Source organism: Gastrolobium bilobum, unplaced genomic scaffold (genome assembly GCF_033153095.1).
Source record: "Gastrolobium bilobum isolate Gb01-03AN ecotype WA unplaced genomic scaffold, APGP_CSIRO_Gbil_v1 utg7671, whole genome shotgun sequence".
Taxonomy (NCBI): domain Eukaryota; kingdom Viridiplantae; phylum Streptophyta; class Magnoliopsida; order Fabales; family Fabaceae; genus Gastrolobium; species Gastrolobium bilobum.
This window is the reverse complement of record NW_026899465.1, coordinates 52,345-118,624: the sequence shown is the minus strand read 5'-3', so window position 1 is coordinate 118,624 and position 66,280 is coordinate 52,345. Positions and strand designations below refer to the sequence as shown.

At 36.4% G+C, this 66,280-nt stretch overlaps 2 protein-coding genes and 1 pseudogene across 3 annotated transcripts; all 3 read right to left on the bottom strand.

The window, feature by feature from the left end:
* Positions 1-5,645: 5,645 nt before the first annotated feature.
* LOC133290565 (pyruvate decarboxylase 4-like) lies at positions 5,646-14,717 on the bottom strand (annotated as a pseudogene).
* A 5,646-nt stretch (positions 14,718-20,363) lies between these two features.
* On the bottom strand, positions 20,364-31,462 carry LOC133290562 (AUGMIN subunit 7). Of its 2 annotated transcripts, XM_061488657.1 has the most exons (12): positions 31,316-31,462; positions 30,744-30,821; positions 30,231-30,316; positions 29,786-30,007; positions 29,302-29,387; positions 28,509-28,570; positions 27,333-27,424; positions 27,120-27,245; positions 24,585-24,675; positions 23,300-23,407; positions 22,356-22,454; positions 20,364-20,724 (listed from the first exon to the last, which is right to left on the bottom strand). In XM_061488657.1, the coding sequence occupies exons 4-12, from the start codon at positions 29,917-29,919 to the stop codon at positions 20,527-20,529; spliced, it is 996 nt and encodes a 331-aa protein (XP_061344641.1). In that variant the 5' UTR covers positions 29,920-30,007; positions 30,231-30,316; positions 30,744-30,821; positions 31,316-31,462; the 3' UTR covers positions 20,364-20,526. The 2 variants fall into 2 exon arrangements, with proteins under 2 accessions (XP_061344641.1, XP_061344640.1); XM_061488656.1 differs by lacking the exon at positions 30,231-30,316.
* Positions 31,463-35,117: 3,655 nt separating this feature from the next.
* Positions 35,118-42,132, bottom strand: LOC133290563 (ERBB-3 BINDING PROTEIN 1-like). Its single transcript, XM_061488658.1, has 10 exons — positions 42,023-42,132; positions 41,756-41,882; positions 41,525-41,609; positions 41,221-41,370; positions 40,960-41,113; positions 36,313-36,528; positions 36,092-36,228; positions 35,900-35,991; positions 35,643-35,822; positions 35,118-35,469 (listed from the first exon to the last, which is right to left on the bottom strand). The coding sequence occupies exons 2-10, from the start codon at positions 41,844-41,846 to the stop codon at positions 35,384-35,386; spliced, it is 1,191 nt and encodes a 396-aa protein (XP_061344642.1). The 5' UTR covers positions 41,847-41,882; positions 42,023-42,132; the 3' UTR covers positions 35,118-35,383.
* Between the last annotated feature and the right edge of the window lie 24,148 nt (positions 42,133-66,280).

Genomic DNA, 66,280 nt, shown 5'->3' with positions numbered 1-66,280 from the left:
CTTTCAGGTCCTGTTATGGGCACTATGAGTATCTGGTTATTCCTTTTGGGCTTACAAATGCACCAGCCATTTTCATGGGTTATATGAATCGGATCTTTAAAGCCTATCTGGATCAGTTTGTGGTGGTCTTTATAGATGACATACTGATATATTCAAAGAGTAAAGAAGAGCATTCTGAGCATCTAAAGGTTGTTTTGCAGATTCTGAGAGAGCATCAGTTGTATGCTAAAGCAAGATTGAAGCAGTGGTAGAATGGGAACGTCCTGAAAATGTTACAGAGATCAGGAGTTTTCTTGGTTTGGCTGGATATTATAGGCGTTTTATTGAGGGGTTCTCACGAATGGTTTTACCTTTGACACGGTTAACCCGTAAAGGGAACCCATTTGTGTGGACCCAAGAATGTGAAGTGAGCTTTCAAGAGTTAAAAAGGAAGTTGACTACAGCTCCGGTATTGATATTGCCGGATCCTACAAGTAAGTTTGTGGTGTATTGTGATGCTTCTAAGTTTGGGTTAGGCTGTGTGTTAATGCAGTTCCGTCAGGTGGTCGCGTATGCTTCTCGGCAGTTGAAACCGCATGAGGAGAATTATCCGACACATGATCTTGAGTTGGCAGCCGTAGTGTTCGCATTGAAAATCTGGCGACACTTTCTATACGGGGCCGATTTTATTGTCTACAGTGACCACAAAAGTTTAAAGTATCTGTTTGATCAGAAGGAGCTAAATATGAGGCAACGCCGATGGGTGGAATTTCTGAAGGATTATGATTTTGAATTGCAATATCACCCTGGTAAAGCCAATGTAGTAGCTGATGCTTTAAGCAGAAAGGCGCTTGGTATGGCCAATTTGATGATTTCCGAGTATAATTTGATTGAGAAATTCAGGGATCTCCACATTCCTGTGAATACAGAAGATAGTCCGCATTTATTGACTACTACGGTAGTCCTGAATTCATTAGTTGAGCGGATTAAAGAAGCTCAATTGCTTGATGAAGAGATTCAGTCTATGAAAGAGCAGGACTTTGTGTCCACTGATAGGTTCGGTCTTAAGTTTTACAAGGATCAGATCATTGTTCCAAAAGGTCAGATGGTAGATGAGGTATTGACTGAGGGTCACATGGGTAAGTACACTATCCATCCTGGTGCTACCAAGATGTACCAAGACTTGAAACAAAATTTCTGGTGGTCGGGAATGAAGAAAGACATTGCTCTATTTGTGAGTAAGTGTTTGACATGTCAGAAAGTTAAGATTGAACATCAGAGACCTTCTGGATTACTGCAGCCCTTGGATATTCCGGAATGGAAATGGGTCAGTATTTCTATGGATTTTGTAGTGGCATTACCGAGAACTCAGGCTGGTTTTGATTCTATCTGGGTAGTTGTTGACAGATTGACAAAGTCTGCACATTTCATACCAGTTAAAACGAGTTTCTCCACAGAGCAGTTGGCTCGGATATATGTAAGAGAGATTGTGAAACTTCATGGTGTTCCTGAAAGTATCATTAGTGATCGGAACCCTAAATTTACTTCTAGACTTTGGGATGCAGTGCAACAGGCCTTCGGTACACAGTTGAGGCTGAGCACGACTTATCATCCCCAGACTGATGGTCAGACTGAGAGGACTATTCAGACCCTGGAGGACATGTTGAGGGCTTGTGCCTTAGAGTAGGGAAATGCATGGGATAAATATCTTCCTCTGGTGGAATTTTCCTACAATAATAGTTATCATGCCAGTTTGGGCATGGCTCCCTATGAAGCTTTGTATGGCCGTAGGTGCAGGGCGCCTACTTGTTGGTCAGAAATTGGAGAGAGGCAGTTATTTGGGCCTGATATGGTCCAAGAGACTACCGATCAAATTATGATGATTAAGGATCGATTGAAGAAAGCACAGAGTCGCCAAAAGAGTTATTATGATGCAAAGCATAGACCCCTTGAATTTTCAGAAGGGGATCATGTATTTATCTGTTTGTCTCCGACTACGGGTGTTGGACGTGCTCTAGGAGTGAGGAAGTTGAGTCCTAGGTTCATTGGGCCCTACCAGATTATGAAAAGGGTCGGACCTGTGGCTTACCAGCTTGCCTTACCTCCACATCTGTCAAATTTGCATAGTGTTTTTCACATCAGTCAACTTCGAAAATACGTGCCGGATGAATCCCAAATTGTACAGCCGGACAATATCGAAGTAAGAAAAGACTTGAAGTTTGTTGTGGGACCGTTTAAGGTTCTAGCACGTGATGAAAAAGTGTTGAGAAACAGGACTATTCCCATGATCAAGGTACAATGGGAAGGATTGACTCCTGAGGACGCCACTTGGGAGCGGGAGAATGAAATTCTCCAGCGGTATCCTGAGTTTGACGTCAGGTATGTGTGATATTTCGTATTTGATTTTGTGGGCAAAATCCTTAAAAGGTGGGGTGAATATAATGACCCTAAATGGTAAATCTTAATTACAGATTTAATTTAAGGATTTAAATGCCATAATTAGATTCAGTGAATGATTCCGAGTATTTTGACTGTAATAATGACTATGTTATGAACAGTGCGTTCTGCCGGAGAATTTACAGTTTTGTGAATTAACCGGTAGAGCTTAAAAGAGCAAAATAATTTTAGAGACATAATTTGATAATTCTGACGACAAATATGAGTTCAGAACGAAAAATTGTACAGTCTGGCATTTTCCGTGAAAATCTCGTGAATAATGTTTCTACCGGGTATTTGGTACTGCTGTTTAAGCAACCGGTAGAGTCCAGAAATAAATAATTGATGAAATAAAAATAAGAAAGTCCAATATATGCCAAGCAAGTCAATATAGGCCCAAGAAAATGATAAGTATAAGTTTCATAAGTAAATGAAGTACAATTAGTGATTCACAGTGCATTTCGTCAAAAACGGTGCAAAAACCATACTGTGAATTATGAATATTGTTTCTTGGGAAATAAAAATGAATGTAAATGTGGACAGAAAAAATAAAAATAAGTCCGTAGCTTTAAGTTAAGTTCCGGGTCATTTTAAGTAAAATACGCGATAGAAAAATATCTGTTAAAAAAGGCCACATGTGCTAGCCTTATAAGTGACTTAGTCTCATTATCCCAAATCAGTTTCTCTCTCCTCTCACCCTCTCAAACCCGAGCTGCAACATTGGAGAAGGGGGGTAGGGTTTTGAATTTCTCCTCCTTGATTCTCCATCATTTCTACTCCAAATTCAAAGACCCACCACATGAAATTGCTTGTAAACCACCCAATGAACCCATTCCAACCATCAATTTGAGGTTTTGTTGAGTGTGTGAAGAGTTATACTCTCCTTCAAATTCGTGCACTATTCATCAAGAGGGCAAAAATGAAGTTTTTGGTGGAGATCCTTTTGGTAAAGGACTTCTAGGCTTTGGGGTAGTTGTTGGAGGTAACAAACCTCTATTCTCATGATGTTGTCTTGATTATTTTAAGTTACAAATTGATAGATATGTTTTGATGGGAGAGTATTATGAGTTAAAAATTGATTTGTTGATGAATCCTTGGTACCTTGGATGTAAGTAATGAAAAGGAGCATTTTAATGCATGTTAAAAGTAGAGAAAAATCATATGTTTTCCCTCCTTATGTTCGGCCTTGATAGGGTAATAAGAGTTATTGTGCAAATTTTAATTGATGTATTTGAGAAGGGTTTTATGTGTGCAAGTAGGTGAAAAATTATGATGGATTGTTGTTGGTTAGGAAGGATAGTGTTAGTAAGCATCAACTTGTGATAAAAAAATTGAAAAGCCCTTGTGCACCTTTCCCCTAGGTTTCGGCCTTCATGGGTTATGTAAGGTTCATCATGCAAAATTTTATTGTATGTTTGAAAAGGTAAAATATGTTGGAATGTAGTGTAAATGGATGAATTGGTGGAAATGCCAAAGTTGGAAAAAAATCCTACAAATACTTGCTCTATGTTTCGAACTATAGGATGTTTAGGGGTATATATATATTGGTTACATTTTATTCTAATAAAATGTGTTGCATTTTAATATACCAATGGATGAGCTAAGAAGTGAAATGCTTTGACAAATGGTTGAAAAATACCTTGAGTCCCTAAGAGTATGCCCTCGACTTTTAAAGAAAAATAGCATGATTTATGTGGAAAATTCTTAAGTAAATGCTTGATTAAATTAAAGAACGCCAACGGGTGTATAGAGGTCTAGACTTGTGTATTGGCATAGAATTGGCAAAAATATAAAGAAAGGAAAATAAGCGATAAAATCTATGCTTATGAAATAATAATGGCATAGTATCATTTTATTGATGCATTGTAAATTATTCTCTAGGTGTGCCTAGGGATTGAGAAGGATCGGAAATCTCTTGAAGCGATAAAAGTAACTTGTTCCACAAGTAAGTGTATTGGTAAAGCTTCAAGAGGTAAACTCTATATTTAAGGAGTCTTTTCCTACTTGAGTGCTCCACCATAGTTGGGGACTATGGTTGGACTCTATGACTGTATTGATACTCTGTATAGGTGCATTCATATAGAGTTATTTGATGATATGATATGATATGAAATGATATGATATGATAAGAAATGATCTGATATGACATGATATGATATGACTGGTTCTGATATAAATTCTGTATTGACTTCTGGTACACTGATGTCTTCTTAGGACTTTCCTGAGATTGACTATGTACGACTCTGAGATACTCTGGTTCCGTTTGGGGTCATCCCTTGGGAACACGTGCGTTGAATTCCTCTTGGGGTCATCCCTTGGGAATTACAGCGCACACCTCTGTTATGATATGGTTATATGTTCTGTTCTGTTATGATATTTGTTATATGTTGTACTGGTATACTCTGTATCTGACTTTCATGCAGGAGTGAGCCAGGGGTATGGAGAATTCTCTATAAACCTGGAGCTTACTGAGATATGAAATCTTACCCCTCATTGGGGCAACATTTTCAGGTGCACAGACTTCCGGTGAGCCTTCGTTAGGCAGGGACACGGCACGGGGCTGAGACGTTTGACGGATCAGTATTTTGAGTAGTTGTAGGCTACTAATCTTTTTGGAGTGTACCTATGTATTTCGTATTTCCGTAGTGATGGATCATTATGTTAGATCCTGTATTTTGTATATGACATGTATATGTCTTGTACATGTCATTCAGTTGATGCATGTACCTTTGGTATTCAGGCATGTTGATATGACTATGTAGTATTCAGTTATGTTTCTGTATTGGACTGCATGCTGTTAGATTAGTGGCACAGAGCCAATTTCTGCATGCGCCCATGGATGGGTATCTGATTATATTGCATGACTGGTACTTCTGAATATGAATATTATTGAAACTGTCTATCAGGAACTTTTGGGAGTGGGATTGGAAAATCCCCAGTTGTCCGATTTACAGAGGTTACTCTGTCCGATTTTTGGTTATACTTGGTATGAAGCTAAGAAGAAAAAGAAAAAGTTAGCCTGTATTTCCGTAAGATAAGTCTTCCGTTGTATCTGTTTATATCATATGTATGTTAATTGAACCGGCTCGAGATGGGGATGTTACACTTACAAAAACATTTATATGAAATTTCAAAATTTGATTCGCTTCTTTCAAGCTATTTCATTTAATGAACCGGTTAATTAACTGGATTAAACCGGTTGGTTATAGCAGTTTCAGGTTAAACCGGAGTTAACATGAATTGGGGGAACGGCTATTGGCAGAAGAGACCCCAGAGCCCCATTCAAGCAATTCTTTGCTGGTATCATCCTTGTGAACTATCACTTCAATGAAGCATATGAATCCTTCTTGGTTCCTGTTGCTGTCTGAATTGCTTCAACAAGCTCCTCTTCACATGTAACCTGTGCAACAAAGCAAAACATAAATCTGTTGTATTTTATTCATTCACTAAAATTCAATTAGGCCTAGTGTGTAAGAAGAGCCAAAAAAACCTAGAGCTCATTCAGATAAAGGTTAAAAAAATTTGGAACTCATATATATTCTACACTTATTAGCCTAAAGAAAGTCTTCACAAAGTGGTAGAGATCATTTCTCTGAAAGTAAGAGAGTGCTCACATATTGTCCACTTCCCCCTTGAAAGTAAGGCAACAATGATTCTGTAGGAACTATTGGATTTTGCAGAAGCTATTTAGGACCTAGTACATTGGTATGCTTACCGAATCATCCTCGTTTCATAATTATCTCTTGATGCGCAGATCTCGTGTAGAATCTTCCCTTGTATGATTCCTCTTCACGAACTGCTCACCTCAGCGCCGCAACACGAACAACCTTCTTGTAGCTGGACTGTGACAGATCTTCCAAACTATGTCTCAAGGAGAAATGGGAAGTGTGTGGGCACTCTCTCACTTTCAGGAAAATGACCTTACCTCAGCCTCTGCAATCACTAAGTGAAGACTTGCGAGGCTGATGATAAGTGTAGAATATATATATGGGTTTCAAGAAACCCTAACCCTTAGCATAATGGCCTTTAGGTTTCTTTGGCTCTTCTTACACATTAGGTCTTATTGGGCTTTAGAAAAAGAGCAAAACCCAACAAATTCGGTAAGCATTCCAATGTAGGTCTTAAATCGCTTCCAGTTCCAACAAAATCAATATATTATCAGCACTTCCCATTAACAGCAATGGAATTTGAGAAATATGTATTATATTAAGGTCACCTTAGTGGTCCAGCAGTTTCCTTCACCATTTTGAATTGCATCAACCAAGGCAGTGTAATTCCAGTTCTTAATCACATTGCTGGTACCATCCGATTGAACCATATTGCATTTGGAACTCATACCTGTCAACATATCTTTTTTATCAAAACTAAAAACACTACCAAAAAAAGTATAATCGCAAATACCACAAATCACATTCTCTTGGATACTTACCCACATTCTTTTGGCAGTTTCAGCTTTTGGCAATTAAACCATGAGTCCCCTGTCTAAGCAATTACTGCTGTTTCACTAGAAAGCAAAATTTGTATGTGTTGAAACAGAACATTGACCCTCAAAGGTTCTCCAGGTTCAGATTTCACAGGATGGTCATTTGGAACAAAAATCCTGTAGTAATTCTCCTTTGTTGTTCTTTTGGATTGTTTAGCTTTAGTTCCAAGAAACTTTCTTGATGTGCTAGCCTTTGACTAATAGGATCTCTATCTCTCCAAAGACAATTCCAAGTTGCGGTTAGTGGTTGTCAAATCCCTCTTGCCCTAGCATATACAACACTTACACAAGCATTCAAAAGAACATCAAATGTGTGGTAAGAATTATGTAAACAATGTATCAATATGAAAACTATAATCACAACAAAAAGACAACACTAAATATCAAGGATGGCTGAAGCTATGCAATTCAAAATCTCAAGGTATATAATTTGGTTTGACTTTGTTTTAAAAGTACATTCTTATTATTCAAGTACGAATAACAAGATGCTACCACTTAGATTAAAGAAAAAATTCGATCAAGAATGTTGTGTCTAGGTATTTATCTTATTAGTTGATTAAGCAACCTAATATGAGCAATATAATTAACGCAAGATAACTTATAAACAAGTAACTAGTAAAACAATTATAGATCAACAATCAAGGTAGGTGTGTGTACTCTGGGTCAAGGTACTTTCAAGGTCCAAATTATTTTCAATTAAGGTCCTTGTTCACGATTAGATCTTAACCGAACCTTTAGATGCAAGATTGAATTTCTATGTTCAATTAACAACAAATAAAATATGAAGGTTAAGAGATATTCACAATAACACTTACGGTGGTTCACCTTATGGTTTGTTACGTCGAAGAAGACTACATCCACCGCTAACTCAAATGAGTATTTTAGGAAATTTACTAATAAAGTATAGATTACACAATACAACAACTAGTACACCAAAAACCAAACACCTAGTAATTTATCCAAATCACTAGAACCTTAGAACTTCAAACTCTCATGCCTAAGTCTTAACCTTGCCTTTGTTCTTTCCTTCACCAAGGTCAAGAATATCGGACTTCAAATCAACTCAACCCAAGATTCAACAAATGTCTTCTCTTTGCCTCAAATCAAGGCCAAAGTATAGGACTTCCAAGATGGTTCAAACCGAACCAAACACAACAAAGACAAGAGTTTTTATATATAGTTAAACAAATCTAAGTAAAAGACTAAAGATAGGAAAGATGTCACCTCTAGGTGAAGCAAGCAATACAAGGATCCTATCAACCTCATTGCAAGAACTTTGAATCAATGAAGAGCTTTATGAAATTATCAAAGCAATGCAACTCTTCTTGTATGAAATTTAATTCCTCTAGACTCCTAGCAATGTAATCTATGTGTTCTTCAATAAAAATGATGAAGCATACAAATAAACAGTGAAGATGGCTAAATCACTCTTATTTTCTCTCAAGATTAGCTAGCTTTTTCTTCCTTTTTCACGTCTCTCTTTTAACCCTTGGAGCTCTTTATTTAAACTTCAAAATTTTGCAAAATAATCGAATGAATAAGAAATGAATGGTCCAACTAGCTTATATAGTGAGGAAACTATGGTTATAATAAGCTAGTCTATAAAAGGCTCATATAATCATAGCTCTATGATTGGTTAATGTAACACCCCGTTCTAGAACCGGTTTGTTAACATCGCAATATGATATTAAGCGCAGTTACAATCACATGGGTTCAATTAAAATCCGGGTAAATTTTTCATTTTAAAACGTACCGAACTCATAATACCCAATTTCGTGATCATAACCATATTACCTTGCGGAAACAGATAAATTAAGCTTAACATCATGTTCATTTTCCATTTTTAAACCATTCATTTACTTCTTATTTAATTCACAACCTCTACTATGTTGTAGGTTTCTTCGTTAGCTACCCGTGGCTTCAAACCGCGCTCGAATCGGAGCACTGTAGCCCAAGTTAGGACAATTTGAAGCAACACAAGAGAGTGTTGGTCACAGGCCCCGCGCGCTTCAGCGCGCTACCGGGCGCTCAAGCGCGCGCTATCGGGCGCTAAAGCCTCCATCTGGGCGCCAAAGCGCACGGAGGCAGTAAACATCAGACATTCCAGTGTGGATGGGCGCTTAGGCGCGCAACAGGGCGCTCAGGCGCGCTATCCTGGGCGCTTAAGCTCCCACTGGGACGTTTTAGCGCGCGGAGACAGAAGCATCTCCTCCTCCAGTGGCTAAGGGCGCTTAAGCGCGGGCCAGGGCGCTCAAGCGCGCAACCCTAGGCGCTTAAGCCCCACCCTGGGCGCTAAAACACGAGGGGGCAGTGAGCCACCCAACTTTCTGCAGCAAAGGGCGCTTAAGCGCACGCCAGGGCGCTCCAGCGCGCAATCCTGGGCGCTCAAGCCCCCACTTGGGCGCTCCAGCGCGAGGAGGCAGAATGCCTTGGCACTCGCAGGGGCAACAGGGCGCTTGGGCGCGCTCCTGGGCGCTTCAGCGCGCTGCCAGGGAATTCCAATTCCCACATTTTTCAACTCCAATCCTAGGGGAAGGAGCATCCCCATCACAAACCCCAATTGTCTATGCCCCAAACTAAATCCTAGCACTCATCCAACCTCTCTTCATGAGATTTAGCTAGAATTTGGGCAGCATAACCTTTGTTTTCTCATCGTTTACCAATTTAAACAAAGGGGTACCTAATTGATTTTCAGCTCAACCAACTCAATCATCCAATACATAACAAGCATGCATATAATGAATTTCAAGAAAGCATCATTTACATTACATATCCTTTACAAGCCATAGAACTTAGCTTACAAAACACCATGATCATTCCCTTGGCTCCCATCAACAAAAGGTGTAACCAAAGGCATGAGCATAGGCTAAGTTCATCCAATGAATCAAGATATACAAATGACCAAGGGCTTTCAAAATAAATCCTATACATGTCAACTACAAAAGGCATGCATAAACTCAAAAGTAATGCCACATTTCATGCATAATCCAGATATGGCCACTTGCCACCAGAGGCTCCTGCAGCATCCTTACCTGAAAGGGGGTCCCCACAACACGGGGTGAGATATACGAATATATCCAGTAAACCAGGGGTCCTTGGAGCATCTCTCCACCCCACAGTTCCATATCAGTGTAATAGCAATAACAATAATAATGCAGTAAATACATATCTATGCAAAGTGCAATAACATCTCCAGGAGAAATCCCTCGAGCTCTCAAGCTGTCCTAAGGAAACTCAGATGCAAATAGTCCTACTGGCCAGCTAACTACCAAGTATGATTTACGCATCGTCATGCCACATACCAACATAGGGAAACACCATCCTATGCCACACCAAATGCATACACATACGTATAACAAAGCATTACACTATTTTATTGCATTTATATACACAATCACAACCTCCACCCTTTCAGGGCTTGGTAGAACAGTCAAGGGAATTACACCCAAGGTCCGAAGGCTTACCTCAAGCTTCAACTTGACCTTTGTTCACCACCAACAGGTTCCACAGTCAGTCAATTACAATACTTCACTTCTCAAACAAAACCTACACAAGGTTTAATGCAATCAACACATATTGCATCCAATAACATCTTATAGCTATCAACCAAGCTATACAATCATACCAACATAAGCATGAACTCACCTATCCAATGGAGCTAATCAAGCTCCATAGCTTGCTCCAATGGTTGATCACTCACGGTTGGTCCAAATGTCTCAATCCTAGACATCACAAGGACGCAATCAATCATTCAACTCACTAATTGTTCAACATGCTAGAATAATAACCAATCCAAGCATGAATTTTCCAATATTATGAACAATTATCAAACGACTATCTAGGCTCATTTCCACCGATTAAATGACATTCCTAGCATTTTCCATAACATGCTCTAAGCTCCAATCTTCCTAGGTTCTCTCTTCCTTCCTTTCCCTCCCTCTCCTTCTTCTTCTTTTCTCCTTTTCCGTTTCTGGCTTCGACGGGGAAATGGGGGGATTTGGGTTCTTTGGTGGCTTAAGTCACTTAACATAGGTTAAGTGGCTTTAAGCGGGTATTGGTTCGTCTATCTATTCAACTCCAATAATTACCAAACTTTACCCAAAAGTCTGGAATATTATTCTAGGAATATTACTATTTTTATTTTTATATTTTGGGTACTTTTGCCAGTACCCATTTATACCCCTTAATTTTCACTGAGTACACTTTTTAACTCCAAAGTGACTCAGATTCATTTAATTAAGCCTTATACTTAATTTCACTCACTAAAACATGCTTAATTAATTAATTACACTTGATTTACTAATTAATTAATATGGGCTATTATAATCACCCCACCTTTTAGCGATTTTGTCCGCAAAATCAAGAACGTACCTGTCCTTAAACTCAGGATATTGCCGGAGAAGCTCATCTTCCCGCTCCCAAGTGGACTCTTCAGGCGTCCTTCCTTCCCACTGGACTTTCACCATAGGAATAGATTTATTTCTCAGCTTCTTCTCATCTCTTTCGAGTATCTTCAGTGGCCCAACAGGAGTCTTCAAATTCTCCCGGATCTCAACATTATCAGGTTGAACCACATGAGAAGGATCAGCTACATATTTCCTCAGCTGAGAAACATGAAACACATCATGCAAATTTGCCAATTGCGGAGGTAAGGCAAGCTGGTAGGCAACCGGTCCCACCCTACGAAGAATCTGGTAGGGTCCAATAAATCTCGGACTCAGCTTCCTCACTCCAAGGGCTCGTCCCACACCCGTAACCGGTGACAGCTTCAGGAACACATGATCTCCCTCCTCAAACTCTAGAGGCCGGTGCTTGAGATCATAATAACTTTTCTGACGATCCTGAGCCTTTTTCAGACGATCCTTAATCATTTTAATCTGCTCAGTAGTCTCCTGAACAAAATCCAATCCAAACCACTCTGTGTCTCCAACCTCTGACCAACAAGTAGGTGTCCTACACCTGCGACCATACAAGGCCTCGTAGGGAGCCATACCCAGACTAGCATGGAAACTATTATTATATGAAAACTCAACCAGCGGGAGATATCGATCCCATGCAGTACCCTGCTCCAGGGTGCAAGCCCTCAGCATATCCTCCAACGTCTGAATGGTCCTCTCAGTCTGACCATCCGTCTGTGGGTGATAAGCCGTGCTCAGTCTCAACTGAGTGCCAAGAGCCTCCTGCAATGCTCCCCAGAAGCGAGAAGTGAACTTCGGGTCCCGATCGCTAACAATGCTCTCAGGCACCCCATGAAGCCTCACAATCTCCTTCACATAGAGCCTAGCCAATCTCTCCGCAGAGAAATCTACCCGAACTGGCAAAAAGTGTGCGGATTTTGTCAATCTATCCATAATCACCCATATAGAATCATAACTAGCCTGTGTTCGCGGCAATCCCACTACGAAATCCATAGAGATACTCTCCCATTTCCATTCAGGAACATCCAGAGGTTGCAACATACCAGAAGGCTTTTGATGCTCAATCTTTACCTTCTGACAAATGAGACACTTAGAGACAAATTCGGCAATATCTTTCTTCATACCAGGCCACCAGAAATTCATCTTTAGGTCCTGATACATCTTTGTAGCTCCCGGATGAACAGTAAAATGACCCTTATGGGCCTCTGTCATTACTTCTTCCGCCAACTGCCTAGGTACAACTACACGACCCTGATATAATAGTATACCCTCATCATTGCAGGATACACCACTCTGACCTTTTAGTCGTTTAGCACTTTCATTCTGCAGTTGAGCTTCTTTGATTCTGGTCATCAGTTCATTCTCAATGCTTGTGATTTCAAAACCACAAATTTTACATGGAAAGATTTTAGATAATTGAATATCTCTGAACCTCTCAATCACATCATAATCTCTGATCATCATACTTGATATACTCACGGATTTTCGGCTCAGTGCATCAGCTACAACATTAGCCTTGCCAGGATGATATTTCAATTCGAAATCATAGTCCTTTAGGAACTCGGTCCACCGTCGTTGTCTCATATTCAGCTCCTTCTGATCAAACAAGTATTTCAAACTCTTGTGATCGCTGAATATTGCAAATTGCATTCCATACAAGAAATGCCTCCACTGTTTCAACCCAAAAACAATTGCAGCAAGCTCAAGGTCATGGGTTGGATAATTTTCTTCATGTGGTTTCAATTGCCTCGATGCATAAGCTACCACCCGCCTATCTTGCATCAGCACACATCCCAATCCCTTCTTGGAAGCATCGCTGTATAGCTCAAATTCTCCTTCCGGATCAGGAAGTACCAACACCGGAGCGGTCGTCAGTTTCTCCTTAAGGCTCTGAAAGCATTCTTCACATTCTTGTGTCCAAACAAATGGAGTATCCTTCCGGGTCAAACGGGTCAATGGCAACACCATGGCTGAAAATTCTTTAATGAATCTCCGGTAATAACCAGCCAAACCCAGAAAACTCCTTATTTCCGTTACAGTCTTGGGTCTCTCCCAATCAACAACTGCCTCTATCTTGCTAGGATCAACCGCTACTCCATCAGCAGAGATAACGTGACCCAAAAATTGCACTTGAGAAAGCCAAAATTCGCATTTAGAAGGCTTTGCATATAACTGTTTCTCTCTGAGAATTTGCAACACAGTTCTCAAGTGACCTTCATGCTCTTCTTTACTCTTCGAATATATCAGGATATCATCAATAAACACAATCACGAATTGATCCAGAAACGGCTTAAATATGCGATTCATGTAATCCATAAACACCGCAGGAGCATTAGTGAGTCCAAATGGAATTACTTGATACTCATAATGTCCATATCTAGATCGGAAGGCAGTCTTCGGAATATCTTCCTGCCTAATTCGGATTTGATGATAACCCGACCTCAAATCAATCTTTGAGAAAACACAAGCACCCCTCAACTGATCAAGCAAATCATCTATGCGAGGGAGAGGATACTTGTTCTTAACGGTCACCTTATTCAACTGACGGTAATCAGTGCACAATCTCATGCTACCGTCCTTCTTCTTAACAAATATGACAGGTGCTCCCCACGGGGACACACTTGGCCGGATAAACTGCTTAGCCGAAAGCTCTTCAATATGCTTCTTTAGCTCGGCTAATTCCGGTGGTGACATTCTATACGGAGCCAGAGAGATAGGCCCCACACCAGGCAACAGATCAATCGTGAACTCAATCTCTCTATGAGGCGGAAGTTGTGGAATTTCATCTGGAAACACATCCACAAACTCCCTCACCACGAAAATAGTGCCAATCTCCTCATGACTTCCGCTACTAAACCCCCCACAAAGACATATCCCAATGCCCCGGCCCTCAAAGCCTTTCTAACCTGCAACACAGATAGATATGGGGAAGAACTAGTAGCAGAATCATCAGCATCAAGCACAATCCTCTTACCACAGCAGTCTATCATAGCACAGTTCTTTGACAACCAGTCCATACCCAAGATAACTTGAAGGCTGATCATAGGTAAACAAATAAAATCCAGCACGTAATCTCGGCCTTCATATTTGAATTCAACATCTTTACACAACACGGATGTATAACACTCCTCTCCAGTAGCAGTAACCACTTTCATTGGAGGGCGAATGTCATACATTTGCAAATTTAGCCCAACGGCCATAAAATCAGACATACAGGAATGTGTAGCTCCTGAATCAAACAACACTTCAACATCCATATTGTCAATGTATATTGTACCTTTTACGAGATTCGGAGCCTTCTCCGATTGTTGACGGTCCATGGTATATACTCTACCAACCGTCTGAGACTCTCGCATCGGTTGAACAACAGAGACCGAAACCGCAGTAGCTTGAACTGCCATTGTTCTTGCTTCATTCTGAGGACACTGCCTAGAGTAGTGACCGGATCTTCCACATTTAAAACAAATTAATTCTCCGGTAGCACATGGACCCCTATGCTCTTTGCCACATCCCCTACACTTGGGAGGAGGTCCTCTATCAACAAAATTTTTCTGAGCACCGGGTTTTTTGAACAAGTCGAAGGGCTTATTCGCATGCAGCTTCTTGCCTTGCGCCTTCTTGTTCTTCCAAAAACCGGAGCCCGTTGCTTTATGGGAACTAGGTGCCTGGGCCTCTGCAGACTTCTTGGTTTGGGACACCTTATACACCTCTTCCACCTTTCTACACTGGTTTACAAACCGACTGAGTTCTCGGATGTCACAATTTGACATCTTCCAAGACATCTTCTCGTTAAGACCCCATTGGAATTTGGAGGTCATTTCAGTCGAGGTGGGTAGGGCTCGCCCATAGTTGGCGTATTTCACCAACTCATTGAATTTTGAGAAGTATTGGTCAATAGACATTGACCCCTGCTTCAAATCATTGTACTCATTCTGCTTCTGCTCCCTAGCCTCTCTAGGGAAATAGTTATCCAAGAACAAGGTCTCGAACAACCGCCAGGTGATTTCCCGGCCTTCAGCTTCTAGGGGCTGCACAGTATTAGTCCACCAATCCTCAGCTTCCTCTTCCAGCATATACACGGAGTAGACCAACTTCATTGCGTCCGGGCACCTCATCACCCTGAATATTTTCTCCATCGCTTGGAGCCATTTGGCAGCCGCCATTGGCTCATAGCCTCCCTTAAAAGAAGGAGGTTTGTGTTTTCGGAAAGCCATCAATCTCCTTTCCTCCACTTCCTGATCACCAACATTTTCCACTCGAGGTTGACGAACCTCAGTGTGATGACTCCGACTTCCAGAGTGGTGACTACCCTCACCCTCATTGTTACCTACTCCACCCTCTTCCTGTGAAGGAGGTGGAGAAGGCGTAGCTGTATGAGGAGGAGGAGTAGGTTGCCGGTTCACGGGCCTAGGACCCCTCAACGTCCTCAATTCGGTCATCATTGCGGCCATAGCAGTCCGCGAGTCTTCATTTGTTTTCATCAGATTTTCATTGGCTTGCCTGCTAGCAGCCAACTCCCTCTGAACAGCTGCAAGAGCTTCGCTACGGGATCAGGCTGTACGCCCGTTGCCCCACGGCCACTTCTAGGCCTCACAAAAGCAGCCAAAACAGGTTCTGGCTGAGTATTGGTGTTTGATGGTCCGGGGTTGTTTCGGTTCCTCGTCATGTCACTACACATGTTACACAAAGAAGTGAGTTGATCAGGCCCACACTTAGTGATCACCAATGCAATAATCATACAGAGTACTAAAACAACTATAAAGCATCAAACACTAAGCATACTCAACAATAGCTAACAGTTATTTCCGACGAAACTGCTCTGATACCATAAAATGTAACACCCCGTTCTAGAACCGGTTTGTTAACATCGCAATATGATATTAAGCGCAGTTACAATCACATGGGTTCAATTAAAATCCGGGTAAATTTTTCATTTTAAAACGTACCGAACTCATAATACCCAATTTCGTGATCATAACCATATTACCTTGCGGAAACAGATAAATTAAGCTTAACATCATGTTCATTTTCCATTTTTAAACCATTCATTTACTTCTTATTTAATTCACAACCTCTACTATGTTGTAGGTTTCTTCGTTAGCTACCCGTGGCTTCAAACCGCGCTCGAATCGGAGCACTGTAGCCCAAGTTAGGACAATTTGAAGCAACACAAGAGAGTGTTGGTCACAGGCCCCGCGATCTTCAGCGCGCTACCGGGCGCTCAAGCGCGCGCTATCGGGCGCTAAAGCCTCCATCTGGGCGCCAAAGCGCACGGAGGCAGTAAACATCAGACATTCCAGTGTGGATGGGCGCTTAGGCGCGCAACAGGGCGCTCAGGCGCGCTATCCTGGGCGCTTAAGCTCCCACTGGGACGTTTTAGCGCGCGGAGACAGAAGCATCTCCTCCTCCAGTGGCTAAGGGCGCTTAAGCGCGGGCCAGGGCGCTCAAGCGCGCAACCCTGGGCGCTTAAGCCCCACCCTGGGCGCTAAAACACGAGGGGGCAGTGAGCCACCCAACTTTCTGCAGCAAAGGGCGCTTAAGCGCACGCCAGGGCGCTCCAGCGCGCAATCCTGGGCGCTCAAGCCCCCACTTGGGCGCTCCAGCGCGAGGAGGCAGAATGCCTTGGCACTCGCAGGGGCAACAGGGCGCTTGGGCGCGCTCCTGGGCGCTTCAGCGCGCTGCCAGGGAATTCCAATTCCCACATTTTTCAACTCCAATCCTAGGGGAAGGAGCATCCCCATCACAAACCCCAATTGTCTATGCCCCAAACTAAATCCTAGCACTCATCCAACCTCTCTTCATGAGATTTAGCTAGAATTTGGGCAGCATAACCTTTGTTTTCTCATCGTTTACCAATTTAAACAAAGGGGTACCTAATTGATTTTCAGCTCAACCAACTCAATCATCCAATACATAACAAGCATGCATATAATGAATTTCAAGAAAGCATCATTTACATTACATATCCTTTACAAGCCATAGAACTTAGCTTACAAAACACCATGATCATTCCCTTGGCTCCCATCAACAAAAGGTGTAACCAAAGGCATGAGCATAGGCTAAGTTCTTCCAATGAATCAAGATATACAAATGACCAAGGGCTTTCAAAATAAATCCTATACATGTCAACTACAAAAGGCATGCATAAACTCAAAAGTAATGCCACATTTCATGCATAATCCAGATATGGCCACTTGCCACCAGAGGATCCTGCAGCATCCTTACCTGAAAGGGGGTCCCCACAACACGGGGTGAGATATACGAATATATCCAGTAAACCAGGGGTCCTTGGAGCATCTCTCCACCCCACAGTTCCATATCAGTGTAATAGCAATAACAATAATAATGCAGTAAATACATATCTATGCAAAGTGCAATAACATCTCCAGGAGAAATCCCTCGAGCTCTCAAGCTGTCCTAAGGAAACTCAGATGCAAATAGTCCTACTGGCCAGCTAACTACCAAGTATGATTTACGCATCGTCATGCCACATACCAACATAGGGAAACACCATCCTATGCCACACCAAATGCATACACATACGTATAACAAAGCATTACACTATTTTATTGCATTTATATACACAATCACAACCTCCACCCTTTCAGGGCTTGGTAGAACAGTCAAGGGAATTACACCCAAGGTCCGAAGGCTTACCTCAAGCTTCAACTTGACCTTTGTTCACCACCAACAGGTTCCACAGTCAGTCAATTACAATACTTCACTTCTCAAACAAAACCTACACAAGGTTTAATGCAATCAACACATATTGCATCCAATAACATCTTATAGCTATCAACCAAGCTATACAATCATACCAACATAAGCATGAACTCACCTATCCAATGGAGCTAATCAAGCTCCATAGCTTGCTCCAATGGTTGATCACTCACGGTTGGTCCAAATGTCTCAATCCTAGACATCACAAGGACGCAATCAATCATTCAACTCACTAATTGTTCAACATGCTAGAATAATAACCAATCCAAGCATGAATTTTCCAATATTATGAACAATTATCAAATGACTATCTAGGCTCATTTCCACCGATTAAATGACATTCCTAGCATTTTCCATAACATGCTCTAAGCTCCAATCTTCCTAGGTTCTCTCTTCCTTCCTTTCCCTCCCTCTCCTTCTTCTTCTTTTCTCCTTTTCCGTTTCTGGCTTCGACGGGGAAATGGGGGGATTTGGGTTCTTTGGTGGCTTAAGTCACTTAACATAGGTTAAGTGGCTTTAAGCGGGTATTGGTTCGTCTATCTATTCAACTCCAATAATTACCAAACTTTACCCAAAAGTCTGGAATATTATTCTAGGAATATTACTATTTTTATTTTTATATTTTGGGTACTTTTGCCAGTACCCATTTATACCCCTTAATTTTCACTGAGTACACTTTTTAACTCCAAAGTGACTCAGATTCATTTAATTAAGTCTTATACTTAATTTCACTCACTAAAACATGCTTAATTAATTAATTACACTTGATTTACTAATTAATTAATATGGGCTATTATAGTTAAATTAACTATGGTTATGCTAAATTTTAACTACAATTGAATCAACCCGAATTAGTCATGACCAAAGTTTCTTTTGGAGGTTTGCTTAGTTGGCAATTCGATTTTAGAGGCTAGAGTTAGATGCAACCAGTTGATTAGGTGGTTGCAAGATAAGATATAAAGATAGTAACGCCTGAAATGGACAACTTTGAACATCCTATGCAATGTAATGAAATAGTTAGAAATGTCAAAATCTTTTGGCACCTTGATGGTTAGAATTAGGGTGGCAAAACGTGTTGGCGAGTTAATTCGTATTGTGTCAAGGTTTAATTTGCAGGTCGAACCGCCTACCCCAAACATGACACATTTTCATTCACGGATCAAAATTGAAACTCGGACACAATCCAAAGTGGATTGCAGGTCACAGGGGTTGACATGCAAATATTAAAAATTTATTTTTTTTATAAAAAAATTAAAAGTAGCAAGAAAACCTGAATAAAATGGGTACGTTGACTTGTAACCCACAACCGGTTGTGTCAAAATTTCTATATCTTTAACTCTCTTTTTGACAGAAAAAAAATTCTTAACACAACACGATACTAATTTGTGATATTTTTTCAAATCTAGACATGATTCATTTAATACTATGGGTCGACACGACACACATTTTGATGTATCATGTCAAGGGTCGACCCACAAGTCATAACTCATTTTGTCATCCCTAGTTAGACTCCTCTAATCAGGGATAACTTTTTTATTTAGTCCTAGGTTACTCCAATATGTTTTTGTTTTGTAATAGGTTCCATGTTTTTTTTTTTTTTTTTCATTTTAAGCTTGGGGAACCAAATTTATGACACTATAGATTATACTCTTGGTAATGCATGCTATGAAGATATTTAAACATGTTCATGCATCACTTTCCTTCACACATTTAATGAACTATCAACACTAAAAAGAAGTATCCTGGGAAATGTACTAGGATGCTTGTTTGTGTGTATTCTCTTCACTTTTATACATGATTCAACAGTCCATGAAAATTGTAACAAATAGTTTATAAATGAAAATATAAAGTCTTCACTCGTCATAGTCTTCTTCTTTCATGCTTTCGGCCAAACGTATTCTTTCAAAATTGTGGACTTTCTTTGACCCTTCTTTTTTACAACATCAATACACTATATGTTCTGTTGAAGCTCTAGGGTTTATTTGATATTAACTTACATTCTGAAATTCAACTGAGCCAGTGCCTGAATTTTACTTGGGTCAGGGGATACACCCTGGCATGAGATAATATAGCCTAAAATTACATTGATCAATACGAAAAGAGGCATTTGGATGTTTGGCGTATAAAGAGTGACGACGAAGAGTGTCGAGCATTTATGCAAAAAGTTGCATTTGAATCGCCTAGGATTAAAAGTGATGCTGTGACTTTTAAAAGTGCACGAGTAATTTATAACGTGCAAACATCACTGAACCAATATTGGGTACATCAAAATATTCCAAAACTAAATCGCAAAATCTGACACCCTTACATTTACAGACAACCTTAGGTAGTGTTTTTTCAATAAATGAAACTGCAATTTATAAATTTTAGTCTAGATAATACAACTATGCAGACTTCACCACATTCAACAATATGAATACTATGCACAACAAGATCACAAAATCCCAAAAAATAAGAATTAAGGATTAATCTCTCATTTCTCATATTGTTTCATCCAATGCTCATCTTCTCTCCCTGTTCACGAGCAATGGAAGCAGATAGAATTCCAAGATCGCGATTTAAGACTGTCAATGCAGATTCACATTCAGATATTATTCTTGTGACAGAAGAAGGCCCTTCGGATGTCTCAGATGATCCAATAGCAAGAGCTGCATGTGAGTCTCTAAGATTCCGCAGGTTACCCAAAAACTGTTGCAAAAAAACATAAAAATACAAGATTTTATTAAGTCAACGAGAATATTATTTAAACATAGCTGCCTTTAACTGCTCAATTATCTCATTTGACATGACATACCAGCTGAAGAAACTGGGCAATGTTTAATGGAAACCAACAGTAATTTTACTCTGCTATATTAATAAGGCACTATACATGAGGAACCTGGAGTAGTTAACTCCATCAAAATTTATTAAAGTGATAATATAATATTGAAACAACTAAAAATATCCACCACGATCAAAATAATAGTTTCCTCATTCCCAATATATATATATATATATAACTGTAAGATTGTGTAGAGAGATTTCCCTCACCCCTCTAAGTCGAGATTTCAGGGGAGTGACTTATCACAATAATAGTTTAAATTTCATGTAGGTTCTTGTGATATAAGAAGATGAAATGTACAAAATTATTAGACCGGTGTTGACGAATCCAAACACAAGTACATTATAAATAATGCATAGTAAGTCCAAATGGCCCATACAACATAAGGAGAGTGGTTAAAGTTTAATTTGACAATGTAATGTTATTGGGAGGAGCCTTAAGGAGGTCAAACTGGTTTTACTTTGGGGTGGCAATTTCTGACGCAACAAGAATAACTATAACTATAAGTCGACTCTATCATACAAAGCTTGTGTTTGCTGTAGACAATTTCAGATAAAAACAGGAGTTGAACCACCAAACACGATTGATAAGTGGGTTAAATCCAAGTTAAACCTTGAAACTTGAAATTGACCCATTTACTTAATTGTGTATAAATGGATCTACAATATTGATTAAACCCATTTTTGACTCATTTGAAATTTACATTGAAAAGATCATTTTACCAGAGTAATTACAAAATCTAATAAATAAAAAACGCAAGTTAATAATTTTGCACTTGATATTAATATCCCAAACCAATTAGGGTCAACCCATTGATAATAGTTGATCACGTAGTTGACCACGTAATGAAAGAGCAGAAACACCAACAGAGTCCCCTGAAGCTAGCAAACTTAACCCTCATTCGATTTCTATTTCAAGTTCAATACAAAATCAAGAACTTGAGGTACAAACATATCAAGGCAATATACGACAAGGAAGAATGGTTATTCTGTATAAATATCATTTAGTAAAAAACTTGGCATCAGATTAGTCAACAAAAATAAATTTGACTAAACTTCAAGATGGGATTGTCATATACTGTCTCTCCCTTTTTTTTACACTTTCACCAACATTTGACATTCTGACAGGGTATTTAGTTTGACCCATCACCAAAAATAGGGCTAATAGCTTAAGTCTAGAAAGGAGGAGTAAGGAGGATGAGAAGAATGAATTTATGCAAATGAGCAAATTCAACTTGAGTAGGGAAATCGGAGGATTGAAGAGAAACAGACAGTGAAAAACACAATCAAGCATGACCATCTGACATATAAACAAATGAATTTATGTATAAGAATGATTAGCTTGAAGCAATAAAAGGTGTTCCACATTTGTTAACATGTACTTCTGTAACGAATTTAGAATCATGTCTAGCATCACCTCACGGTTGTAAATTTCTAATAATTTAAACAGTATCATAGGTTTTAAGAAAATACATTTAAGCCTAGCATGGGCAGGTTACCTTCAAAAGCATCTTGTAGGCTTCCAATAAACGGTTGGCAGCTGGTCCAAACCCATGAAGTTGTGGAACCTCCATCATGTGTGTCCATGGACGAATTTCCTACACAAAAGCAATCTTTTATTAGGTTCCCCAGATAACATACGTATTGTTAGAGCAGCTAATCCTGATTATTCAATCTCATATGGATGGTCAAGATTAAAAATTTAAATATCACATGATCACTTAAAAAGTCATCTTTTGCACATTCAGGTCACTGTTTAAGGGCTCCTTCACTAGTCATCTCTATGGAAATTCTAGATCATATGATTCCTAGTATTACAAATGTACATGAAACGACATACAAACTTTAGCTTCATCATATCACTCAAAAATAGTCTCCTACTCACAAGTTAGCTCAACTCACTTCTAGCCCAAGTGTAGAGCATAGGAATGGGTATCAGCACCATGAAAATTAGTACAATAGAATCATTTGATTAAGTATCCCAATTTGAAGTTTTCAATTCCTCAAATGCAAATGTTAACAAAACTAATAGAGTCTTAACACACACACATATCAGTACAGCCATTGAACTATAGGCATATATTTATAATTAATGTTGAAAAACTTACACGACAACCTACTAAGTTTAAGACAAAATAGATTATTACAGTAACAGTTATAAACATTCTACTTCTATGACCTGATGGCAACAGGGACCAGACACCATCAATCTAGATGAACCAGTTTTTCTGGTCTAGCTACTCAAATTATGAGATACTTAGAAGTATACAATGTCCCTGACCAATTGAAACCAAAAAATTTAAATTACCAAGCATCTATAGTTCAATTCAATGCCATGATTGTTTCTTCAATTATAAATAATATGCTAAATCTTTATTTGACTGGGTTCAAACAAATTAGATACAGGGTTTGCAAAACACATAAGAGCAAAGCCTGGTCAAACCTTGGTGTAAATCAAATTGAATGTTCTAGCTGTTTCTAAGAAAGATTCCAAATGTGCCCGCAGTTGGGATTCCACTTCAGTATACTCCTCATCCGGATTGTAAGCATGCTACAAACAGGAAAAGATAGCAATTATGAAATAAATACAAAAATAATATTCAGAAATGTATTGACACAAAGTCTCTTCATTACATCATCAACAACATCGACAACACCTTTATCCCAAATTAATTGGGGTCGGTGGTAGATGAACCCAAATAAAAGATACGAAAAGGTTGAAAAAAGAAAAATAGAAATAAATAAATAAAATAGTAATATATATATATATATAAGTAAAAAAGAAGGGGAAAAGAAGAAGAGGGGAAAATGAAGAGGAAAATAACTAAAAAAGGACCATCTGGAACATAGAAATAACAAAGTCTCTTCATTAAAAAAAAAATCAGGAATTAGAAAATAAGAGATTAAAAAACAGGTAAAAAAAAATAAACAGACGCGCACACAACATTGCGAAACATGGCTACAGCTAGAGAGAGTTGAGGGAAAATGAGAAAGGAAAATCTTAAAATGGATTGAATGGTAAAAAGTGTTTACAACAAGCTAATAATGTGGCTTATATCTAGAACAAGAGAAAGCAACCAATTAGTAACTAATTTCTGACTAGCAAACTAATCCAACTAATCTCTAACTAATACTAATCACACTAACCATATTATAACACACAAAATGATGAGAGAAAAATAACAAATGAGCAACATTGACTCCAATATCCAAATACTGAAGTAATTCTAGCTTTTGGTAGATTAGTCTAAGACCTGTTGCCTAACTTAATCTACACAACGATACTTACACAACAGTAGGTCTCAATAAGAAATCCCTGACTACTGCAAAAAAGATCAACTTAACGAGGATCAGCAGCAGAGGGAAACAAAAACAGAATGAGTTGTCAATGAGAAACTTAGTCCATGCCCTTGTTTAGTAAAACCTTGGAAAGCATTGAAAAAGTAAGAACAAGAAAAGCTAAGAAATGGGATCAAGGAAGATAACCAGGTGAACCGAAATTTGATATTTTTTAATATTTACCTAGAAACAGAAAATAGTATTATCATACTCTTGTTTTGGTAATATCAATAAAACGGAAAATAAAGAACATTAACATGGTAAAATAATATGGCTGAAAAAAAATAACTAGGAGGAAAGATTTCAAGCCGCTAATTAGTTCCCAGCAGTTCATACAAATATCATATGATTATTAGAAGACTAGAAATGAATTAAGATGTTCAGTAAACCTTGGACGCCAAGTCATCAACTTTTTGTTGAAGGTTCAACAATATTTTTGATTGTTCAGAAAGCTTTGACTCCAGCTCAGAAACATCTGGCCTGAAAATAGTTTGATTAAAGAAACATTATGTTACTACATCTCAGGAGACAGAAAGTTCTTTTACGCGTAAAAGATAAACCATTTCCATCAAATGAGCTTCCAATTTTAAATCATATTATAGGTATATTGAATGAATAAAATTCAACAGCCAAATCAAAAGAGGGAGCAGGATTTGTTTGTTTTATACTTAAAGACAAGTAAACACAATAACCTTAAAACCAAATAAAACTCTCAAGTGATGGCATCACACTTTAATTTTTTAGATGTTTAATGTGTAAGTTGGTGAGTGTATATGCAGCTTCACTACCAATACTTACTAAAGAAAGCAAACAAGTGTCGGTTTCTATCAAGTTCAGTTTCCATGCAGTACTTTGCTTTAATTTTTTTAATACAAAAAGTTACTTTGACAGATATAGAGAATGCATAATTAAGGGGAGGAAAAAATATCCTCCAAGACAGAAAAAGGTAGAAAATAATGAAAATGAAAGTATCAATAAAGCATCAAAACTATCTAGTCTCTCTGCATACTACAAATGGAAATTCCCCTGAAACAGCCATTGGCAGAGTATGTTAGTATGTCATATTTTATCTGCATTTTCAAGAAATTATTATATCCTACTATTTTGAAAACTAATTATTACATCCTAATTTCTAACAAGTGTTGAAATTGGAGATTGGTAAGAAAATGAAAGAAACAGAATAAAATGCTAGAAACAGATTAGAAGAGGGTAGAGAAAGAAACTGAAGGATTTATCTGAATTCTGAAGTGTTTGTTTCTCATTCATTGAACTCAGGTCTGAGAACATGCCTTTATACAGATGTTATAGTCAGTTAAGAACAGTTGAAGGACTCTTAACTGAATCAGAGGAAATTACTGAACAGAAAGTAGTTAAATCTGTTATGGCTGACATAGTAGACTTAATACAAGTCTTAACTGACTAGCTCTTACTCTAACAAGAAGATGCATGAAATCTCATCAAGTGTCTTGTAATCCATGGGCTGTTTGGCAAATTAATAAACTGGCTTTAAATTTTTCGAGTTGGGACTACTTTTAAAATCTGCATAATTTTGGACTGGTTTCATATTAGTTAGTTAGCATAAAACTAAGTTTAAACTAATTCAAAATCAAACATCAATCAGTTTACAAATTTGAAAAAACTCAAAGAGAGATGAGGTAAAGATTGGGAAGTTTAGGGTCAAATAAAAATGATCAGGCAAAAACTAATCTCCTACAGAGTTTGAACTTAGTTTTCCCTTGAAAAGTGACCACAGAGAATTTATTTTTTAAAAAATTGAGTTTGATATAGACCATTAATACATGTTTTTACTCTAGAAAAAAGAACAACGGGTTCAGTAAGAGTGGGGCGCATGTTATGAAAGGAGAAACAAGGGAAGAATTGGAGAGAATGAGGAAAATTACTAACTGCAGAGAAAATGCCGAATGAAGAGCCTGTTAGAAGAGAAAGTGACATCAGTAACATGGGAGACAGCTGGCACATGCTGAGTGCAGGAGGGAAGTCTAGTATCACACCAGAATGCAAGGGCAAGGATAAAACGGGGGAAGAAAGAAAGAAAAGAGAGAAGAATTTGGGCAAAGGGATAGGTCCGGATTGGGGTCTCTGCACCTGGCAAGGCTCTGTTTCTTTACTATTTTCTGTTAGTTACCTTCTGTATTTTAGATTGTTAGACATCTAGTTCTGATTTGCAAGGAGCTAGTATCCAATTACCCTTTATATCAAAACTACCTCCTATCAGATGGATTACCACCAAACACAAAAGATATTAAAGCAAATGCCATAGTACCTAGTTGTCCAGCTTTTGAAAAATGACACAAAAACTCACTTAATTTTATCCCTCCCAATTCAATAAATCAAAACCAGATTCTTCATTTCTTTCTGCTGCATATCAACAAATAATTTCTGCAGCACTTGCAACAATCAAGACTCTTAACATATGCTATATGCTCTAAATGAGCAAAATAATGTGCAAAATATTTAATGATATTCTACACAAATGAAGATTGACACAAAAAATTATGCCTTTTGTCTGCCGTTGAACATAAGGTTACCTTTATCAGCATCACAATGAAATTTTCATTAGCATTCATCAGTTTATATTTTCACAATGTTCATATTTTAGGAGAATAAAATTATCAGATACCAGTTTCTCGCCCACAATCACAGTCTTCACTTTCATTATTTTGTAGTTGGAATATTTCTCCCTTTTAAACTTAAAGCAACATTTCACATGCACCATAATCTATACCAATCCAGTTCAAATGTGATAGACATGTTAGATAGTACATAACATGTTAAATATAGTGCTAACATCAGGTACAAAGGCAAGCCCATCACTTGTAAAAAAGGTATGTTCCTCAAATAGTAATTACAGAATAGGAAGACAAAAACCATAGGAAGAGGAAAAGGAAGGAAGAAACTTTTACAATGGATATATGGACTGAATCTGAACATCTGCAGGAAACAATTTACATTCTTCAGAAAATATTTGAGCTTGTTTTTCTGCAATGGAATCTATCAATTGGATGTCTTTGGCTACCTGCTCGTCAACACTGCAGAAATAAGAATATAAACCAAATTTATGTCAAATCCATCTCTGCAAAACCAATCACTTAGAAATATATAAGACCACGGACAACCTCCATTCTGGATTATCGGCATACATGGTTGCCTCCACGAGATCTACAATAAGCCGAAGCATTTCAGTGCGGTCTTCATAGTTTCCATGTCCCTGTTACATACTTGCATAATATTTACCAGATTTCAAGGTAAATCATATCCAAAACGTGTATGAATATTACTATAATGCATAGGACATCAAATTTAGACATAAAACCTAAAATCTTCATTCTACTCTATATAACCAAAAGGTGGTAGACCACTGCATCCAAGACAAAAATATCAAATCTAGTAGCAAGCCTACTGATAACCTCCGGTCTTTCTTGACATGCACAAATATTCACTCTACTTATTAAACCGTAAACATTATGTATGCATTTTAGGGGAAATATTCAATGGGTTAGCTATCAAATAACTAATGTCACTTGTTAGTTAGACACAAAATAAGACAGAATCTGCCCAATTAATTCCTGTGATTTTTTGCTGAAATCCCCTGATTGCCTTTGGCTCTTTCTGCCTTAAGCCCTTACCTCATAACAACTCTCTCCCTCTCTCTCTCTTTGAAAACCAAGACAAGGGACCATAAAGATAACTAAAATGTGCCTAAGACTTCATCCAGGTAGTCACAAGCATTAAACTTCACACTGAAGCTACATCTATCAATCTAAACACTTCTTTAGAAACAATTATGAACAGGTATCACTAAAAACAGTATTTAAAATTCAGAAATAAACTGATAAGAAACTTTCACAAAAATAATGCCAGGCTCAAAAATACTAACAACCATTACCACATCGAAATCAGACATTGCATGAGAAAAACACAACCCGGAAAAAAAAAAGTTACCCAAAAAAAGGGACATCTACAAAACAATTCAGGAGGTAGGCACAAATGAAGAGAGAAGGATATAGCTGAGAGAGAATAGTAAATAATAAAGCAATGAGTATAGTGCTGTCCACAGTTAGAGCAAGACCATTTATGCTACTGTCCATACAAGAAAGAAATACAATAAAAAAGGAAATATAGAAAATAGAATATCAAAACTATTCAAAAACTACAAAAGCTTCATAGAACAAAGAAAAATAAAGAAATTTAAAACTTTTCCATAAACATGTATCCAGCAACTAGTCATCATCTAGGCATCATATAGCTACGAATTGGGTAAAATAGTGCCACAGAAAATCAAAACTACCAACTTGAATGGCTTCTGTATCTACAGATGTTGTAATACCCAGAAACTTAGCAATCTCTGCCAAATCTGCAAATTATAAGTCATAAGAAGCAAAGTTACTACCAGAAGACACAATCAAAAAGTGCAAGAGAGACAAATTTGTTTGAAAAAAAATAAGCCACTAAACACAGACAGATTGCGTTGATGTACAACAAAGGCGAAGTTGACAGAGAGCAATTCATAAGTGAACAGTCACTCAAATGCAGCTACATCAAGAGAGGGAGAAAAAACTGATTCTTTCACTAGAGTTTTCTTTTTAAAAAAAAGAGAACAAATTGACAATAAGTTAACAAATGTGGAATGGCCGAGTCCTATTCTGCATTGAAAAGACATAAAGCAGATCTTTTGCAAGATATAAACAGAACAGAACTAGAAAATTACAGCATTCGATGGTAACCTTCGAATGGCATGTTATAAGAAACCAAACAGCAAATACTTAATCACAGAGTAAAAAAAAAATTCAACTATTATATGTACAAATGCATAATTAAGAGGGTGAGCATCGAGCATTGGTAAAACTGCTCCTTTGTGACTGACCGAAGGGTCACAATTTTGAATCCAGGAAATCGCATCTTTGCAAAAGTGAAAGAAGGCTGCAAGGATTTCTCTCACCTCTACTATAGCAAGTCGGGGTTTCATGGGGAGTTAATGTCATGTACAAATGCAGAATTTCGCACAAAGCACAAATTAATCACAATGAAATCTTAGATATCAACTAGCCAATTTAGAATTTTCAAAACAAAGAATGAAAATCTTACACTGAATTCGAGCTGTCTCCTCATCACGATCAAGGACATCCCCATGTAAGTTTTGTTGAGAAAAGGGTGACTTATCACCTAATAGCCTGTTGTAAGTACGAGTACCAAAGATCAATTCTTCTAAACATGGACAGCAATACATCCCAGAAGTGTTAGTAGTAGTGCCGTACATAGGCTAAAGAGAGACAATGTAAAACATCATAAAAGAGGGAATAGTTAAGGTTATGCATGGTAGGTAGAGGGTAGTAAATAGGATTTCTGAATTGCTTGAGGAAATCCTCAGTTGAATAAATACATGATTTACAATCTCTAATATCGAGAAACTAGGAAATAAGGAAAACTAGAAAACTAATACAAATCAAATCCTAATTATTTACAGTGAATATACTTCCCCCAAATAAAAGATATTAACTCCAAATAACAGATACTTTCCAACAAATACCAAACAGAGAACAGATTTTAAGAGATGAAGATAAGAAGATACCGAAAGAAGAGCCACTCCAAAAGGGCATACCGCTCCATGCCCGCAAATAGGAGGGACTGGGCAGGGGCATTTGCTCTTGGGTAATTTAGCATTGCCAATTTCTTCTGAACCTCTTCCATTTGCTTTGCTGCCATTTCTGTGTGAGTTTATTTCATCTTCCTTTTTTAATTTCTCTTCAGTGGGCAGTGGGTTGTCGGGCCCCCCTCAAAATAGAAGCACGAACTGAAAAGAAGAAAGGAAATATAATAATATAAATCAACATGAGAGAAATTTTGACAATTTCTGAAAAAGACTCAAGTGGTTTATCTTTCCTTGAAAAGGAACATCAGCTATAGAAGAACATGAATCAGAAAATTAATAGAAGCATGAAAAGAGTTACAATTAAAAAAAAAAAAAATTCAAGACTTAAGAAGAAAGGGGATAAATAAATTGTCAAACAGGTTACCTGGAGAAAGTTAAAGTTTAAACCAATGCACTGTACACTTTCAGAAATTTGATCAAGCCATGGCACACAATCAACTATTTCCAAGGCTGAGATCAGAAAACTAAAATAAAAACCAAAACGCAAGTCCAACCAGAATAAACAAGCACCAAGCTTCACAACCCTAGAAGCAAACACTAATAATTATGATACTCTCTCTAGCAGAAATTCAAACGAGATCGGATAACACAAGTTCCCCAATGGAACCACACTCATTGAACCCAAATTTGTATGCAAATCAGACCCACAGAAAATGTCAGGACTCAGCAGTGAAAATGCATGTAAAGACCTACTAGCGGCATTTAAGCATTCTTATGTATGTGTTTGGATGATGCATTTGAAAAACCTGGGGAATTTAAAATACTAGGGAATTCAATTGCTTCTATTGAGTTCCCTTCATTTGTAAAATGTTTTGTTCTAGACAGCTAATGCATAAATTCGCAAGCTTCAAAGATATATTTTGTATCAATAACATACCAGTTCTGACCGAAGCCTTTTCTTTTGGTCAATAGCAGAATTTCTCTCCTCAGTCACCTTTGAAATAAGAATCTTTGCCTGAAATGATATAAAATCAAAATGAGAACCAATTTTACGGAATGCGCGCGTATTTTGTATCTTTCTCTAGTCTAAACTTTAGTCCACCAAAAATACAAAAAAAATAAATAAATAAAATAAACAAAAAAGAATTTAAATTAAATTGGAAATATTCGAAGGCATCAGAAATTTCGTTTTTCATTCCAGGAAAACGAAATTTCCAGAAGGATCTAAACCGAAATTTCCAGAAGGATCTAAAACGAAAATTCCAGCAAAGTCAATTTCTAGAACCAATTCAGACTCTTCACACAAGACTTGGCAGATTTGCACAAATTGCATATAGCAGTCATTGCACAAAACGGATCCACCATACAATCGCGATAACAATGCTGATTCTTACCGAAGCTGGCATTGCACCAAACCTGACACTAATTAAGCATATACATTCACGTAAATCACAACAATCGTGGCAGGAAAACCGCAGTCACGTGCGAATCAGAGAAGGATCAAATTACCTGAGAATTGGTCGTCGACGACGGGAACAACAGAGGTAGATCGGAGAGAACAACAGCGACGGTTGCTTGAGAGAAAGTGGATGTGTCAGTGTGAAGTGCTGAGATTAGAGAGAAATGGAAACTGGTGAATAACCATCCCTCTCTCACTCACTGTCACTGCTTATCTGGGTTCTAGGAAATAAATATGTTTAGTTTAATTTAATGTTCCTTATTTCGGAAAAGTGTTGACACAATTTGTGTAATTTTATATGAAAAGTTTTGATGCAAATTAGTTGGATTTTTACATTTTTCTTCTACATGATACTCTTATTTTCTCTTTACTTTTAATTTTATATAAAAAAAAAAGAATATAAAGAGTTAATATATACACATTGAATACAATCATTTTATTTAAAATAACAGGAAATTATATCAGACAAATATTTTTTCCTTCTTAGATTTGGAAGTTGAAAATATTAAAAATGCGATTGATTTCTTTGAATTAAAAATTCAAAAATAATTTTTATACGGAGTTTAAAAATAAATTATAAATAATAAGAATATATTTTTAATTTTATTAAAAAGAATATATTTTTTCCGTCATTTTATTTAAATTTTTAAAATAAACTTTATATATATATATATATATATATATATATATATATATATATATATATTGTTGAGATGTATAGTCCCACATTGGTTGAATGTGCAACAACTAATGTGGAGTTTATAAGGCCTTCGGCACTCTCATCTTTTGAGCTAGCTTTTGGGGTGGTGTATCCCAAGGTTCTTTACATGGTATCAGAGCCTAACAAGATCCGCATCTTTCTGGTAGACCCACTGTCTACCGAGTAAAAATCTTCCCGGAAACTATCACCATCGTCAGTTTCCGGCCACCGTCTGCCATCACCGAAAAAATCTACTGTTGGATGTAGATGGATATTTATTGTCAAGGTTGGTCCTGATGGACAGGTGGATCGTCTCAAAGCACGTTTGGTGGCCAAGGGATATACTCAGGTGTTTGGTGAAGATTATGGGAATACATTTTCCCCTGTGGCAAAAATGGCGTCTGTTCGCCTCTTTATTACTATGGCTGCTATTCGTCACTGACCGCTTTATCAATTGGATGTCAAAAATGCTTTCCTCAATGGTGATCTTGCGGAAGAAGTTTATATGGAGCAACCTCCTGGATTTGTTGCTCAGGGGGAGTCCAGTCTAGTTTGTCAACTCCGCAAATCTCTGTATGGTCTCAAACAGTCTCCACGAGCTTGGTTTGAGAGGTTTAGCACCATTGTCCAGCAGTTTGGTATGACTCGGAGTGCGGCTGATCACTCAGTCTTTTATCGCCACTCAGACTCTGGATCTATTTATTTGATAGTATATGTTGATGACATTGTCATTACAGGTGATGACCATCAAAGCATTACTCAGTTAAAATAACATCTCAGTCATCATTTTCAGACAAAGGATCTCGGAAGACTACGATATTTCTTGGGAATTGAAGTGGCTCAATCCAAGGATAGTATTGTGATATCCCAGAGGAAATATACTATGGACATTCTAGAGGAGACAACTTTGTTGAATGCTAAGCCCGTCGATACCCCATGGATCCAAATGTTAAGCTTATGCCAAATCAGGGGGAGCTGTTTTCAGATCCAGAAAGGTATAGAAGATTGGTTGGGAAGCTGAACTATCTGACAGTTACTCGACCAGACATCTCATTTGCAGTCAGTGTAGTAAGTCAGTTGTTGAATTCTCCTTGTGAAGATCATTGGAATGCAGTGATCCGTATCCTCAAGTACATCAAAAATGCTCCAGGTAAAGGTCTCCTCTATAAAAACAAAGGTCATACCAAAGTTGAGGGATACTCAGATGTTGATTGGGCAGGTTCCCCCAGTGATAGAAGATCCACATCTGGGTATTGTGTATTCCTTGGAGGTAACTTGGTTTCTTGGAAAAGCAAGAAACAAAGTGTAGTTGCCAGATCAAGTGCTGAAGCAGAATATCGCTCCATGGCCACAACCACCTGTGAACTTATCTGGTTAAAACAACTATTGAAGGAACTCAAATTTGGAGACATTGGCACAACATCTCTCATTTGTGATAATTAAGTTGTTTTACATATTGATTCCAATCCAGTGTTTCCTGAAAGGACCAAACACATTGAGATAGACTGTCATTTTGTTAGAGAAAAAGTTCTCTCTGGAGATATAGTCACTAGTTTTGTTAACTCAACTGATCAATTAGCTGATGTTTTCACTAAGTCTTTGAGAGGGTCTAGGATAGATCACTTATGTAACAAGCTTGGTGCATATAATTTATATGCTCCAGCTTGAGGGGGAGTGTTGTAAATAATAGTTTAGAATAGTAGTATAGAAGTCCCACATCATGTATATCTCTTTGTATTTTCTTTCTTTTGAGTTATATAATAGACTCTCCGCTGTGTAGTTAAGACACACAGATTACTTATAAATCTTCTTGTTCTTGATATTCAACATGGTATCAGAGCCTCACCGTCCCCCACTTTCTCTTGTGGAGTTTCTTAGCACAGATAGGTTGGGCCTGTTGCATTGTCCACTCTTCAAGCCCAATGGGCTCTCGTGTGAGGGGGCGTGTTGAGATGTATAGTCCCTCATTGGTTGAATGTGCAACAACTAATGTGGAGTTTATAAGGCCTTCGGTATTCTCATCTTTTGAGCTAGCTTTTGGGGTGGTGTATCCCAATGTTCTTTACATATATATAGATAGATTTACATTTCTGTAGTTGCAGCAATCAAATATTTGCCATATATTTACTTGAAAGCATTAAATGTGGAGAATCATAATCATATATCTGTTGTTGTTGTACGTAAAGCGGCTCCAGAAATGATTTTGCCATATATATATATATATATATATATATATTAATAGTTCTCCCATGAGATTAATAACTTATTTTTTATGTCATTTTGGGTTAAAAAAAATATAATAATAAAAACAATGTAACATAAAAAAAAATAGGTATAGTGTAACAAACTTAGGAATTAACTTTCTTAAGAGATAATTTTTTGTAGTGATTAACATTATTTACAATGAATGATAATCATTGATTTATTTTTTTGAAATTTATGAAGTACCATATTTATAAATTTGAATTGAAACATAAATCAATATTAAAATGTTAAATAATGAATGGATCACATTACTCTAATTACAATATTCTTTCTTTTAATTTAAGAAATTATCCTCTTGATTGATTTACCAATATGTATTATACTTTAAAAAATTACACTTCTACCATATGAGAAATACTCAAATTACACTATCTTTTATTTAAAAAACAGAACATTACTTTAAAAACTTAAACTCGTTATTATTAATTCTTAATTTTTCACATAAATCATTCTAATGAATAAAAAAATAAAAAATATTCCAACCAGTTCATCAAAAATTCAATTAGTACAGACAATAAGTCAATTATTTTCTCCATTTTCAATACTTTTAACTCGAGACCTCTGGGGAATAAATTTATTATACTTAGAACAGGTTAAATATAAATACTTTAGGTAAAACTTCGCTCTCAACTTTAAATAAGAAGATAAATATAATTTACCCAAAAAAGAAGAAGATAAATATAAATATAAATAGTTCAGGTAAACTGCAGAACATACACTATTTATTGTATCTTCTAAAATCGTAAGTCTAAAATATTGGCGTAAATATTAACTAAAAGCAACCCCTAAAAACTCTGTAGGACAAGAATTTATTTAACCCATCTAACAATTAGGTGCATACACAACACAATTGTGCCACTAAACCAAAGTAAATTGGTTTACCTAATTCAAAAGCGAGGTAAAGAACAGACATTTCCGAACATAAACTGGTGTTTTCAAATAATACCCTCAACAAAACAGGCATATATGCTTTAATCAGGCGTAGAGCATTCAGGTCAAAGACTACTTCAACGTGTACAAGGAAATTCCCATTATCATTGGGTGTCCGAAAGTTATACTAAATTCACATTCAAGCACATACAACCTAATGAAAAATGTAACAAAATTGAAAGAGATCAAAAGAGAAATCAAAAGAGATATTTTTTCGGGGGATTCAATCTTGCTCTTGCTCTTGATCTTCGGTTGTTGTTGTGGCCCCATTTGTTGCCTCCATGGGCTCAGCTTCAGCCCCCTTCTTACCTGCAAAACAACCAATCATTTCTTAAGACCCCATTTGACATTTACTTCCCAGAAACTGGGGCCAACATAAAAACCATACATATGAAAATCAGCAAGATAATGATGCAATATAAGCTGCATGGGGCAACATAAGGCATGATGACAGACAGCACATAGTGGTCCAAAGGTTCTACCTTTCTTCTTTTTTCCACCACCCTTCTTCTTTGTCTTTGTGCCCAATGCTAGCCAAGCCTTAATATCAGGATCATCTATTGTTCTGGTAGGCTGCAATTCCTGAAGTGGGTGAGATGTGACACGATCTGATCCATTTGGCATTAGCAAAACTGTGAATTTGATGTGTGCAACATAATCACCTGAAAAAAACACCAATAATGTGAGGCATTGAACAGTGCTCACACAAATATGATAATGTGATTATCTATAATATTACCAGGCTTTTCATGCAGGACAGGGTAAGGTTGCAGGAGCTCATGATTCACACATTCCACTAAACCAAGACGAGCTCTTTTCTCTTCCAAAGCCCTATTATAAAAGAACCAACTTTTAAAGTAGAACAAAGAGAGTAAAATTCAAAACCTCCGGTTTGAATATAGCATTATAAACATGTAGGTGATCAAATTACCTAGCAGAGAATGGCATGATTGGAAATTTTTGACTTATTTCACTGAAAATGAACCGAGATGCTTTCATCTTCAAGTGATAGCTCTTGTCAACAGCCCTCTTATAAATAGTTGTCTGCTTCTCATCCAACAGCTTAGGCTGCAAGTGATTGCATGAAAATTTACTTAAAAATTGATAAGAAATTGCATCATTCTGGTAAATATATTAATATAACTAAACTACCTTGCCTTCCCCAGTGCTTGCCACAATATCAATTGAATAAACTTCATTCTCCTCGAACTCTGCATCATCAACTTTTGTATCTGGATTAGAAACACTTAGAACAACCTTATTCCCATCAATCACAAACTGCTTCATTTGGTGGCTAAGAACACCCTCCAAAATTTTACAATCATAGGCAGCAGCAACCTTCTGAATTGCATCAGTTACATCCTTGTTCTGACACAACAAAATTCAAAAAACTATTTATTACTACTTATTACATAACTAACTGTAACAACAAAAAATAAAAAATTTAGCTTTTCAACATACAAATACTAAGTTCATCTAAATAGTAAATAAGTAGTTGCAATTTTTATTTGAACATAAGATCAATAACACTATTACATACACACTAAACCATCTATGGCAATTATGCAGTGAAGGAAAAAAAAGAACATTTATGGGTATTAATTTGAACATTATAGTGTGTTACTATGTAGCCTACAATAGAAAAAAAACAATATATAAACCAGCATGACCATTAAACTAATTCTCCAGCCAACTATGTAGCACCAACACACAACATATCACCGTACCACACTCCGACACGTCAATTCTAAAATAATCTAGATTTCAACATGTTAAAGAAATATAAAACCATTAATTGTCTCCTAAGAGCTTAAGTTTTTGGGTTGAATTGGTTCTTTACATGGTATCAGAACCTGGGTGTCACGGGTTCGATCCTCACTGCCCCCTCGCTTTCTTTCTAGTGGAATTTCTTAGCACAAGTTGGCTGAGCATGATGCATTATCCACTCTTCATGCCCAATGGGCTTTCGTGTGAGGGGGCGTGTTAAAGAAATATAAAACCATTAATTGGCCTTTTCCTAAGAGCTTAAGCTTTTGGATTGAATTGGTTCTTTACACAACACGTTTTAATATTAAATAATATTTTTAATATATATATAGTGTATATTACATTTCATATTCAACAACTTAAAAAAAAAAATGAAACAAAACCGATAATATCCTTCAATTTAACCAAAAAAGATTCGAAGAAAATATATTTTAAATATTAAATGTATTTTAATTTTTTAAAAATTATAATTTTATTACAAAAATACCATTTGACCGTGTCCGGCACGATCAAATTCGCGTGTTGGATTGGTCAACGTGTCGGAAATGTTAACCACGTAAAAGGAGCATGTCGAACATCCGACACCAACTCTTTATGTTTTTTGAAGTGTACGTGCTTCATAGCCAGCCAATCTCCATATAGCATTAACCTAGAAAGCATGGAGAATTTAAAACAGATGAAGAGTCAGTGTCCAACACGCATCGGACACATGTTCGACACACAGTCAACTCCCGACATATGACCAATATGCCACCTACTTTAAGTCTTACATTTTCATATGTATTCTATCTACAAATTGCCAAAAAATTACAATTGTTTCTAAAATTTTCACTTTTCCAGTAATAAAAGATGAAATTTTATCCATATGTAAAAGTACTATATCACGCTGTCAACTAAGCTGGTTCCAATCTTGTGGTCAATTATAAACTATGAAGTCACATGCAATAAAGCCACATAAGCACTAGTGCAATTTCAACATTTGAAGTTTCATATTAACTAAAGAAACACACACAAGTGTACCAAGAAACTGAAAGCTTCGCCAAAAACAAAATAGTAAAACAATTGCATTAGTTGGAAAGTAAATAACGAGAGACACAAATCTTTAGATAGATAGTAAATAATGCTAGCAAGTATTCCTTGGGCTGTGACTCTCAAAGAAAAATTTTCTTGAAACTATTGTAAAAATACCAGCAATTTAGCAAACTAAACTCCAGATTGTTTTTCAATATAAACACCCTATCAGAGTAACTATGACATAAGCTTCACTTGGACAATTGTCCATAGCTTTTAGTAAGTATTCATCACATAGGGTTAAAAATTGTGCAAAAAAGGTTCTGATTCTGCCTGCAAACAACCAAAAGTAAGGTTCCTTATGGCCATAGTGCATGAAACAAAAAACAAATGACAAGAAGCACACAGCAAGTATTGCTTTAAGGTAACTAAAAATGCAATGCGAAAAAATGTTATCTGATACCGACAAACTTAGACTGTGTAGTAGAAACAATTCCATGAAACTTGTTGAAAAGTGAATTAGAAAGCACTTAATCCACTCTGCGACTGAAACTAAATAAAAATCTATCGGGTGCTAATAACATGCTAGGGAAGTATATCACTTGAGAATTTGGATCCTCCAGCAGTATAGCAAGGCCCCCTAAAAGAGATATTCACATAACCTATGGTGTCTGCAATTACACATTAAGCAGGACCAAATTGATTGTGTCTATTTCTACCCCTAAGCATTACAGAAGAGATGTCCAGGTATATTGCTAGCAGATAAAAGATTCTTCATCAGTGTAACTATGACCAAAATAGGCTTCGGCGGTGTTTATCCATAGCCTATAATGGGCACATTGACCAAAGTGGTTGATTTTTTTTAAAAAAAAAAGGTACCATAGTAGAGACATGGCAGGCTCTAACTCCTTTAATAATAATAAAAAAAGACGCTGCTGTCACGTGACTACAGTCTCATCCCACTCCCACTCCCTCCCCCTATAAATAAACCCCATCCCACCCTCATTCACTCACTCACACTCTTAACACGATTAATTCGGTTACATTCATTATAGTCATTTTATATCAACACATGTGATTCAACTAAATAAAATAATGTTACGTAAATAGTCATTATCTAAATGTCATGCATAAATAACAATAAACAATGTCATACATAAATGTTAGTGATGTAATATAAAACCATTCATGTGTCATCACATAACTTCTGAAGCTTTAGGGGAGAGTTGGTTCATGACAATAATTAACAAAAAGTGAAATATTATAGAATTAATAATAAAATCAATCACTATGGACATTCTCGATGTGATGATATTGCTCATCCGAAGATAAAAAAACACTAAAAAGGGTGATGTCTCACAATTAGGGTCTACCCTAACCACAAACTCGGGATATGAGCATCAAACGCGAGCTCTAGAAAATCAGTTATGATTGTACCCTGGATAGAATGTGAAGATAGCAAGATGCCCCAAAAATAGGAGATATAATAGGTGTGTCAGCTCTCTATCCTGATATGATCGATCAAATAGCTGTATAGTGATAAGGGGATGGATAGGAGGAACCTCGATCATGGTTGATCCCTATAGTACAGCCTCCCCTCTAATCGAGCCAGTAGTTAAGGAACCACAATCGTGAGGCAAATCATCACCCTCATCCATTCATTTTTATCTCCAAATGAGCATGTCCATCACACCGAAAATGAACATAGTAATTATTATTTATTTTATTATTAATGGTATGACATTTTACATTTTGTTATTTATGTATAACATTATTTATTCTTATTCATCTAGAACATTTAAATAATGACTATTTACATAACATTGATACTTTATTTATCCAAATTGCATGTAATGATATAAAATGAATACAAACGCAATGAAAATAACCAAATTAAACATGTTCATAGTAGGAGACTATGCTAAAGGCTCTAGACCTTCTAGTGCGGCGTCTCATGGGATGCTATCAAGTTTGCCACAACAATTGAGTTTGCCATGTCACCACAACAATAACTTTATTTAAAATTTTGATCACTTTAGTCCATGTGCAGCCTAAAATATCTTTCATCATATAGAGATCATTTCATCAAAATTACAAATGAAATAGTTCTAAAGGAAGTGGAAAACTGGAAATAGACATGAAATATATCCTATACAATTTTTTCTCTGATTTCAGTCAACAATGAAAGGAACTATGTTATGCAGGGGAAATAACATCCAATTGGCCTGAACTGACAACCAAGTAAAATAAAAAATAGAAAAAGAAAAGCGAATAAGATTAGAAACAACACAATTTAAAAAGAAGAAAAAAACAAAATAGGTCTCTATCAGTGTAACTAAGACAATAAAGCTTCATTGGAGTTTACCCATAGCTCATGACAATTTTCATCATTTAGAGATCAAAGTTCACGAGAAGGGAATCACTATATACTACATATGGACAATTTAACAAAGTAAAGGACGAGACCAAAAATCAGGGGGAAAACAAAAAGGTAACGCAAGCCGACAACTGGATACAGGCAACAAATACATTAGTTTTGTGAAGAATGCCAGGGATCCATTAAGAATACTTAACAAGACATTATGTCAGAAACAGAAAAGGAGAATATATAAATGGTTTAAAAGATGCAACCTTCTCAAGCAATTTGATGGGTTTTACATAATGGCTGATTATGTTGCCTAATATTAATATGTGTGGATACCGGTCTCATTACCATTATGAAGCATAATATACATAACAATTGTTTCAAAATATAAATGCTACAAGTTTTCACCAGCAAAATGGGAGCCAAAAAGCAATTAAACTGTTCAATCAGTTCCTACGGGGAAAAGTTGTCAGCTAAATAACTACAGCAAGAAATCCAACCATGTTATCATTAATCACACAGACCAAACCAAGCATAAAAGCTATTTAACAGAATCAACTCAGGCATATGCAAACAAGATTATAAGTAATAAAATCAAATATCATCTCAGATTGTACAAAAGCAGATATAGGAAGAAATTTCTTACATATGATTACCTTCCTTCCTGGCCTTACAAGCCTCAAGGCCACTTCAGCAGCAGTGTTTGCTGCTGCAATGACATCAGCTGTCCGTCCTGTAACTGGCCCCTCCTGAAGAACATGTGTGTGCGCCACAGCAGCAATGAACCCATCTATATGACAAGCCATATCACTGTAACCAACCAAAGACACCATTACTACCGTTTGCCAACAACAGCCAAAAGTAGGGTCCTTTCTTTCATTATTTATCACAAAAACATGCTTTGAAAAAAGTCTTACATTTTCAGTATATCACCTTCTTCCAACACTGTTTCATCACTGGCGAGAGGAGAGAAGTGACATACAGTGTTGTTTACAGACAAGCATGTTGGGAAGGCAACACCTCTCTCAATCTTCCTCTTCACATTCTTGTACATGTTACCAGTTTGCCTTTATTAAAAAACACAGCACACCCCATAAGCTAAAATCACAAAAAAAAAAACAAGAAAGAGAGAAATTATACATATCCATAACAAATACCAAAATTAATTGTAAAAGAAAACAACAAAGAATTGGATAAAATTAAATATAAAAAAAAACTTACTCTCTAATATATGAATCCCCTTTCTCGCAAATGTCTACAATCTTAGCCTTCGGTTTACATTCTGAAATAACTAACTGCAAAGCCTCTATTTAATTAAAAGAAAGAAAGAAAAAACCCATTACTTATCAACACAAAAATAGTCAGTTATAACAAGAACCCATAAAGAACCCAATGTATCCAAAAACAAAAAACCCAAATAAAATTTGAGAGAAAAAAGAGAATGCAACTCACTGTTAACAATCTCAGCTGCACTCTTGTACTTGGTGACGACTTCAGGAGAAGTGAGATCCAACTCCTTCTCCTCTCTCTCATCGTCTGACATGGTAGCTTGGTTGATGAATCACTGTGGCTTCTGATTCTGAAAACACCCCAAAAGAAAAGAAAATTAAAAACCAAATCTTTATCCTAGTGGGTTGCGAAACAAAGCATCAAAAACAGAAAAGAAGGAAGACCCAGGTGAAACTTTGTGGAGCTGAATGTGCTTGCAGCGTAACTCACCGTGCAGGGTTTGAGTGCAGCAAAGAAATGAAAGGGTTTAACGTGGAAAGTTGGAAAAAAAAGATAGAGCCTAACAAAGCGGTGCGAAATGGTTCAGTGTCAGTGCAATCAACTAGGGTTAGTATAGTGGCTCAGAGTCATGGAACGGTGGCTTATATAGGATTGTCACATTCGTTACACAAAACTTTGGCTTACGTTTTTTATTTATTTATGAGTTCGTTGTTTGTCATTTTGAATGACACAAATTATGTTATTTTAAGAGAGAAATAAACACAGAAAAACGGAAATCATGGGAGAGAGAAAGTGGGTGGTTTTTTTAATTTAAAATTCAAATTTTCTGTGTCTGTAACTCTCTTAAAATGACATAATTTTTTGTTATTTAAAATGACAAATAATTTTCTCTTTATTTATTTATTTATTGATTGATTGCTAAAGGTTTTTGTTTTTTTAATTTCAGCTTGATTAATCGAATAATCTGGTTAGTAATAGAGTTTTCACTTCGTTACCCTCTCTCTTGAGTGTTTCTATATAACATATGCATTTTACTGTATGTTTGATTATTTTATTTTCGGATGTATTAACGTTTTGGCTTGTAAGTACTCTGATGACTCTGATGAATTTAAAGGATAGTCTTACTTTTGAGATTCTCATGAATATAATGTCATTGGCACGTGGTGCAATTCTATTTAAAAGAAATAAAAAAAGTTGGCTATAATTGTTTCATTTTCTATATGAAATTATTCGTCTCGTATTTCTAAAAAGGGAAAATTTATTTGGGTCAAAAACTGACAAAAAAAAATAAAAAATATGAAATAAAGAAATATCAACCTTAACAAATATTCATTCAGGGGCTGTTTGGTTGAAGGATTCTTTTGAGAATGATAGATAAATGAGAAGTGGGAATGTATGAAACCATCGTTTGGTTGAATTAGCTTCCTCACTTAGCTACCTAACTGTGATTGCTACCAAACCTATTTCCATATCTTTTTCTACCGAGATTGCCGGCCAAAGTTGCCCTTTTGCAAGGTGGTATTGCTGAAAACCACCATATTTACTCACTTGGCTACCTAAAGAAAAGACCAGTGTACCCCTTGTGGGAGGTAACTCGGTGGAACAAAAAAAATTGGATGCATTCTCTGCTCTGCTCTGTCGTTTACCTTCTCTGCTCTTCTCTTCACCATCCCATGTCGTTTACCTTCTCTGCTCTGTTTTCTGCTTGTGGCGTCGTTCGCGATCCTAGTTTGGGCGCGCAGGTTCATGCCCAGACACTGTTCGTTGGTGGGTTTGACTCTGATTTGTATGTCAACAACACCATGATCGATATGTATGTGAAATCTGGGCTTTTGCATTGTGCGTGCAAGGTGTTTGATGAAATGGTTGAACGGGATGTGGTTTCTTAGACAGAGTTGATTGTTGCGTATGCCAAGAGTGGGGATATGGTGTCTGCAATGGACTTGTTCGATGAATTGCCTGTTAAGGATATGGTGGCTTGGACTTCATTGGATGATAAAATTATGTGGTCGGTGCCAGTTTGTAAAAACAAAACGAGGTTATTTTCGTAAAAATAACTTTTTTCCCATCTATATTTTACCTACACCCAAACATAGACTTTATAAAAGTTACCTAATTTCTCCATCAAAATTTTATCCCACCAAACAACTTTTTTTACATTTTCCTATCAAACTTATATTCTAACCATTTCCCTAATAATCACATTTCCCTATTATTCATAAAATCTTCTCCTCAACCAAACGCCCCCTCAAGTACAATCAAATGCAATTCCCGTGAAAAGAAAGAGGAGAGGTCAAGAAAAATAAGATAGGAACATATAGCGGTGTTTGGTAGGAAGATATTTTTAGATGTTTGGGAAAGTGAAAATGAGTTTTCTAGAATCCTATATTTGGTAACATATTGGAGAAATTTTTTCCTATAAAATTATTTTTCCGAGATTTCATTTTATGTGTTTTCTAAATTAAAATACCACCGAAAAATACCATCCAGATGATGGTATTTTAAGAATTCAAGATGATGGAAAAATATAGATTAATTTTTCAGACAAAAATAACCAAATATTGTATCAGAAAAATTAACTCAGCATTCTCATAAATAACATTTCAGGGTATTTTTGTCCACAAATCGTAAATAACATTTCTCCATTAGTCGGATTAAAAAAAATACCACACGTCAAATGACTATTTTTTCCACTGCCTAGGTCAAAACCAAATGCACGGAACAATAATATACCGGTATTTTGTTTCTTGAAGACATACCAAACATACTTAATATATTTTACCTACATCACTTTTCCAATATTCCTATCAGATTCTCCATACCAAACACCCCTAAGGGATCTAGTCCGAATCCTAATTGGTCAACTTACAAAAGTTTGAAGAGAACCTTAGAAGTAACCAATGAATTGTTTCAAGAAATTTAGCTGCAATAAAAATTATGTCCTGTTAAGAATGGCTCATGTTTTCATGAAATTTGGCTTCAACAAAATTTAGCTTATTTTGATAGCTAAGATCTCTACATGTTTTGAACTTAAGGTTATATCCTATAATAAGTTTATTTATTTGTAATTACTTATATTTTTTTTAGGGCTAAAATTTGGAAGGTATTTTGAATTTGAGCTTAAATAATCAATTTTGTTTATTTGTATTTGGTTATCCTTATTTTGTGGGCTAAAATTTGATGTGTTTTTATTTGAGCTTATCCCTATCAGATAATAATTTTATTTATTCGTTCATTCGTTAAGAATGGTCTACATTTTTTAGAAATTTGGCTTATATAAAGGGTTAAGATTTAGGACCAGTTTTATGTTAGTATGTAAGAGTCATAAAGACAATCTTATTTCAGATGAACAATTGTTACTATTTGGCATTTCATGTTAATTTACTTTGAACATACTTTATATTTGTCATATTTTCTCTTGCCTTTTAAATGACGGTTATTTAATATGTGTTTGAAGATAAAGGCCATAGAGATAGAATGTGTAGCACCATGTGTGCACCCGATGTATTAAACATACATACAGTAATAGCGCAGCTAATTAAATGCGGAAGCTAACTTTTTTTTTTAATTATGAATTGTTATTATTAACCAAATGGATTGACTGATTCTTTTCCAAAATATAGCTTGTATGTAACTTGCAATAGTAACTACACTGAATAACCTCATTCAATATGTGTATCTAGTCACAGAACTACAACACGTACACCGAACAATATCCTGATACATTATACAACTCAAATATAACAAACATGTATGATATCAATGTGGCATGGACAATCCCTATGCTCACCAAATAAGGCACATAGCCAAATAATGTCTCAAATCAAATAACAATACACTGAAAGTAAAGCATAATCAATATCCAGGCATATCAGAAAAGCAGCATGCATAATCAATTCAACTCTGGCCTCCTGCCACCAGAAGTCTCAACCTCAGAGGTACTTGTACTTGAAAATGTGCCCCAACACGGGGTGAGATCTTTAAAAAGAAATCTCAGTAAGACAAGGGGTCCTCAATGATCTCTCTACCCCAAGCTTACTTACATGTGATATATAAGTTCAAAAGCATAATATCATCATAATTTCACAATCCGTGCAATGCAGCATATATCCATGTCATGTGTGTATATACACTCTACTGGGCAGAGAATAAAAGGTAGGACTTACGTGCGTCTACAACCCACAGTACTCTTGTACCTCACCCACGGAGTTACCATCTTGTATGTCTCCACACACTCAGAGATTGTCGTCTAGGTGGAACACCACATACATATCATATGGCAGTTGCATTCAAAATCAGCTCAATAGCATATCAATATTCATCACATATTTTCAGAAAACACATCGTGCATATAACCATCCCTACATGAGGTATGGTGGAACCAACAATGGGCAAAACCGAGGACACGAAAGCTTACCTCGCAAGCTAACAATACCAACAAAGAGTCTTCACAAGTCCACGGTCACCAACCAGTGCAATCACAATCAATGGCTCAAAACAGAGTAAACGAGTGGTCTTGGAGCTTCCTACACAGCTCTATGGTTCTGACTTCACAAGACTACGAAAATGAATCCTCAAACTTGGTCCTTTACCCGCAAGATGGCTTCTTGAAGCCACAAGTGTCAACAAAATGGCTCCCCAACTCAACAACCAAGAAGTCAGCTCACAACTCTCACCAAACAGTAACTGAAACTCAAAAATTAGGTGTCTTTCAACCTCTCAAGACTTATGCACACTCCACAATGGAGGTTTTATGAAGGAATCAAGAGGAAAGGTGGCCTCTTGAAGGTTTCTATGGAGTAGAAAGGCAATGGGGTGGTGGAAGAAGGGTCGCAGCAGCCAAGATAACCAGAAAACTCACGTAGAAGTCAGGGAAAACTGACATAGGTTATTGTGCCATTACTTATATAGGTGCGCTTAACTTAATCCGTCGGTATTAGTGCTAATAGCTTCGCTAATCATTTTAACCTCAAACTTCAGATTCTTAACCTAGCCATTTTTCTAAGATTTGTCATATTTTTATTATAATTTTTGCAGCACTTTGCCGGTACGCATTTTCTACGTAGCCGGTATCAGTTCTGATGTCAGTACGCATTATTTTGACTCCAAACTTGATATATCTGACCTAAGTATTTTTCTAGGAATATTCATATACTTATTATAATTTTCTGGGATACTTCTCCGGTACGCATATATATTGTGAAGCAGAACCGATATCCGCGTTTTTCATCTGAAAAGCGACTTTCAGGGTTGCATTAATTATTTAAGTCATCTCATAATTATTCAAAGTCAATTATAGAATTATTTCTCAAACTCACATTTAATTTATTAAAATTCCTAATTTAACGGTGCGGGTTCTTATAGAATGGGTATTCACTTGAAGATCTATCATGGGATCATGATCACGAGGACTCAAGTACACTACACGTCTATTGCCTAAAGCTTGTCCCTAGTCTTAAGTCACCAAGAAAAGGCATTGGGCATCTCAGCAAGACTAGCACGATGTTGTCTACATATATAGATGTACAAGGTATAGACTTATTTGAATGCGGGCATGGAGATGACTTAGCTGATGTTGTGGGTGGATTTATTAGAGAACAAATGACACTAAATTGACCCGCCGAGAGACTCTACAAGGATTCATTGTAAAAAGTATCATTGGATTTGTAATGTCTCTTATCATTTGATAGTGAGGATCATCCTAAACTTGAGTATGTCATTGGACATTATGTCTTAAGGTTATACTTTGACTGTATATAGGGGTGAAAGTGGGTTAGGTTGGGCCGAACTTTATCTGGAAAAGCCCAAGTCTATGTCAGAAATTTTCAATTTGGCCTGACCTGATAGCATAGTACGAGTCTGACTATTTGTCTGTCCTGGCCTGGCCTGGCCCATTAGCTTGTTAAGATTTAAAATAGAAACTTTTTTATACCTTTTGGTTTTTTTTCATGCCATATTTATTACATAACCAATCTCCACCGTATATTAAAGCTAGGATGGTATCTTCAGCTAAGCTAGAACGATAGGCATAAATAACTCTTTCTCCAACACTAAATGTTGATTCTGATGGTACGGTAGAGATTGGTACAGATCTTATGTCATTTCCAAAGATAGTATTGGTGAGGGATCGAACCTAGGTTCTTCCTCCACATACTTAGCTCACATGCATCAACTAAACTATCACCATTTGGTACTACTATGAACAATATTATTTTATTTAATTTAAAATTTAATTTAAAATAAATAATATGATATAGGCCGACATGTAAGCTTATAGGCTCGACATGTAAAAAAAAGTCTATCACCTACTTTCTAAATAGGCTTTTAAAAAACTAGGGGTTTGTTATGTTTGACTATATGTAATAGGCTAAACCCGGCCTGATATAGGTTAGGCTGTAAGCCCTTGTAGGCTGGCCCGACCCACTTTTACCCATAATGTATGACTCTATCAGCCTGAAAATGGGGATAAAAGTGTATTTTTGGGTATAATTCGAAGTCATGAGTATAGATGGACATACCGATAGGACTCATAGTCCCCTACAAGGAACTAGACAAGTAGTCATTCACAAGACTGGTAGGGCTTGGATGACTTCTATTAGACTCAATGTCATAAAGAGACATGAATCTGCCTTAGAGTTTATGAAAAAATACTCCTAGTTCTATGAAAAGCTTCATTTAGTTGTATAAGAAAGATGATACTTTATCCTTGCTCTCGACTAAATATGATGAGCAATGATTCCGACAAAATATTCAAATCAAAAAGGGTAGATAACTTGGTAAACTCAATTAATTTTAAGGCTACAGAGCATTGCTAGTGTATTATGTGGTCATTAGATAATTTAGACCCGTTAAAGGCATTTACTTGGTTCAAGTTTATATATGTTAATAACTGATTGGGCTTAATGAGTCACACACCGATTTGTTCTTAATGACATGGTATAGCAAGTTTGAGCCAATAATAAGTTATTGGGTTTAAATAAGGTCATGAGTGAAATGGGTCGGAGTGAGACTCCAAGCCTATAAAACAGATTTTTCCATTATTGGGTCAAAATGTGTTGGAAGGTCCAATAGGGTCTTGGGCTATGGATCCTAAAAGTCAAGGAGTTGACTTGGTCAAACTTTTGCTTTGATGAAATCCTAATTTTCAAATTTAGAATAAGGATTAGGGTAATACTAGATTTGAATTCAAGTTTAAGTCTAGTTAAGAGGATAAGGTTATGGATAATGTTAATTATCCATTAAGATTAAACTAAATTAAGTAATAGTAAGATGAAACATTATCCAATAAGATTAGATAAAGCTTCATGAAACAACTTTGGACATTTGAATTTGAATTCAAATGAGGTGGTTGTTAAAACACACTCCACTAAATAAGGAAAGGATATTGGTGAAATTCAAGAGACTTGCTTCATGTAAGACCTATTGGATATATGTTATGTTTTAGTTTAAATTAGTGCTTTATCCACTAACTATGTGACTCACATGCTTCATGGAAAAGCCCTAGCCATCCCATATCCTTCCCTTGCTTATATTGTTGCGCCACTTTGTACCTTAAGACAAAATCATAGTCTTGTGAAAAAATAAATACTTAATAGCCTCCATCTTTGACTATTCCTAGCAAGCTATCAAGGAAGAAGGGATCAAGGAGGAGTTCTCACATGCCATCCAAGAATGATGGTGTGGATCACCATTAGAGGGCCTCATCCACTTTGGCGTCTTCAAGTGAAGAAAAAGGTAAAAAATCCTAAACCTTTTGTGTCTATAATAGGTAGATCCTAGGCTACATACATAAGGAACGTAAAAGGGTTTACATTTTGGATGAAGTGAAAATTATCTTTATCCTTAGAAAATATTTTTGTTTTTGTTTTTTTGGAAGAAATTATCTTTATCTTTATCTTTGTTTATGATTTTATAGTTTGATTGGCTTATAATTGGCATATTTGAAAAGGCACACATCAACGAGAAGAGAAGATTGAATTTTTACTCATAAAATTTGGATAATTGTGTCTTTCTTCATCTTCTTGGTGGAAGAGAGTTTTGTCGGCTAAAAATCGGTAAACAAATGTCTTATCAATCAAGTTCCAAGTTTGGTTGTGGTGACAAAATATGGGGAATCAATTCTTGTTCCTTTTGTGAGCAAGGGTCATTGGTGCAATAACCAACTTCAAGGTTGGGGTTAATGGGTTTCATGCTTACCTTATTCAAAACCTAACTTGGAAAATCCAACTATGACAAGTTTCATGCGAGGTTCACTTCCATCACCAACCACAAACTAACCTTGGGAAAAAAAAAACTTTAATATTATGTAACAGATTTATTATCGTTCAAATCCTGTGGTACACCTACCCAATAATTTTCTCGAAATATATTCATATATAAAAATTTTTATATTTACAGATTTTTTGTTTACAAACTCTTACAATTTATACTATGTCTGACCAGTCAGACTTTAATCAAGATTGTATGATCGGACAAACTAAGTATAATTTGTAAAAAAAAATTGTAAGCGGATCCTTCCCCTGTATACTGTAACACCCCGTATATATCTGGTATGTTATCATATCATCGTATTAAGCTGTGCTTAATTAAAAATGCGGAATATCTTTTTCTTTTCAATTATGATGTCATTAATCATTACCAACTTGCTTACTTAATCATTTAATAAAACATTTCCTGTATGTAAATTGCAAAAGACAGCTAATTGAAATACCTCGTTACTTAAATAACAGATATAAGTCTCTAGTCGCGGAACTACAACACGTAGATCGGACAACCCTGATATTTTATACAACTCAGTTAAACTTAAACATAACAGAAATCAAAGTGGCATGGACAATTCCCATGCTCACCCAAATAAGGCAACAAAGCCCAACAGAAGTCTCAACAACAGCAACATACTAAAAGCAAGCTAAAAACATAACATCAGCAGATATATCCAGCATGCAAAGTGGCAGATAATCTTGTCATGTGTGTCAATGCTATAATCTACTGGCCAGAGAAATGCAGGAATACGTCTATTACCCATACAGTACGCGCCCTGCCGTACCTACCCTTAAGATCACATCTCATCGGGTGAACACCACATACATATCATAAGCATTTGCACTTAACAGCTCAAAAGCATTTCAAATATCAAAGCATGTGACACAGCAAGCATATAACCATACCCCATGGGACATGGTGGAACCAACAATGGCTAAACCGAGGACACGAAAGCTTACCTTGCAAGCTAACAACCCAAGCCAAGAGTCCAACCAATGCTCAAAGTCCAAACACAACAATCACAATATGATTTGGACCAGCAATCATATCAATAAACATAGCTCATGAGCATAAACATAAAGACAACATTTCTCTTTTACGTTTTACGTCTTAAGGCTTCTCGCAAAGCCACAAGCCATTAATCCCTTAGATTATGACTTAGTTAATTATTACAGAAGTTCAACTTCCTCAAACTAGGGTCCACAAACCCCCAATAGCCTTCTGTATGAACAATGCAGCTACTGTTCTTCGAAAACCCAGAATATCCGGATATATGTCGGGGGCATATCCGGATATCAATATCCGGATATCTCTCTGCCAATATTCGGATCAATATCCGGATATCCAGATCCCCATAACCGGATATCCAGATCCCCATATCCGGATATCAATATCCGGATATCCATATCAGGATATTTCGCGACAGAATGCAGTTCTGCATTTCGCGAGATATCCCTCCCAAAGGTGGTTCATTTCATGCATACAGAAGCTTAAACATACGATTTAAGGTGTGTTTAATATTACCCAACATTAGGTTATGATCATAGGTTCATTACATGCATCAAGGTTCCATTTTAAAAAGAAACTCATGATCAAGGTGGTAAGGCTTACCAAGGTTCAAAACAGCAAAGCAAAGGCTCAAGGAGCTCACCAATCAACTCCCCAAACTCTGACTTATACAGAAAACAAAAATGCCACCTCAAAGGTTGGTTCTTGCACCCAAATATGGCTCTTTGGCACCATCAATGCCAAGTAAAAGGTTCACACACTCTCCAAACTCAAAGTCAGCACCCAACTCTCCCTCAAACTGACTCTCTAACTCAGAAGTAAGACCACAACCTACTTCCAATGATAACTCTCTCTCACAACAAGTGTTTAGGGGAAGCTTTCATGAAGAAAATAGCCTCAAAGCTCAAGAATTGAGAAGGGAAAGCAATGGAATAGTGTTCTCTGGTCAGCCACCAAGGAAACTCACGTAGGGAAGAGTGGCACCTAGGGTTTTGAGCCTAAACATGCATATATATAGCCACTTAAGAATAAAACTCACAGTATTATCATTAATTGCTACGCTTAGGATTTTAATCTCAAACTTAGGATTCTGAACCTACTCATTTTTCTAAGATTTATCATATTTTTATTATATTTTTCGCAACACCTTTCCGGTACGCGCTTTTCCATAGCCAGTATCAGTTCTGGCACCAGTTCTCATTATTTTAACTTGAAACTTGAAATCACAGTCCTACATAATATTCTAGGAATATTCATGCACTTATTATAATTTTCTGGGATACTTCATCGGTACGCATTTATACTGACTAGCAGAACCGGTATTGCACTTTTCGTCCGAAAAGCGACTTTCAACATCATTACTCACTTACTACAATTATTAAAGCCTCATAATAATTATTAGGGTCAATTATGAAATTATTTCCTAATTTCACATAATTAATTAATTAACTTCCTTAATTAACGGTGCGGGTTCTTACATATACACTTGTCATTGTTGTACGTAGAAATAATTTTACTTATATATATATATATATATATATATATATATATATATATATATATGAGTTCGCTTTTTCTGCAGTTACTGCAGATAAGTTATCTGCAGCAAGCTAATACGACGTCGTTTTGGGACGGAAATCATGGTGTTTTTGTAATTTTAATTTATTTCAGGGTTATAATAGTCTTTATATTTATATTTTTTTAAGATTTTAATACCAAAACGACGTCGTTTTGGGAATAAATGAAGATAACTTATCTGCATTAACTGCTGAAACATTTTTCCATATATATATATATATATATGAGTTAAATCACATTCATTATTTTTCTTTACTTTTCTATATTATAATTTTTGATTTCATTTGGATAACGGCTAAGCAAACCAATGCGGTGAGAGAAGCGAACTTGGAACTGTATTGTTCCCTCCCCAATTCTTCCATACTTTTCTACCTTTGTTTTATACACGTTTTATTTTGGATTTAATTGGACACACCTAACAAATATTTTTTATATAATGAAAGTTGAATATAAAACTCCTTGTTAGCTAATACTTATCGATGTACTCTCTATCTTATTCTACATCATCGTTGTATATGATAAGGTGTTATCTATTTTTGAGAATCTCGACCCTTTCTTTTTTGGTATTTTTTTTAAATTATTTATCAGTTTGTTGATTACTCAATTAGTCTCATGCGAGTATGTAAAACCTCAATGATGGCAAAGTTTTCCCTATCAACTTTATTTTTTTTAAATATATATTTCATCCACTTAAATTATAACACATGAATTTGTGAGATATTAAAAATTAAAAATGTTACAAAAATATGGTTATAAATACAATTTAGTAAGTCAATGGATTATAATTAAAGTGACTGGATTATATTCGTGAAACTTAAAAAAAGATGTTTGAAAACATTATCATGCTGATTCATGCATATCCTATATCCTTATGTTGTAAAAGAGGGAGCATCGACTGAATAAAATTTCTATTTAAACGGCTAGGCCAGTCTTAAGGAGGTTATCATAATTCATAACAGCTAAATGGGTTTACATTAGGGATACAATGTCCCTGGTGAGGTAATACGACCTGGATCAATCAGATTGGGCATTGGGCTCAAACCCAGCTGTTCAAAACGGTCCAGTATAAAATTCAAGTAGATTGGGATGATTTTTTTTTTTTTTTTTTTGTAGGAATTGGGATGATTTTTTTATTTTTTTTTGTAGGAATTGGGATGATTTTATTGAGTGGCAATATGGTTTTTTATGCAAACTATGAATCTTTGTCTTGATATTTTGGTAAAAAGTTTGGGGTTTCTACTATGGTATGTAAGAGATTTGCCTAAAAATAAGAATCAAGTGGCACTTATATGTTGAAGCTTATTCCCATTTTAATAAAAAATCATTACTTCATTCATTTTTTTAAATTATATATCAAATTATCTATTTTCTCAAAATATATATTAATATGTTCCCGTTTGATCAAAGTTTGACCCAAACTTACTTGTATGTATAAGTCATATTTACTCGGAAAAATAACATGTAAGCATTTAATCGATAATTCATGTTCAACAACAATCACATCAAGAACATGAAAGATGATCTTTAGAATTCATGAGTTTCACATAAACATACATTTGTCCATAAATGCGGAAGATCTTTAACGGTAGAATACTTTCACAAAGTCTTGACCCTTTTCTGTTCTTGTATCTTCTTCTGATAGGGATGGGATACAACTCTCATGGGCAAACAATGATGGACGTTAGTTTCTCTCAGACCCCCCTTATAAGAAAACTGTTCATTATCCTTTTTATAACTGCACCTATCAACAGTTACCTTTATAAATAACTTCCTTAACAGTCAATTACCATTATGCCTTTTTATTAATTAAATCAAATGACACTTAATATTATACATGAGGCAAATAAGGTTTTACATTCTCCCACTTGGCTCATGTCATGAGGTATCCCTTCGTGATTTAATCAATATTCATTATAATGCGCATCTACTAGGCTAAAGGTTCCATACAGTGACCTCATCATAATTCATTATTAGAAATAAAATCAACATGAGTCATGGCGTTTTGTGCTATCAAGTCGGCATAGTCCCTTCCATGTATCACTATATTGACTTTTCTTCCTAACATGATACTTTAATAGGAAGTACACATTATGTCCAACAATAATGTCTTCATTATGGACCATAAATATTTTCAATATCATCACATATACTTGCATGCATACATAAATTGAAAACAAGATAATATGAGAAACATATATTCATCAATGAGCTCAGAGTGTCAACATTTAATACATAACAATAAGTATCATCATTCACTAGCTGACATAATGCCCATTCTACATACATGACCAGTAAATGTCTTGGGCGGTAATCCCTTCATTAATGGATCAGCTATCATAAGATCAGTGCTAATATGCTCTATAGACACTCTAAGTTTCTGAACCTCTTCTTTAACGGCAAAGTACTTTAATTCCATATGTTTAGCACCTTTGGAATACTTGTCGTTTTTAGAAAAGAAGACTGCTGCGAAATTATCACAATAAATTTTTAGCGACTTTTCAATGTTGTCGACCAATCCAAGCCCTGAAATAAAGTTTCGTAGCCATTTAGCCTGAATCGTGGCTTCAAAGCATGCCACAAATTCAGCTTCCAAAGTGGACGCAGCAATTACAGTCTGCTTCACACTTTTCCATGATATAGCTCCTTCAGCTAAAAGATACAGGTAACCACATGTAGACTTTCTTGTGTCTACGCATCCTGCAAAATCTGAATCTGTGTATCCTATCACTTCAAGGTCGTTAGACCTTCTATAAGTAAGCATGTGACATTTAGTTCCTTGCAAATATCTCAGAACTTTTTTTGTAGCTTTTCAATGATCCATACCGGGATTACTTTGGTATCTTCTCAACATCCCAACTACAAAGCTAATATCTAGTCTCGTACAAGTCTGAGCATACATTAAGCTCCCAATTAATGATGCATACGAAATTGCTTCCATTTCTTTTCATTCCAATTCATTTTTGGGACATTGCATGAGACTAAACTTATCTCCTTTCTGAATTGGAACTGGAGATGATGAGCAGTTTTCCATTCTGAATCTCTCTAAAACTTTGTTAATGTAAGCTTTCTTAGACAATCCTAACAGTCCTTGTGATCTATCACGGAATATTTCTATTCATATCACATAAGCTGCCTCACCCATATCTTTCATTTCGAAGTTACTAGAGAGAAACTTCTTAGTCTCATTTAAAAGACCAAGATCGTTAGTTGCAAGCAAAATATCATCAACATACAGAATCAATAATATAAACTTGCTCCCACTGATCTTCAGATTTATACATCAATCAACAATGTTTTTTTTTTAATCCAAAGGAAACAACAATATCATTAAACTTAAGGTACCATTGTCGTGAAGCTTGTTTAAGTCCGTATATTGATTGCTTAAGTTTGCACACCATGTGCTCTTTACCCTTTTCTATGAACCCCATTGGTTGGTCCATGTACACATCCTCATCTAAATTCCCATTTAGAAAGGCAGTTTTCACATCCATCTGGTGTAACTCTAGATTATAATGAGCCACCAGTGCCATAATGATTCTTAGAGAATCCTTCTTTGAAACTGGTGAAAAAGTTTCTTTATAGTCAATGCCATCTTTCTGAGTGAATCCTTTTGCAACTAGTCTGGCCTTGTGACGTTCCAAGTTACCATGAGAGTCACCTTTTGTCTTAAAGACCCATTTACAACCAACTCTCTTTCACCCTTCTGGTAACTCAACAAGATCCTAAACCTTATTCTGTTCCATAGATTTCAACTCATCTTTCATGGCATCTAACCACTTATCAGCATTATCACCATTCATGGCTTGTAAAAACGTTACTGGATCATCCTGAGCACCCATGTCAAATTCAGACTCTTGTAGATATACCACATAATCATTAGAAATGGCAGATCTCCTTTCTTTTTGAGATCTTCTTAATGCTATTTGTTGTGGTTCTTCTACTATGGGTTCACTTGGTTCATCAACAATGATTTCATCATGAGTAGTGGGATCATCAACTCGTCCTTCATTATTATTGTCGTCCTTCATTATTATTGATTGGTTCAATAACATAAGGAACGACGACTTTACTAGAGCTACAAGTCAATGGAACTTGTATTCTTACTTCATGAATATCCACTTTACGTGGTGTTTCACTCCCACTAACTTCACCATTCTCAATGAACCTTGCATTTCCAGATTCAATAATCCTTGTAGTATGATAAGGACAGTAAAATCTATACCCTTTCGACTTTTCTGGATAACCAATGAAATAACCACTGATTGTCCTTGCATCCAGTTTCTTTTCTTGCGGATTGTAATATCTAATCTCTGCTTGACAACCCCAAACATACAGGTGTCTTATACTAGGTTTCCTTCCAGTCCAAAGTTCAAAAGGAGTCTTTGGAACTGACTTACTAGGAACTCTATTTAATACGTACATGGCAGTTTTTAGAGCATAAGTCCACAATGAAACAGGTAAAGAAGAATTGCTTAACATACTCCTAACCATATCCAGTAAGGTCCTATTATGCCATTCTGATACACCATTCTGTTGTGGTGTACCGGGCATTGTGTATTGAGCACAAATACCACGCTTTTCTAGAAATTTAGCAAATGGGCCCGGATGTTGTCCACTTTCAGCATACATTCTATAATATTCACCACCCCTACCAAACCTGGTAATTTTCACCTTTCTGTCTAATTGTCTTTCAACTTCATTAATATAAATCTCTAAGGCATTTGCAGCTTAAGACTTATCATGTAGCAAATAGACATAACCATAACGTGAATAATCATCAATGAAGGTGATAAAATATTTTTCTTTATTGAAAGCATTAACATCAAACAGACCACATACATTAGTGTGTATAATTTTAAGAAGCTGAGTGCTTCTTGTGGCCCCTTTCTTTGTGTGTTTTGTTTGTTTTCCTTTAATACAATCTATAACACCTCACAATTTTAAATCAAGTAATTAAAATATTAAGTGATCAATCAAGTGATGGATTAGTGAAAATCCTAAAGATTAGGCCAAAATACAAAGAAAGGGCAAAATGGTAATTAGCCAACACGCAACCCTAGGAAGATACAAATTGAGTAGAAGGTCTCAGATGGTAAAAATAACCCTGGAAATGGGTTGAGAACGAAAAATTGAGTGGACAGGCAAGTTTCAGAAAAATCAGTGAATAGTGTTTTTCGCGGGTAAAAATATCGCGGTACGATTGCACCGTAAAACGTGCCGATTGAGTTTTGAGCTCTAGGTTTCAAATATGAGTTATAAATGGTTTGTTGAGTTAGGAAATATGATTTTGATGAAATTTGATGGAATTGAGTCATTTTGGGAAAAATTGATGAATAGTGATTTTCCGGTGTAAAAATACTGCGGTATAATTGTACCGATAAGCGTGAAAATTTTATCAGTATTTTTAGGAAACAAAAATATGACGTGAACAAGAAAAATATATAGGTCATGAATTTGTGGTTGTAACTAGTGATTGATTAAAGTTAAATCGCGTGTGGGACCCGCCTATGACTTAAGTGACTTAAAAGTCACATTTTCATGACATTTCTCTCTCCTTCCCTCCTCCTTCTTCCCGTGACAGCCCCCCCTCCATGGACACTCACCTTTGAAGTTTTTTTTCTCTCTAACTCCATCAAACCTAAGCCAAATCATGAAAAGTTGAACTTGAAATCCATTGGAAATTGCCTCCTAAAGCCATTGGTGGCATCCTTAAACCGTGAAAGTGAGTAAATTTTGAGATCTTCCCCTCACAAGGCCGCGGCTCACTTGAGGAAAAGGGTGTTCATGGAGCTTTGGAATGCTCCAATGGTGGAGTATGTGTAGGAGGAGCCCATTGCCTAGCATTTGAGTGAGTTGTTACACCTTTTTATTTGTTGATTCTTGTGATTGAATTTTGAAAACCTAAAGCTTTGAATTGATGAATTGGGATGTTAGAGAGCTCAATTTGAAAATGTGTATTAGATGATAATGTGTTAGAATGATGTATTAAAGCTAGAAATGCGATGAAATTTATTGGTGAAAATTGATGAATTTAACTTAGAAAAATTTGATGATCATGATTTTGGACTTGTGAATTTTGGTGTTGAGACTTGTTTGATGAATTGTGGCATGATGATATAATAAGTTGTGTGAAGGTTGGAGTGGTTAAAAATTGAATGGAAATTCCTTGGAATGTCATAGGTCAAAATTCGAACCTTTGAAGAAAAATTGAGGAATTGATGTTGAAAAATGATTTGGATGATGATTTGTGTAGTTATATGGTGCTTAGATGGGTTGTGTTGTGGTTGAAAAGTGTTTGAATCAATGGGAAAAGAGAATTGTGTTTAGAGACCTAAATGAGACCTAAATGTTCCAGTTGACTCCGTGTCATGGTGTGTGATCCGGGTAAGAGCACACTAGGAATGTCTTTGGCGTTTTGGATGGTTTGGGCATCATGGTTGTGGTTTCTGTGAACACACCTTGGATGATACCCATAGGCTTATATATGCCCAGGGCGTACGTGGAATTGGGGTTACCATCCCGTATCGTCGTAGTTTGTATCTTTATATTCCCCATTTCTCTAAATCCCTTGCTATATCCCGTTTTCAAAGTGGTTGTTTTATTCTATTGATATGCATCGAAGTGAACCATTGAGTGGAGTTTTCTCCAGAACCTCTTGGTTACTGAGATATATTCGTATATCTCACCCCGTCTCGAGACATTTATTTCAGGAGGTAGCAGTGGAGCCGGAGCAGTGGGTAAGAGGCCCGCAGAGTGAGCAGTGGAGTGCTTCATATTTTGCATTTTGTTGGCCGTGTGGCCTAGGCTAGACTTAGAGCATGAACATCTCATATGTATGTGGGATGAGCTTCATTAGCATATTTGTTCATGCCATTTTGCCTAAGTCTAGTAGTTATGTATTTGGTTATGTTGTTATTTGAATTTAAGTTGTAATATTGGAAGAATGTAAGTTAAAGTTTAAGTTTCAAGTTGTAAGTTGTAAAGCAATATTGTAATCGTATTTGATGCATGACTATTTATGATGGAAGGGCCTTAGGCCTATTTTAGGGTATGATTACATGTATGATGAAAATATGCATGAAAAAGGTATTAGTGATTGCAACTACTTAAGGATGATTAATGTGAACTGTATGCCTAATAACTATAAACTGGATTGGGTTGTAAGTGCCCCAAGGCGTTGTTGGTCCTTGTGTGTGCCACCATTGGATTATTATTGTATTATCATGTGATTATTAGGTACATTTGAGGTTTAAATGATTTTTACAAATTTGGGATTATTGGAAAAACAAAGGAAACTCTGGCGAATTTTCTGTAGAATTGACAGATTTTAGGCGAACTTCGGGAGAGCATATCTCCCTCCATAGAGGTCCAATAGGGACGTGCCATACGCCATTTTGAAGGTTGAGATGTCCTCTATCTTGTGTTCAAATTTGAGGAAATTCTGTGTTGATCTTCGGCCTGAAAAAAATGGAGAAACGCGGACTGCCCATGTGCCACTGCATCTGGGGCAGTTCTGGTCCTGATTTGGGAAATTAATTCCCGCTTCGTTTCTTGGTAAAATTAAGCGTGTGATATATCAAAATGAAGTTTGAGATGTCTAGTTTGTAGGATAAAATTTTTAGAGCAAATGGATGAGTGGATTGAGTGCAGTAATTCGAGTAATGTGAGTGGTTTGGAGCTGTTTTTGGGGTTGGTTGGCTAATTGCTTATCCAACTTCAAACGACGATAACCGGAGCTAATGAGCTCCGAATTGAGCGTGTGATAGCTTGTTAAAAAGGGAATTAAGTGAGACAAAGATGTAATCTGAGAAGAAGGTTTGGTTGCGAGCGGTGTGGTCGCAGAAAAATTAAGAGTGAAACTTGTCCGAATGGGTAAAAACGTAAAGTTTGGAAATTGGCTAAGTGAGTTTATGGGAACTCCTTAGTAACTTATAATAAGTAATGTAAGTTATAAAAATAGTTTAAATAAGTCTTCCGCAAGAGTTTACGGTTACGGTCACAGCTTTTAATTATTACGCTTTTTATGTTTTAAATGCTCGCGTAATAATCGGAAAAAGTTTATTCGCATTTTTATAAATGAATTGCTGTGATTGTAGCTGCGCTTAATATCATAATTAATGTTAACAATACCGGTGTACAACGGGTTATTACACAATCCACACAAACATTCAAATCAGTAAAATCTAAATCCGGAAGGATTTCATTCTTCACCAATCTTTGCATTCTTTCTTTGGAAATATGTCCCAAACGTGTGTGCCACAAGTAAGCAGAAAATTCATTAATTAAGGCACGTTTAGTACCAACATTATGATGCAGAGTCATAAGTGTTTCAGTATAAATATTATCAAGACATAATTTATATAATCCATCACATAAAGTACCATTACCAATCAAATGATTGTGCTTGTACACACTGAAACTACCACTACCAAATTTAAAAGAGTATCCAGCAACATCAAGTTTGGAAATTGAAACTAAATTCCTAGATATACTAGGGACAAAAGAGTTTCACATAAGTCTAAATGAAATCCACTGTCGAGAATTAAATGGTACGTCTCAACAGCTTCCACCGAAACTTTCACTCTATTGCCCATAAAGACAAACTTTTCATTTGGCCTTGTGGTTTGGGTCATAAGGAATCCCTGCATTGTATTAGAAACATGAGTAGTACAATTAGAATCAATCCACCACGTATTATAAGGGACTTCAGCCAGGTTTGATTCATAACATACATAAGCACTAGGCTTAACTTTTTTTTCGAACCAAGCCTTGCGTTTCAGGCAATCCTTTTTGAAATGCCCTTCCTTTTTACAGAAATGGAATCTCATCTTTGCATAATTTTCCTTTTTGTGGATTTTAGAAGAAGAGGCCTCATTCATCTTAAGGGGTCCTCCTCCTCCTCCTTTTTTCTCATGCTTCTTAGCATTATTCTTTTCAGCTCCTTGATGCTTCACATAATTGATGAAATGAGCTCCATGATTCTTGAGTCTGGTTTCCTCCTGAACTAGCATATTGTGCAATTTATGCACATTCCATTTATCTTTCATGGTATTATAATTCATTTGGAAAAGACCATACTCAGATGGTAATAAGTTCAATACGAACTACACCAGGAAATTCTCATCCACAGCCATTCCCAATGATTTCAATTTTGCCACAATGCTTGTCATATCAATAACATGCTCATGCATAGTACGCGAACCATCAAATTTCATGGTGGTCAGTGTACTCATAAGTTTCCCAGCAAGAGACTTATCAGCAGTTTGGGAGCGTTCTTCCACAAGTTTCATCATTTCTATAGCACTTTCAGTTTGTGGAAGAGCTGACTTAATGTTGCTTGCAATGCTCATTTTCATGTACATCAAACTAATCTGTTGGATCTTTCCCAGTTCTTAAAATGGTTCCTTTCATCCTCAGTGCTTTCAGGAGTAACAACACCAGGTATCTCTTCTCTTAGAGCCATATCCATATCCATTACCCCAAGGTAAAATTGGATTTTCTCTTTCCATTTAGAGAAGTTCAGCCTATTAAAAACTACAACAGTTGAGAACATGGAATGTGTGGCAACAGGTACTGCGAGGAATAACATTTAAACATTAATGCTTTGAGTCATACATATCACATACTAACATACTTCACAGATCCAAATATACTAACTTCAATGCATATTAATGTTCACCTTTGGGGATCCATTAACATACAACATCAACCATAATGATGCTATAAAATTTCACATAATTTGGCAATGATGCATACTCCTATTAGAAATATTTGTCATCTTTGGATGTCCAAATGCAAGGAAATATACCAACAATACCAACGTCCATGTTCATTTTATAAAACAAGTAATCATCCTTTGCGTTGGTCCTTAACTGTCCTATAATAATGAACTTCAATATACCACAACATGAACAATTATTTCATACTATTCATAGCATCACAATCATGGTAATTGAAACAAAATCATAATATTTGAAATTAAAATAACTCTTCAAGATTTGGCCACTTTGGTGACTAACAAATCTACCATATTTAATTCCAAAACTTTGTCCAACTTTCATATGTATCAATGTCCTTTCACGTTTTTCTAATAATTCATAAAATGGAATAAACATATGACAGTGACACGATCTGTCAGTACAAGGACCATAGAATCGGTGCGAGTTAGCACCGTTCCCTCGCAATCCCGAGCGGTGGTCCAGTAGAAAATCTAGAAAAGTGATGCGGAACTGCGTCATTACCGCGCGATCCAGCGCCTGTGTTCCAATATGATTTCCAGTGAAGTGGCGCAGATCAGCGCCAATTTGGCGCGATCCCGCGCCGTAGTCCAGAAGTCGAAACCGGCAGAATCGTTCATTCATTCTTTCATAATACGAAAACCATAAAACTAGATTGACATTGCAACTTTGTCCATAAACAAAATATGAACGCACAGTGTAAGATTACAATATCAACAGTACTTGGACATTATTTAATAACAAAACATGGATTTCGTTCCCATTCCTTTCCAACAAGAATTTTCAATAATAAAATCCAGAGGAATCAACAGTCATGGTGATCAAGAATTTTCAAAAAACCCTATCTTTTCATGAATTAAGAATTCATTCATAATTATTCATGGAAAAACATAAATTCTTAAACACATGCTCTGATACCACATGTAAGCATTTAATCGATAATTCATGTTCAACAACAATCACATCAAGAACATGAAAGAGGATCTTTAAAATTCATGAGTTTCACATAAACATACCTTTGTCCATAAATGCGGAAGATCTTTAACGGTAGAATACTTTCTCAGAGTCTTGACCCTTTTTTCTGTTCTTGTATCTTCTTCTGATAGGGATGTGATACAACTTTCATGGGCAGACAATGATGGACGTTAGTTTCTCTCAGACCCCCCTTATAAGAAAACTGTCCATTATCCTTTTTATAACTGCACCTATCAACAGTTACCTTTATAAATAATTTCCTTAACAGTCAATTACCATTATGCCCTTTTATTAATTAAATCAAATGACACTTAATATTATACATGAGGCAAATAAGATTTTACATAACGTACCAAAAATTAGGGTTTGGTCAAATTTTAGTTATATGAGAATATGTTGATATATAGTTTAAAAAAAAAAATGGATTTATATATAATTTAAAAAAATAGACAAATTAATAAATTAATTTTAAAATAAAATAAAATACTCAATCAGCTATATATTAGACTAAGTTGAAATACCCCTTTTGTTTTTGTACAAACATACCCCCAAATTTTTTCGTATTTATACAAAATACGATTTCGTCAAAGATCTTTGTTTTTGCATATATTTTTTTAACCAAATTTGTTCTTTCAATAAAGTGTATTATTTTTAGTTTATCAAAAAAAAAAAAGTGTACTATTTTTACGAAATGAATTCGACTTAACAAACTTCCTGACCTGATACTTTTTGGGTTAGATCATACTAATTCACTTTTTTTCAAGTTTAAGAGAGTATAATTTAGCTTTTAAATAAATTGTAAGGTTAAATAGATCGACTAAACGACTATATCTTTAGAGGATATAAATCTCTTCTCCACACTAAATAATGATAGTTCAAGGAATTGAGCAAGTGCGTGTAAAAAACATTCATTTGATATTTTCCAATGCTATATTTAAAAAGAATTTAAATTTTAATCCCGAAGTCATTTCAAATGGATCGTCATTTATTTATAGGGAAATAATTTTTTTATATTATATAAAAATAATTATTTTATGTTACAGAAATAAAATTATAAGTGATACAAATATAAAAAATAAATAAAAATACAACTTATTTTTTTTGTGTTTTTAAAATTTATTTTTCTTATACGACGAAGAAAAACATAACTCTTATTTTTATTACTACACAATTAAAAGTTACACACTCGATTGAAATGTCACGTCATCTTTCATACCAGTTCAATCAAAACTCAATGCTGTTTACATCCTGTCATTAGCTCCTTCGTATTAACTGCAAAAGAAAAACATGTATGAAAAGAGAAATGACATGATGTCTCGTAAGTGGAAAGTGAGTCTACCGCCACACATGCTTACGGAAGTTAATTACTCAGCGTAATGGCTTGCCAGCCACCCCTCTCATTTTCTAACATAGTCACTACTTACGCAATTTCAAGATTGTATTGTGTACGTATACTTGAAAATAATTTTTTTACTTTTATAGCAAAATAAAAAGGGATATATTTTTCTTATGTTGTAGGAAAAAAATTATCTCAGGTTGTAAAAATAAAAGTATAAGTGAGACCCACAGATAAGATGAGAGAGAAAAAAGAGTGGTGAGACTCAATACCTTTTTGTGTGTGTAAGAGAGTTGTTTATTTCATGTAAAATGAGATAAACATAACCCAAATAAAAAATAACTGTAACAAGAACAAAAATATGATAGAACGGAATTAGGGTAAGAAGGATAAGAATCAGATATTAAGGGGGAGAAGAATCGAAGAGAGAGAAGAGTTATCTGAATATTGCTATCATTTTACTAGGCCCATCAGGCTATTTATACGCAAGTCGGTTACATGTAATTGAAATGAAGCAGAATGTAATAAACAAAAGGAAACAACATTACGAATATTGATTATGGATCTACTACTTATTCAGCCTAATATGAAGTCATTGTACTGGGCTGGCTTCCTTATGACCCTTTTATTGGCCCTTTCACTAGTTGAGCCCGTAACATCATTCCCCGCTTCAAGAGGAGACTTGTCCTCAAGTCGTGTGAGATCCGAAGGGACTGCGCTTGCTTCCAAGGTTACCGTTGTGTCAGTGGCATTTATTAAAGCCACGTGATTGGCAAGTGGATTGGACGGCTGCATCAGATGATCCGACGATAGAGGAGTAGCTTGCAGTGGAGTAGTTGAGGACAGCTGTGTATCACTCGCTGAATCGTGTGGTCCAGGTTTTGCCGACATGGGAATTGATTAGCAACCGTTGATGGTGGAAGTGGAAAAGGCTTCATAGTAGTTGGCTGAAGCTTTGGTCGTTCAGAAAAATTGGAAGTCACTTTCTCTGTTATGTCCTCGAGTTCCCCTGTGAGTGGTGGTGTGAGATGAGTCTCTGTTCCCATTACCCTATTATGCTTACTCTGATCAGTCTTTTTCTGAAACATCGAATCTTAGAGTGTCAAAGAGTCCTTTGTTAAGAACTCCTGTCCTGTGATATTGTCATGCCCACTTGTCAAAATCACATCTTGATCTTCCCAAGTTGAATCTGCCGGTGAAAGATCAATCCATTGTACTAGAACCTGAGGGATCAGCGCTCCTCGCCGCCATATTTGTCGAGACCCGACTATTGCGCGCGATTTGTGAACTAGAGGGCTTTCCGATGCAGAAGCAGGAAAAGGGTGTACCTTGAAGGTTTGTCCAGATCGAAAAGGCCTCAATAACGATACATGAAAGACTGGATGAACACGTCCTGTTGCCAGAAGTTTCAAACGGTAAGCGACGGGACCAATCTTTTCTTCAACTTTGAAAGGTCCATAGAAACGCAAGGCTAGTTTGTGGGAGGACCTTCGCGTGACAGAAAATTGTCTGTAAGGTTGTAGTCGAACCAGAACCATGTCACCCAAGGTAAAGGCCCAATCTTTTCGCTTTTTGTCTTCCTGTGCCTTCATAATCTGTTGAGCCCTGAATAACTTTTCTCTCAATGTTCCCACGAGGTCGCTCCTTTCTGATAGTGTGGATTCTACTGCCTCATTGGTAGAGGACCCCAAAAAATAGGCCACCATGTTAGGGGGTTTGCGGCCGAACATAGCCTGGTAGGGTGTAACCCTGGTTGCTGTGTGGAAAGAAGTGTTGTAATGGTATTCTGCCAAGCTCAAGAATTTGAACCAAGCGGCAGGGTGTGCATGAGAGAAGGTCGCAGGTATTTTT

What these genes read in the sequence shown, in the direction of transcription:
- LOC133290563 (XM_061488658.1), bottom strand. Translation starts at nt 41,846, where the DNA reads ATGTCAGACGATGAGAGAGAGGAGAAGGAGTTGGATCTCACTTCTCCT. An exon ending in GGGGATTCATATATTAGAGA is followed by an intron (nt 41,371 to 41,524) that starts GTAAGTTTTTTT and finishes TTTTTAATAAAG; the next exon opens with GCAAACTGGTAACATGTACA. An exon ending in TTGTAAGGCCAGGAAGGAAG is followed by an intron (nt 36,529 to 40,959) that starts GTAATCATATGT and finishes TTGTTGTGTCAG; the next exon opens with AACAAGGATGTAACTGATGC.
- LOC133290562 (XM_061488657.1), bottom strand. Translation starts at nt 29,919, where the DNA reads ATGGCAGCAAAGCAAATGGAAGAGGTTCAGAAGAAATTGGCAATGCTA. An exon ending in TTGGAGTGGCTCTTCTTTCG is followed by an intron (nt 29,388 to 29,785) that starts GTATCTTCTTAT and finishes TACTTACAACAG; the next exon opens with GCTATTAGGTGATAAGTCAC. An exon ending in GGAGACAGCTCGAATTCAGT is followed by an intron (nt 28,571 to 29,301) that starts GTAAGATTTTCA and finishes TATAATTTGCAG; the next exon opens with ATTTGGCAGAGATTGCTAAG.